Source organism: Tachypleus tridentatus, chromosome 10, assembly GCF_004210375.1.
Source record: "Tachypleus tridentatus isolate NWPU-2018 chromosome 10, ASM421037v1, whole genome shotgun sequence".
NCBI lineage: Eukaryota > Metazoa > Arthropoda > Merostomata > Xiphosura > Limulidae > Tachypleus > Tachypleus tridentatus.
Window position 1 is genome coordinate 61,086,729 of NC_134834.1, and position 72,089 is coordinate 61,158,817.

Sequence of the window (72,089 nt, forward strand, 5' to 3'; positions counted from 1 at the left end):
TATTTAGATATAATGAAATAAGAGAGAGTGTTCTTTGATAGATTGTTTAGGCAGAGTATTCATGATGAAACTTTGTAGAATGGACGGCAACTGCCTGTTGTGGAGACACAAGTGTAGTGGAAGACGTTTCGAAAGTTTTTCTGCCTTTCATCTTGAAGACATTTGTCTTATGTCTCCACAACAGGCAGTTACCGTCCATTCTACGACGTTTCATCAAGAGAAAGTGTGTTAAAGACGAACAGGTCAGTGATAATTTGTACTTTAGTCACCAGTACTGTCTGGACAATGACCTAAATTTTTTTCCTCAAAAAAAAAAAAAGGAGAGAGTAGTTTTCTAACATATCTCTTTAATGTAAAGACTGATACAGTAGAATAGATTTTAGGGCTAACTTTAATAAAAATATTATTAAACTATATGCATTATTGATCTTATGACACTATTACCACGTGTTCTGTGTTGTTCTTTGGTAACGTTTACGACTGTACATTTTTGTTACCCTGTACATTTCTGAAGCTATAGCTATTTCAGTAATATTTTTTTCATCTAATGTTTATAACAACATTACTGTGAATTCTGTTCACTAGGAGATTCCATCAGAGAACTGTGCTTCTTGAACATTATCAGTTCTTCTTTATTAACGTTTACATAAATATTACTGTGCTTCCTGTCCATTATTTGTTTGTTAACGTTCACACCTGTCTTTTACGTCTTTTTTCAGCACAGTGTTACAACTATTATGTATTTGACTTTACTAATCACTATAATTTTAGTGTTGTAAATCCGTAGACTTACTGCTACCGTGTGTGCAAAGCACAGTTCAACACATGTTGTCAGAGACATTGTAGTAATTACTGACAACGTTTATCTTGAGAGGAGCTGGAAAGTTGAACTTCGTTACTGCAGATTTGAAGTCCGATTCGATTGAATAAATTTTGCCTTTTCGTCTTTTTCTCAAAATATTTGAATGTAAGGTGTATATTACAGGTCTTTATCTACCAAGTTTTATTTTATTTTATGTGCTTTGCATTTTCGGCTTCTTTCAAAGTTCCTATCAAATTTCGGCTGTAGAACCTCGGTAGGTGTTGGAGCAAAACATTTAGGAATGAAACGTGATGTAGCATTACCTTACAAAGGGACTGAGAATAATATAACCACATGAGCATTTAGGAGTAATACATATGTGGTATTACTTCACAAAAGGACTGATAGTAAATTAAACTACATGAACATTTAGCAGTAACAAATGTGTGATATTACTTCACCACATGACTGACCGTAAGTTTAGCCACGTGAACATTTGGCAGTAATAAATGTGTGGTATTACTTCACAATAAGACTAATAATAATACTTCAAAACCACATGAACATTTAGCGATTTAATACGGATTTTCATGAGAAAAAAACTCTAATATATTTTACGCAACTGTTGACAGAGCTTTTTTTTTTTGCTTAACATCAAGACCGACCTCGCAGCGAGTCTGTAATAAAAAAAGATATGTTTTAACTTCACGTAGTTTTCCTTGTACGTAAGTTCTACGCTCATAGCTACACTACATTGGTGCCTGCTCTGACATGACAATGATATAATGATAAACAAATACATACCAGCAATCAGGAATGCATAACTTCCAAATGCAGTAATATCAAATTCAGTTATGAATTTTACAGTATAAGATTAAATTTCAACATTGAAAGTCATGTAGGGATGATCTATGTATAGTTGTATCGTCGTACGTTCTCGTTTGTTTAATTTTTAGCACTACCATCTTTACATCATTTAACATTTACAAAATGTTTCTATTACTTGTTTTGTGATGTTTTCCCCAGACCTGAAAGGTAGTGTATTATATGAATGCATGTAATAAAATATAATATGTACTTTTTTTACTCTTTCACTTCCTACATAATATAGGGTTTGGCTCCCTAAAGACGCCGATTGAATAGTGTACAAAGCATTGAGTATTCAATATGTATACAGTCATCTAATGTTCATTTATTATTGGCTAGTAATTGTGATTTCACCATGTACTTAAGCATTTTAAAGGAACACTATATATGTGGGTAAAAACTAACTTCAAGGGGTAATGATAACATCTTATACAAAAGAATCATGATTTTTTAAAAAATCACTACTAGTTACTACAGCTAAGAATTGATGTCGTACACTGTTTAGAAACACATAGAGTGAATTTAGGTTTAAACTACCATTACTAATAAAGTAATTATAGATTTGTCTTTACTGAAACAGGAAGAATGAAGATTAACAATTTGGTGAGTTGGCTACTTTCTGGTTAGGCATCTTAACAATGGTTTCTTACCTTGCTTTTTGTATAACAATAATTTCTCTCTTGATGTTTCAACCTGAATGTTTCTATTATGCTTACTGAGTATCTTGGCTATCCCTACATGTAGATCCACTGATTGTATTAATATACCAAACATTATATAAAAATATAATTATTATAGAATTATTGAAACTCACAATAACCATAATTACACAAGTTAGTTATTCGAGTGTATTTTAAAATATTTGATATGTTTTCTTGTTTTCTTTGAAACATCACTAGACAATGGATACACAACAACAACTTAGTTCACTAAAAGATCAACTATATGCTCTAGCTGTATCCTTCTCAGTAGTTTGCACGTCGTATTTAGACACTTTCAAGTATAAGTTACACTTATATAGGAACAATATTATTTTTACCAGTTAGTTTCTTAGGGTCATATTTGTTTTACCAAAGAAGCTAACAGTTTCTATGAGTCCGCTGCAAACTCAAGTTCCCATAAGTAATATTTATAGATATATGAATTGACAGCATTGTCTTAAAGCCTACTGAGGATTCAGATATATATTATACTATATGACACTCTATTTGCAGACCATATTTCAGCTACATGCAAAACATTGTGTGATATATATTTAACTTAAGGGGTTTTTCTCAGGTCTCCACTAATGTTATAAAAACACAGCTGATGATATCCTTTTAATGCTTACTTTTTACTCTTTCGAATAATTTATTGATTAATATGGAAGATATGAAAGCTAGTTTCGTATAAATAGACTGCATCCATTAATTTTTATAACTGCAAGGCCAAAGAAAGTTTGTGTGAGCAGGCGGGCGGACGTGAACAATATGGTCTCCGTTGTGATCTCTTTTATCGTGGCTGGATGGTTTAATACTAAACGTTACACATGGACTGCTAGCGCGTGTGTGCCTTCTCCGGAAAGTTCCCGCGGTAAAGCACGCAGCCAGTCTCTGTTGTCGCACGGCACACGGGATTGGCGTTTTAAGTAACGCAGCTGGAGTTCTTCGAATACCCCGCGGGGTCAGCATCTCGGAATTTGTTTGTCACGCGCCAATGAAAATCAGCGCGCCCGAGAATCATGTAAAGATAAACTGATGATATGATGGAAATAATATAAATGTAAAAATTTCGCTGCGTCGTCAGCTCTAATGGGCAAAAGATATATCGTCATTTGGCGCGTAACATACGAAGCCCGGACGCATAGTCGGCTGTAAATCCATCAGGCGGTGAGACAACATATGAATTAGCATGATAATAAGATGGCAGACTGTTTGAAATAGGGCAGGAGCTCAGCGGGTGTCACTCATAAGAGTAACAAATGATGTGAGTCTCTTTCTCGAACGCCTCAGTTCTGAAGAAAAATGTCTAGAATTATGGATAATAAGTCTTGGATAATACTGGCACATCGAAGTTCAATCTTGCCGAACCGCTTGTTTCTCTTTAACCTCGCAAAATCAGTCGTGTGGGAGCCATGACGAACTCACCAAACAGATATGGATCGTAAGCGAATAGAAAGCTCTCTAGAAAACTATATCGTCTACTTGAAGTCTCCATTTTTCTATAAGACAATCTATGATGTTTTGATTTTGATGGTAGAAGTTCAAGAACATCTATTCACATTTATCTCACGATGAGCGTTTCAGTTGCGTTACTTACAGTGGGAAACTTTCGTTTTCTTCTCAGAAATTTCTAAGAATATGTAACTCGGGTAATTTGTTTATGAGAATAAAGTACGGTCTTTGTTAAAGCAATTATTACTTTATTCTTAATTTATTTAAATTTGTTCTCACAATTGTGTGTTTTTCTTATAGCAAAGCCACATCGGGCTATCTGCTGAGTCCACCGAGGGGAATCGAACCTCTGATTTAAGCGTTGTAAATCCGTAGACGTACAGCTCTACCAGTGGGTGACGCGTTCTTACGAAAAACGTTTTCTTTAAAATATTTTACTGAAGAAGTACGTTACTTATTAAAGAGCTTACCTAAAGGATTGTTCTGTAAAACTGTTTACGGATAACTTACAATCTTTAAGTTTTGATTAATTTTGCGTATGTACTTAGGTATATACTGGAAAACTTCGGTATAAAATTGTGTTATTACTTTCAATCACTGTAAACTTACGTACTTTTGTATGTGTTAGCTTCCGGTGGCTCAGCAGTATGGGCCTGTCAGGCTAAAATCGCATTTCGATACCAGAAGTTGATAGCGTTAGATATACCATTGTGTAGCTTTGTGTTTAAGAAGAAACTATTTGAAACAAATAACACGTGAAAGTTATTGGTTATTTATAAATTATACTTCGAGTCAACTAACATCTCTTGATTACAAAACAAATTAGCAAAGTTATTTAGCTCGTGCAAGAGTTATTATTGTAGATCAAAAGACAAATTAAGAAAGTTATAATATTTCCAGGCGGAACAGTTGTCTGAAACAAGGAGCAAGTTTGCAAAGTTATGAAAGCTGGAGCTGGCGCCATCTTCTGGCCTATATTACATACTAGTGAAGTTAAAATAGTTTGAGCTGGAGACATCTTCTAAGTTATGCGGCATTTACTCATTTTCGGAGTCATCCGGCAACTTTATAAAGCCACAAAAGCCTAAGCTAGACCAACTTTATAGGTCGTGAGACAAATTAGCAATGTTACAATACTTTTATTCAGAATAATCTTGTAGGTTATAAGACAAATTAGTAAAGTTAAAATAAGTTAAGCGAGGGTTATCTTCTAGATCATTACTATGAGGAATAATAAAGTTAGATTAATTTGAGGTAAAGTCACCTTTAGGATCGTGAGACTAATTTTTAAACTGCAGTAGTTTGGATTGGAGTAAAGATTATGGAAAGAATTAAAAGAATTACATTAGTCTAGCCTACCTCTCCAGTCGTTAATCCAACCTTCCAAAATCTCAATAGGATTTTTTGTTTTATCCTGTTACTTATTTGTAAGCAGAAAAAGTATTTTCAACTTGTTATTTCTAGTATAAGTTTAAAACGGTCGAAAACGTTACTATAATTGTTTTTATTTTTGAGTAATCTGGTTACCATAAATTAATTGTTTGCTTACATATAGCTCTAAGAATATTTTATGCGTAAATTTTGTCTACATCAAAGCGATAGCTCACGAATTGTGGTTAAAGAATTTCCAATGATCTAGCTACATTCTTTTTTTTTGTCGTGACATATTCAATATGCTCTAAACCCTAAAATAAAGGCAACAGCTCAACATTGGATTTACTGAATCAGTCACGAAAGTAATTATTTTCTATGCGTAAGAGAGAAATGTCATTTTCTTGAAAAATATAACATGAAATCTTAATATCTTCCAAGATTAGAACAGGAGGCGAAAATCATGTAATTTCTTTACTGACTTTGCTTTACTACTTATAAATAGATTATTTAAACAAGATGAGTAAATGTAAGGTAGGCACGAGCTAGTGGGTAGCATTCAGAGCTAACAATCTGAAGATTCAAGGTTTGAGACGTGATATATTCATGAAGATCACTCCACATTTTCTTTTTTTTTTTACATTATAAGAGTAACAGTTAATCGCCCTGCTCTGTTAAGGATGATGGAGTATGCACTGGGTGTTGTTAAATGGTTACCATCCTTCTGGTTATGGTTTGAAATTAAGAACAATTACATCTTGACTTTAGGATTTCTGACTTGGCTGTTTATCATGTGTACCGTATAAAGTTCAAAATATCTAATGTAAAAAAATTCCATTCTTCTATGTCAAATAATGCTATTCTACATAAGCATTCTTAAATGAGGTATATGTTTTAAAAATGTAATGATTTATTTTTTATTATAGTTTTATCAAATAGCAAAATTTATACGTGTTATATCTGTTTATTTTTGTTTTCTACGCTACAATGATACCAGTAACACAGTTATGGGGTATTTATAACACCCAAAGTGGAAACGTTTTTAATTGTATATTATTTAAAGTGTCAATAATATGTTACTACAGTAACAGTATCACGCTCGTTAAATGACAATCGCATGAAAAGCAAGTTTTTACGCTATTTTAATAATACTTGAATATGCTTCAAATATTTTATTTATGCTCAAAACCTTCCTCTAAAATGCAAAAAAAAAATTCAACATTTTCCAGGGATAAACCAATAAATGTTTTATTTCCCCTTTCAAAATAGATGATTTTTAAAATTAGCTTGAACTTAACGAAAAAGATAATTATGTCACAAGTATCTAGACACCTAGTGAGGAGATAGAAAAGTAAGCAAAATATTTTTCGTTATAATTTAGAAAAGTACTTTGGAATTTTAAACTTAGAACATTATTTTCAAGTCCTAGATTTCCTTCTCAATACTACAAAAACAAGATTTACAGTCTCAGGTTTTGGTAAATGATTTCACATAAAACTGCAAATTGATATCTGACAACAATCTCAAGTGACAGATACATCAAAGGCAAGACATATTCCTCAAACCAAACAAACAATTAATTTGTTTGTCTTCACTAGCCATTCTTAATTTCGCAGTGAGGACCTAAAGGAAAGGCAGTTAGTCAACATTTCCCCTTGCTATCTCTTAGACTATTTTTTACCTACGAATAATGGATTAGCCTTTACATTATATTGCTTCCAAAAAAGCAAGCATTTTCAGCGACAGGGATTCAAACCTATGACCCGCAGATTGTTAGTTCAGCACCCTAACCATCAGGCCATACAGGCCTCATCAAATGAAAAATATAATTTTAAAAAGGTTTTCCTACTTGTACATTTATTTATCGGGCATCATTTTAATAACATCAGAAATCTCCATTTTTTCAGATTATTTTTCAGATTTTAAACAAATTTTGAAGGATTCATTAAAATGGCTTAACCAAAGGCCAGGAAAAAAAAGTGTTTTGACATTTAAAATCGTAATAATTTGCAAGTGAGGAAAATAAAGACATGCGGTTGAATACACATTGGTAAAAAAAATCCTCATATTTCATTACATCTTTCTAGTTTGACCTAAACTGAAATCAAGATTTGTAAACAAGTACTGGCGTAAAGGAAAACACTGTCTCATCAGTAAAACGTACATTAATATTCACATAATTAAAGTCTTTTATTATGGTTTTAAACACTAATTACGACAATTATATAATGTGTGGACGCCATCAAGCTATATTTTAATTATGCTAATACCTGAGCAGTATCTTCAGAGAAATTGTGTTTTGTATTTGTGGTAGAGCTACTTCAACTATTTGTTCTGATTTATATCTCAGGTAAAGTTACTACGACTATTTGTTCTCATTCCTAATTTTAAGCTGCTGAACTGAGGGAAAGTAAGCTTCAGTTATGTGAAGCGATTGACCGTCGTTCTTAAAACGTACACATATTTTATGATACGGTACGAATCGTAGTGCGGTACGTCAGTTACGTAATTTAGAGATCGTTCGATGAAACCAACTTGTGCCCTGTCTTAAAAGTTTGTTTTGTGAATTTCGCACAAAGCTACACAAGGACATTTTGCGCTAGCCATCCCTAGTTTCGCAGTGAAAGACTAGAAGGAAAGCAGCTAGTCATCACCACCCACTGCCAACTCTGGGTATGCTCTTTTATCAACGAATAATGAAATTGACTGTTACAGTATAACACCCCCATAGTTGATAGGGAGAGAATGTTTGGAGCGATGAGGATTCGAACCCACGACCCGCAGATTGCAAGTCGAGCGATCTCACCACCGAGCTCTACCAGAGATGTTTTAAAAGGAACAGTCAATGATTTAAAGTAAGGAAAGATATTGTTATTCCAGTAACTAAATACGTGGTACGGGATAAAATAACCATGTACAATTATCGCTTTATTGACATTGACACTAAATAACCCAGTGTATGCGAAGACAATGTCTTCTCAGTAACTGATGCTTTTTAACATGATCAGGACACTTGATGTATTTAGACGCACCCTGGGACATAAGATCTTTGTATTGTAAGGAAGTGCTGCATAAGAGAGCAAAGAAAGACAAAAGTTCTAGTGCACTGTCTCACTATCTTATATTACACTATGTAACAAAATTTTTACTTGTTCCTGGGCAGAAAGTGTTATTTCCAAATTGCTTATGCCTAAAGTAAGTGGAAAAGACGTATTTTTCTCTTCAAACTTTGCTTTTGTGACCTGGGTAATGAAATTATCAAATTTACCCATTTTCCAGAAAATTCCAGGTAGATTCAGTGCTGAGTAGCTGATAGTGAATTTTCTCAAACTTACAAGAATTTTCTAGAATGTTGTAGAACTTACGAGAATTGTCAAGAACCTTTTAGAATTTTCTAGCACTTTCCATAGTAATATATATATACAGGGGCTCACCACTCACCACTTCAGTTTAGTTCTAGCTGCCTAAGTAAACACATAGACCTATCTTATTTTGTCAGAGATGGCATCAAGAAGCTGCAAGCATTCTGCGATGTACATTGCCAACTTATCAAGACAAGAGCGAAAAAGTACCTTGTGACAGCATCTGCTAAAATGTGTGAAGCTTATAAGGCATATTTCGGCATACCTGTCGGGAATCAAGACAAACCCTATGCACCTCATTTTACCTGCTAGTACTGCAAAACTCTCTAGATGGTAAGACAGACAATGTTTACTTGCTTGAATAGTAAGATTTTATGTTATACACATTTTAGACCTTTTAAAATTTAAATATCTTTCTGTGCACCTCAAAGAGAAATACAACAGCGTCAAGGCCTCGCTAAAATCTTGAAATATCATGAGTATGGCTGAAAGCTTGTCAGATACTTCAAAATGGTGGCCATCCTGATGGGTCTCCAAGGAGGCTTTACCAAGTTTCCCTGTTATCTCTGCCTTTGGGACAGCAGGGACACTGCAGCGTACTACAACAGGAAGCACTAGACACAACGGACTGAGTTCTCTTTGGGGAGGCACAATGTCAAGTGTAAGCCCCTAGTAGACCTCCAGAAAGTATTTTTCCTACTATTGCACATAAAATTGGGTCTTATTGAACAATTTGTCACAGCTCTTGATAAGGAGTCTGCAGTCTTCAAGTACCTTCGAGACTTCTTCCCTAAGATATCTGAGGCAAAGGTCAAAGCTAGTGTCTTCGTTGAATCACAAATAAACAAGAACCTGGAGTGCACAGAATTCCCCAAGAAGCTCATTAGGAAGGGAGAAAAAAGCTTGGTGCGGCTTTGTCACAGTGGTTCGATGATTCTTGGGCAATCACAAGGCCGAAAATTATGTGGAACTAGTTGAGGTTCTGGTGAAGAACTTCGGCAAAATGGGCTGCAGGATGTCTCTGAAAGTCCATATCCTTGACGTTCATCTTGATAAATTCAAGGAGAACATAGAAGCATACTCAGAGGAACGAGACGAGCGCTTCCACCAAGATATACTGGACTTTGAACGCCGCTACAAAGGTGCGTATAACGAAAACATGATAGGAGACTATATTTGGGGGCTGATACGTGAATATGATTTACATTACAGTGGCAAATCTCGAAAAATTACTCACTTCAAAACTGAAAATGTGCAAATTTGACCGCTTTTACATAGAAAATAAGCTAATTTCTAAATTTCTTTGTCCAGGTCACAAAAGCAAAGTTTGAAGGGAATAATGGCCATTTTCTGTACTGTTACAACAGAATAATTTCAATTATACATATTCAAAGTAAATATACACCAACGTACGTTAGTTTGTACAAGTACCTGTACTACCTCTTGAAATTAATATAGCTTTACTCCAGGAGAACAGAATAGCGAAGCAGGATCAAGCAAGCATAAACGTTACAGATCAATCGTTATGGAATGTAACCTTCACAAGGACGTTACAAAATATATACATAAATACTGCCTAAAAATGTGATACAATTTTTTGAACACACCTACACACAGATATTTTATTTTTAATTATTGAAGTGCAAAATCAGTAGTTGTTGTAACTTTGAGAAATACAATGTACTAGATTTATTAGATTTTATATGGTCTGTTCTTATAATAGAATTGATTTTCTCTTAGTCTGTTATTTTTATAAATAAGAATATAAAAGTCGACCTAGTAAAGTTTAAAAATATAAACTACTTCTTCCTGTAACAATTGGCAGCATAAATTCTCGCTTGATGGATTGAAGTTACAGAGAAGAATGTGTGATTTAGACCATCCAAACCTCAGAGGATGACGTGACGTGTTGATGATACCTCCTTGTAGCCATAACTACTATCCATTAGAGAAGTGTTTTTGCTACTCAACAGCACTTACTTTCTACACTTGCGCTAATCTGCTAATGTTTTTGGTACTCAACAGCACTTACTGTCTACTTTTGGGCTAAATGATATAGTTTAACCGTTACTCTTAAAGCTCTGTTTCCACGATTATAAAAATTATATTATTCATTGATTGTTTAATCCGTGAATAATTGTTTGTTTCTTTTTTTTTTTGAATTTTCGCACAAAGCTACTCGAGGGCTATCTGCGCTAGCCGTCCCTAATTTAGCAGTGTAAGACTAGAGGGAAGGCAGCTAGTCATCACCACCCACCGCCAACTCTCGGGCTACTCTTTTACTAACGAATGGTGGGATTGATTGTCACATTATAACGCCCTCACGGCTGAAAAGACGTGCATGTTTGGCACGACGGGGATGCGAACCCGCGACCCTCAGATTATGAGTCGCACACCTTAACACTCTTGGCTATGCCGGCCCCCCGTGAATAATGTCATTTAAACAACGTGATCAACAATGTAGCTTAGTTTAGGTTGATATATTTTTAAAATTGTTGTTCCATTTAAAGTTATCTGAATCTCTGCTCTTGTTCGATGAGGATCTCCATAACGAAACGCAGAAGAATTGAAACATGTATAAGCCTTGGTGAATTCATTGCCCTACACACACAAAAATCACATGTATTCATAAACCACCAAAAAATACAGAAATATTTAATTAAGAAAGAGCCCATCTTGTAAATAATTTGTATACTACTTAACTCTGAGAGTGTTTTATATTAAAACACTTCGAATAAGTCTATTCTAGTTTGGTCCGGCATGGCTACGTGATTAGGGAGCTTAACTCCCAATTTGAGGATCAAAAGTTCAATCTTCTTTCTACACTCACCAAACATGCTCGCCCTTTTCAGGTCTGTGGGTGTTATAAAGTTACAGTCAATCACAATATACTTTGATAAAGGAGTGGACCAAAAGTTGGCAGTGGGTTATGCTAACTTCCTGTTTTTCCCTACTAGATTAAAGACGGCTAGCGCAGACAGCCCTTGTGTAGCACCATCCCCAGTAGCGCAGCGGCATGTTTGCGGAATTATACTGCTAGAAACCGCTTTTCAATACCCGTGATGAGCAGAACACAGATAGCCCTTTGTGTAGCTTTGCTCGAAATTTAAAGAAACAAACTCTTCCAGCTAAAACGACTTTAAAACCTGTTTTATTTATTGGTAACGATTTTTTCGAGCACTTTTGATTCATAAATAAGCCAATAATGTGATTATAGATTTACACCGAAAGCTCCAATATTCAGTTTGAATCTTCATCCTCTTTTATTTCTGATATGATGCCTTTTTAGATGTCATTTAAGTCTTTTAACCTGTTCAGTGCCGTAGACGAGATAACTCGTCCAAGCCGATCGGTAACACATTGCCACGGACGAGTGAATTCGTTTTCAATAATACCTAAGTCCAACGCTAGATGTCAGCACCATACATGCATTTGACCTACTTGCAAGTTGTTTCACTTTCGATCCAAAATGGCGTCACGAAAACAGTTACAAAATGAGAAGTATTAGAGTTGTATTGTAGCAGTTGAAATACTTGGCAGTCAAAAGGTTCACTAGGACTATCAGAAAATTCTTACTTTGTGCTGTGTAGCACTTAATTACTTACTCATTATACAAAGGTTCCTGAAGATTCTGAAATAGTTTTCAACTTTCTGCCTTTTGTCTCTTCTTATACATACAAACACAACGATTTACATCACATTTTATTTATATATTGCTATTTATGACTTAAAATAAGAAATATCATGTGTGTATATCAATGCAATTTGACAAATTTGACGTTTTATTAGATTGCTTACAACAAAAGTTACACCATATAGCAAAATGTATTTTTAAAATCTTCAAAATAAGTTGAAATACTGTTTTTACTTTTAGTCTTTTTTCTCACGAATAATCAAGCTGACGAATATATTTATAATAAAATTATTAAACTTAAATACAAGTTTACCAAACATTTTGACTAACTTAATATAGAAGTTCAGAGATACAGCTTTTGAGTGGGTTATTTATATTTATTTGTTACAAAACAACATTCGTACAATAGACAACATTTACCTGATGATGGCCATACGAGTGTTCCAATCGTTGTGATAATGTTAAACAACAGAGATAAATAATCCACTCAAAAGTTGTATATTTATATTTTTATTTAAATTATACAGTGAATTTCATCTCCTCACAAAAACTTCTGACTAATAAAAATTTTCAAGATTGTAGACCTGTAAAACATTTAAAGGAATTTGATTATTAACTATTTTTTTATATTTTAAGCAAAATTAACAATTATTATGAACTATATAGCTAATTTACAAAATTTCTAAATCCAAAATATATTTTTGCAATCGTCAAAAACATTTACACCTGTCTGGTCAATCGCCAGAGACCGCCTTTAAGGGATATGACGTATTACACCTTGTCTTCCTGAATATCGAAAATACAAGTTATCAGCAGATCCTGATGTCTTTGGTCCGTGTCCAGAAATAATATCTTGTCAGATTTTTTACTTCTCCTGAAACGACGAACACCGTAAAGTGTAAACATATGGATTTAACATACTCATAATCAAAGAAAAGGCGAAAGCGAAACCAAAAGCGGCATTTTGAATATTAATATCTGAAGGTCTTTTAAACGTTAGAATTGAAAGTGGAAGATATGAAATCACAACGATAGAACCCAGGATAAGTGTAGTGTGAATACTAACAATATTTGCTCGAACACTTTTGGTTTCGGCGTTAAACTGCTCTTTCACTGCATGCTGTTAGAAAATAAAAAAAGCCTTTAAAATCATGCAAAAACTAAATACTCTTGCACAATGTTCAATCTCAGAAATCGAACCATTTACATAATTCTAGTATTACTATGTTTCTAAAATGTCTTTATCTTAAGAAAAAACATTAATCATTTGAAAGTTTAAAAAGTGAAAATTGTTCAAGTGACAAATTATTAACTTCTAAATATTAAATCACGTTTAAGCCTAAAACGATTTATACTTAAATCGACCGTATAAAAGTAAATGTCTCTTTTGGTCATCACAATACCTACCAAACACTTTAAAACGTTTAAGTTATCTTCTAACGATAATTTAATGTTAGAGCTTTCGAACAATACATTTTTTTACGCCCATCCTTTCTCTACTTTCACGTAATTCTGAAGCATTTGTAGTATTTTATATACTTTTACGCTATTTTAAAGGCTTGATAAATGAAAAATATAACTTCATAAAACTCTATGTCTGATATACATAAACGCGATACGAAGAAAAGTTAAGCGCATCTAACGGATGCATATGAGGAGTTACACAACGCTGCTTAACCAAAGAGGGAAATGTATATGTCAAGTATAAACTAAAACGCATTTCAGGCAGTAATAAGATTTTCTAAAGGTCAACGCCAGAGCAACAGAGAGAGAAAGCTGTGAGAAAGTTTATATTAGGTTCTTTAGCGAGGAAATCAAACCCTCTGGGCAAAACTTTGATCTGAAAAGAAATGTATCCAGTTAAGTGACATATCTATTTGCAAGTTGGGTGTTGCACTATTTGAAGAACCGTAATAATGCACAAGAAATACATATAAAAATAAAAGTAAGTTTTCTAGCGCGTATGAAGAAACTAAACGATTTGATACGGGTTGAAGAAAAACAAAATACAAACAATGCTGTATGTTCCAAATAAGTTCGAATCCCTAACAACATTGAAAATGCTTAACATTTTCTGCTCAAGCTTCTTATAAAAATAATTTGGAATCAGAGTAGAACAATGCAGTTAGAAATTGAATTACAATGTTTAACATTAAATAATTAATCAAAGTTATCTCTAAGCAATTTTCAATTAACGTGTTAACTGATAACTTACTGACAGTATTAATTAATTTAATGGATAGTATAAAAGATTCGATTGAAGGTCAGTTACCTACTCAGATTGAATAATTTAATAGATTTAACAGTGAAACGTTTAAATATATACTAATCTTTGTTGCAAGTGCAAAGTTGAAAGGTGTGATATTTGCATAAAATACAAAAGTTGTGGTTGGAGTCGCAATAGGGTTCCTTTTCAGGTTAACATACTCAGAAGAAGGAATCCTCCAGAAAACACTAGAATACTAACGTAAGAGGGCATGAAAACAGTAAGACAAAAAGAATAATAAGAATAATACTATCTTCTATTCAATGCAAACAATTACTTTGTTTTATGTTGTTCAACAATTGAGACTTATATATGACTAATCAGATCTTAACCAATGAAAGTTACAAGAAATAGTTGAAGAACATCTACTGTGGGTTTTACTAAGTGCGCAGAGTGTATTACTTGTCATGAAAACATTGTAAAACATTCTTTCAGTGCAAATCAAGGTACCAATAGAATGGTCTTGATTTGGAACGACTTTAATAACAAAAACAAGTTCGTCCCATTTTTTAGAAACAAGATATCGAACCTTCAATTTATGCAAAGTTTTATACAAAAAGCTGGTCTAGTGGATTTTTCTTGTTCAAAGTTGCGATGAAAATTTGACAACTTTTGTATGGTCAACTCAGTTTTTCACCTAACCAGAAGTAATATAGAAATCTCTTTAATTATCCCCATTGTTCTTAAAACTAGAAAGATTAATTTATTCAATGTGGATTACTTCATAGCAAAATAATATTGTACTTTCGTGTCCTTTCGCAAAAAAACAAACTTAATTCGTAGGTTGAGTAAGAAACTTCATTAACATACAGGAGTTTTATATACGTTTTATAAGACATCGTTAAACATAAGGACTTTCATGAAAAACTATTTTAATTATTACTTCTGTATAAGTTTATTACTTTTGACGTGTAATAAAAGTGAAAGTTAAATTTAAAACGTTTTTTTTTTCTCTGTGTATGAAATTTATTACAGAACAGTTTTTTTAAAATTATCCTACAAAAGAAAGGAACAACTTACTAGTAATATGATTGATTTTTCTATTAAGTACTATTAAAACAGTTATCAAAAACACGTATTTCACTCAAGCTTACAAATGTGAATACCATAATATTTTAATAAGTAAGCAAACGACGATTTATAAGTAAAATGAATGGATGTATTTGTGGTGCAATACACTAATATGTTTCAAAAGAACTTTTTCTTTTGTCTGTCTTCTGGTATGACCTTAACTGAGCTGTGCAGAGTTCAAGTACGAAGTACAGAAATGATACAGAGAGGGCGACACCTAACAGAAAAAAAATTCACCGCGGATACTTAGCGAAGCTGAGTGCTCTATTATGCTGGATACACTCATTGGATCGAAACACAAACACTTTTATAAACAGTGCATTGTACCGAGACTCCTTTGCTTTAAAACATACGCTATACAATTTTCCTTATTGAAATAACATACGGTATAAGAAAAATGGACTACTAGGTAATCATATTGCATACACACTATGATACTAGGTATGCGGTTGACTGAACATTTTTTGTTTATTCATCATCATTTTTAGGAAAATTATCATTAAATTTCTTCATTAGACATTTAACAGTCAATTGAGATAAAGAACAGTTATGGGGCATTTGTTGAAAACAAAAAAAATAATTTCTTATATCAGAACGGTTACACTGATTTTTCTTTGTTCGTTTTAGTTTCACGTTGCAGAAGCTTAATATCATTTACAGATATGGAGTAATTGATTTCTTTTAAAAGTTCAAAAACTAGAATGGTCCCTCAAGGAGTTCTCTCATTCTTCTCTCGTCTAAATAAAATCATTCTCACATACAGCAATTAATATATTATTTCTTTAATTTTTTTCAGATAATTTTCAAATGTTGTTCTATATTTTTATTTATGGTTTTTGTATGCTTTACGAGTTTATCTTAATACTTTTTGATGAGATATTTCCATATTAAGACAAGATTATCACTAAAATGTTTAATAAAGGGCACACTAGTTATGATAAAGTTGTATTTGTTTTGTGGTTTCCTGTTGCATTAAACATTTCGAGGTTTCTTTGCTTTGATTTTATTTATTGTTTTTATTCTTCTAATTTTTGTTTGTTGTAACTATTTTATAAATGAAAATTTCAAATATTTTTCTTAGTTCATTGTTTAAATAATTACATTGCACATGTATGAAATACTATTTGAATTATACATTTTAGAGTTCCGCGGTTGTATTGTGAATGATGCGCAGATTTTCAGTTTATATATTTTGTTCTGAGAACATCTGTTTGCTATAAACCCATGTCATACCCAGTTGATTTTCTGATTATATGAACATTCAAAACTTTTAAAAAAGAAATGTTCTTCAACTTTAACAGCGAACTGTGTGATGATGTAAATGCTGTTTACTTTTTAAAATATTTTTTCTTAATGTTAGACTTGAACCCACACAGAATACAACAAAACACTTCATTCAATGTACAGGTGTATGTATACTTTTTTTCTAGTTCAATTATGAATTCATTGCTAACGAGGTAGATAAACTTCTGTTCACACAAAATTAATCAATTTCATGGCAACTTGGTTGTGTCTTTGAACTGAAAGCAAAACATTATTTCCGGACCAAATAACGCTACTAAATTTAAAAAGGTTGCGGTAATTCTTCATTTAGGTTCTTTTACGATAGATTAAATTGTTCGATTATTTTTTTTCCAGGAATTTGGGTATCCACAATTTGTATGTAGAAACATGTCACTTGAATTTGATAATTTCATCAAAAACTGAATAAAATGATATGTATTATTGATTGTGTTTACGGAGGTATTGTATGGTAAAATGACCCACGCTTGTATTTACAGAGGTATTGTATGGTGAAATGGTACCCATGCTTGTGTTTACAGACGTATTGTATGGTGAAATGACACCCATGCTTGTGTTTACAGAGGTATTGTATGGTAAAATTTCTCAAATATGAAATATGCCAATGTTTTAATTGAAAACGGAATAAGCAAACATAAAGAAACAGATTATTAGTGCTGTTTTAAGTACCATATGAACCATAGTGTTATAGTGTTTTGTCTTGGATGCGCTATAACCAGTTACATAATTGTCAACTAATGCATTGCTTTTCTTGGTATGTTTTTTTTACACTGTTCCTCTTCTTGTCATAAATGGAATTTAAGCTTTCATCAAATTTTATATATTGTAATGTATCAAACATAATGTGATGTACTGACTTTTGTTGTAGGCCTGGCATGACCTGATGGTTAAGGCACTCGACTCGATATCTATGGATCTTTCGTCACTCTTTAGCCATTTGGGGCTATAATGTGATGAGTAATCCAGCTATTAGTTAGTAGAAGAGTAGCTCAATAGTTAGCGGTGGCTGGTTTCTTACTGTTGAATTAGAGACGTCTGGCACAGATAACCTTCGTGTGGTTCTAGGCTAAATTCAAAACAAACTAAACAAACAAACTTTGTTGTTATGACAGTTTTATTCCCTTCGTCAGCCGTTTTAATTGTGAAAACAGATTTTCTTCAGTTCATTAATTATCTCAATTAATGCTAACGCAGTTTAGTATTGTTTATAAAACCGTTTTGCGATTTGGTAGAAAATTCTTACTATGAAAAAATTGAAACCAGTGTCCTTAAAACTTTCAAGATAATTTCCCTTTTTTTTACGATACAGCGACAGATCCTATAAATTATTATAATCCTTCTAATTGCACAATACATTTATTATTTTTATAAAGCTTGTACTCTAATATTTTTATAGATAATTGTTGTCATCTATATTATTAAATACTTTAATTCAATACGTAAACTACTGAGAATAATCGCAAGGTTAAATTTGAGGTTATTGCTAATTCTACATTTCATGAAGATGGCTCGCTCCGATAGGCTGAAAAGTCGCTTGTTTCATTAAGTAACAATTTCTACTATAAAGATAATCACAATATCAATTCTAATCATCTAGAATAATTCTTATCTCTTAATAATACTGCAGCTAATCAAATTCTCTCCTCGCAACATTAATATAATCACTTTCATAAATTTTGAGGAGCATGAGTGACTTATGAAAAAAGTGTTGAAAGTGTGACCAATTACGTTAAAGACGTTACGTACACTAAAGCTTTCAAATAAATGGTGCTTTCTTTCTTAGATGACTTGTTTTAAAGGTTTATAAATTTATCATAAGGTATACATATATAAGCTTTCAATATATAATTTTAATTTACATACAGTCGTGCAATTTACTGGTTTTCTGGTTGTTTATTGTTGGAAATGAAACTTGTTTTGTAAGAGAACAAACCTCAGTCACAAATGTTGAACTGTTCTTAGCATACTTGTAGATATTCACAAACATGAGCTGATAAATTTTCGGTTTATTCAATCCAGTGATTAATTTTAAGTAAAATTCTTAGGCTAGTCTTCAGATGCATTATAAACAGCCTTATCAAGGTGGCTGTATTCATGTATATGTTATAACGATACTAATGACTGAATTTATTTGTTCTGTATTCATATTTAAAAAGAAACAATAAACCTATCAAAATGAATTATAAAATCAGCACTTACCTAATTTTAAGGTAAAATTTAAAAATTATTGTTGTAACTTATCCACAGCCGACGTGAAATTAGGTTTAATTTAGATGCTTAAACCTACGGGACTTTATACACAAGAGTATATCAACAACACGCTAAAGTGGCTGCGAATCTTAATTTTTATCTATAAACGTATTTGCCACTCAAACATATGGTGATGTTGGCAACTTTAAGTTGTTCATTGAGTCGTAGCTACAGTTGTTGATAACGTTGCCAAGCACCTGTGAATAAATGTAAAGTTTAATCATTCGTCAAACGGAATCCAGTTCCAGAAGTGCCACGCTGTTTGTACCGTAAAATGGCTTTTTAACATAAATTGTACACTTACACGAAGCTGTAACAACCGATAAAGAAATTGTCATCGAACTTTAAAGACCTCTAAAATGTTATCTTTTAATAATGACAAAATGCGTTACTATATGTGCCCACTGTATTGCACTAAGACGCAATAATGTGTAAGTTTCTGCGTGACTAATCACGCCTTAACACTCCAACAATAATATGAAAACAGTTTTGTAAAATAAAACGTTAGCCGAAAAGTCTCAGTTCACGGTGATACTGCATTATTTAATTAAAGAATTAGTTTATTCTTACGCAATAATGTGTAAGTTTCTGCTTGTACTAATCACGCCTTAACACTCCAACAATGATATGAAAATTAAAGAATTAGTTTAATTTGTTTGTTGTGAAGCTCAAAGCTACGCAGAAAAAAGGAAGGAAAAAGTGAAACACCTAACACGTTAACAGTGTAGAAAAAAACAACAATGGTATAATATTAAATGTACGTGAAAATAAGTTAATATTGCAGTTAGTTTTACTTTAACGGTAATCATTACTAAATCAAAGGTAAAATTATGTTTGTAATAACTTTGTCCTAATCAAGTTAATATTTAATTCACAACTGATTTACTCAATGTTATCTAGTGATTTGATAAAACTGATTATCTCCGACAAATAACTTAAAATTGAAACTAATAAATAAATCCTAACAGGACCAATAACAATGCACTGATATACAATTAAATTAATATGCCACTATTCATCATCCTGTTCTATACAATGAATATAAGTATACAGTTTTACTATTTCACTAACGACATAGATACACTTGAACACTACAAAGTTAGAGTAACAAGAACAATATGGAAATTTTGGTGGGGACATCATGTTACAAAACTAGTTGCGCCTTTTTCATATTTTTGTTGTACCAGTTAGAAGAGAGCAAATATAAAACAACATTTTCCAGCATATAGAGTAAACCTAAAATCTTGAGTTCTCAAGGATTAAATTGTAATTATAAGTATAATATTTTACCAGGGATATTAAGGAACAAATAATCTATTAGTTTCACTTGAGGTATAATGACTGAAACGGTCATACATTTTAGTCTTCCTCAACTAGTTTAGAATGTATATTTATTCAGATGCATTGAGGTAGCTTTTTCTAAATATACTGTGTCCCACACGTAGTTATGATATTTTTTCTAATTCAATGTCGAAAGATGAGAAACATGTGCTAGTCCTAGAATTCATGTATCACTTTTGTTTTGTGTTTTGACTTTGACCCCATAGAAAGAGACAAGATTAGCTTAAGGAGTGTCAAAAAATTTGTTCAAATTAGTAATCGATTCATTTTTCAGAAAACGCAAGTTAATGATAAAGCAAAATACAAACATAATAATATGAAGCAATTATCAAACGTTTCGATGTCTTTACAAATTCCATTTTCAGTGATCTAGACGTACGAAACAAGCGCAATTACAATTACATTAGAAATATAAGTTGTAATACGTAAGAAATAAATAATCTGAATATAAAACAAGAGTAAATAACAAGAATGTAGCACAAATTAAACTTAAAATGAAATAGATTAAAAAGTGAAGTATGTGTATTATTTAGAGATGGAAGAAGAGTTTTATGTGTAACGTCTCTTTTATTATAAGTTCAGTGCTTTGCTTGGATGCTGAGAGAATTTTAAAGTTGGAGAGAAAAACTTACGCTGTGTTTCTGTATTGTTCTGGTATTTAATGGAGTTGGGAAGGTTTGATATATCCTTGTGTTAATATACTGATGCTTTAGAGTGACGTTTGATTTCACTAACTTAGGAGGCTTTACGAGATGTGAACAATGGACAGTCAGCAAAGTCTTTGTAGCGAAAAACCAAACAAACTGAGTCTCAAATTGGGTTTCGTAACAACCTACAAGTCAATTTGGAGATAATAAGAGTTACGTAATATTTTAAACCATTTTGTATGAGGAAGTTTCGTTTTTCAAGATATGGTAAGCAAATGTATGAACGCAATTTGGGTAAAGTATGTACCATAGGTGGCTTGACAAACGAATTTGTTAATCATGAATGAGTGATACTAAAAAAAATGTTAGGGTAGCTATTTCGAAAAAGAATAGTTTATATGAAAGAAAAATCCTTGTGAAGGACTGGATAAAACACATTCACTGATCTTTGCCTTCATTTTGACAACTTTATACCCTTTTCCTTCAAACACAATCTCAAACTCTGCATACAACTCTACCCTTTGCTATTCTCACGAGAACATCTTTCTTTCACTGTTACTTGTTGCACGAAAATTCTGGGAGATGTTTTAACACACTCTGATCACAAAGGTTTCTATGTGAAAGAAGCTGCAGCCGCTAACATTACATGACAGCCTATACATGTTCATCCTCTTTCATTATTCATTTATTTATTTTCAAATTGAGGATAAAAGAATTAACATAGAACTTTGTAAGAATCATATTTGGATTTAGCGCACTAAAATTGTGTTACAATTTTCTTGTTACCAACTCTAAACAAGAACATGGCCAAGTGGGTTAAAGCGTTCCATTCGTAATCTGAGGGTCGCGGGTTCGAATCCTGGTCGCTCCAAGCACGCTCGCCCTTTCAGCCATGGGGGCGTTATAATATTACGGTCAGTCCCACTATTCGTTGGTAAAAGAGTAGCTCAAGAGTTGGTGGTGGGTGGTGATGACTAGCTGCCTTCCCTCTAGTCTCACACTGCTATATTATGGATGGCAAGCGCAGATAGCCCTTGAGTAGCTTTGCGCGAAATTCAAAACAAACAAACTTAACAAGAAATGTCTTTTAAAATCGTTCTTTCTGAAAACCCAACTAGTTTATGTAGCATACATGTATATTTAATTTGTTATCGTGTATAAGAGACTACGAGTATGTATTTCATTTGTTTATTTCTAGAAATGATATTACGGAAAAAACTATAGAAAATAACTAGTACCATTATTTACGCTTGCTACTTGCACCATAAAAATAGTATTACTGCGGTGACTAACATATTCACAACAAATCTCTGAGCTTTTGTTGTAATAATACCGTCAGTTGAGTAGTGGTTTCTGGGTTACAGCGACAGACATGTATATCTTCTGAAAGTCTCATAACTAGCAGTCAGAAATGTTGAGATCAGGGAATAGGCATAAGAAAGTGGTCCTTGAATATGATATCCTCCATGAATATGATGATTCGTAGTTCTGGTGTGAAAAGAGCGAACAATTCACAATAAGGTTGTTTGGAAACAGTGTACTTTACTGTAGTTATTGTAAAAGACGGCTTAGGAACTTAACACTGTGTTGTCTTCCAGTAGACTTTATTGTACAACTTCAGCAACTTAACATTGTGTCATATTCCATCACTAGCGACAGAATAACGATTGTTCATTCCATTCTGTGGTTATACACCAGTGTAACTTGAATATAACTCTGTGTACTTCCCCTTCATGTCATTTTCAGAAATCAGTGGAATGCACTTTTCATAGATCTTATTTTACCAATATGTTACATGGTTCGTTCTTCATAATGTTTCAAATATCCACACTTAGTTTTTCAAACTCAATACTTGCTTGTTAAAAAAGCTTCGGAATCTTGTATAATATTGTAATAGTTTTATTGTTTAAGAAGTAAAAGGGTGTAATTTTTAAACTAAGGAGCCTATTTGGGATATTGAACTTTGGCATATTGTGCACGAAACAATGAGGAAAAGTATGATTTGTTTTAGGTATAGAATATCTGGTTTATTCAGTATAAACAGCAAATAATTTAAAAAGAAGTAAATGAGGAATAGCTCAACATGAAAAAAAAAGAGTTTCTACACAAATGTGAAACGTACACAGTACTAACAACTTAAAACGGTATATTGGAACTACATAAAAGCAAACATTAATCAGAAGAGATGGTCAAACCAAAATATCTTATGTAGAACGAAAACACGTATGTCATCCTAAAAAAAACAAACTAAAAACATATATTAGGTAAAATGCACACACTTCAAAACGGATATGACTCCAAAACCTCTTTTTGAAATATCAATATATTGCCGTTATCTATTACAAGAACCGGATTAGAAATAGAACGCCACAGCACCTTGTAACATTGTCACTTCGTTGAGGGTTATATTGGGACATTAACAGCAGGATTACTTCTCTAGCAAATGTTGATGGCTATATTAGAAAACTAGCCGTATTGTTACTTCTACAGAAGGTGTTGGCAGTTATATTATAACGTTAGTAGTATGGTTACCTTTCTAGAAGATGTTAATGGTTATATTATAATGCTAACGGCATACTTAGTTTTTAGAAGATATTGATGGTTATGTTAGAGAACCATCAACATTTCTATATTTTTAAAATACTTTAGTGGTTATATTAGAAGGCTAGTAGCATGTTTGCTTCTCAAAAGAAGATGCTGGTGATTGTATTATGACACAAGCAACATCGTTGCCTCTGTAGAAGATGCTGGCAGTTTTATTAGAGAGCTAGTAAAATTACTACTTTATAAAAAAAAACATGGTAGTTGTAATATAAGAACGCTATCAACATTATTTCTTTTCTAGATGACGCTGATGGTTATATTAGAACATTAGCAGCATATTTTCCCCTTTAAAAGATATTGAAGGTTATATTAGAAGATGCTGATTGCTGTATAGCAACACTGCTACTTGTATAGAATAATATGGTTGTTATGTTAGATCACTAGTAACATCAGTACTTTTAAACAATTGCTGATGACTATATTATAGCGTTTAGCAACATCGTCTCTTTTTAGAAGACGCTGGTTGTTACATTAGAACACCAGTATGTTGTTACTTTTCTGGAAAATGATGGTTACCTTGGGACGTTAGCAGCATTTATACTTTTCTAGAACATGCATGGTTATTATATTTAAAAGATGTTTGTGGTTATATTTGAACGCTATTAACATTGCTACTTCTTTAGAAAGGTAGTAATGGTTATATTCGAACGCTAACAACATTGTCGCTTCTCTAGAAGACACTGGTTGTTATATTAGAATGTTAGTAACATTGTAACTTTTCTAGAAGACAGTGGTTATTCTAGAATGTTAACAGAATTCTTACCTTTCTAAAGCATGCGTAGTAGTAATATTAGAGTTCAAGCAGTGCTGTAAAAGACGTTTGGGGTTATATTATAACGTTAGGTTCCTTCCCTACAAAATACCAGTGGTTATAAAATAACGATAGTACTACAATAGTAATAACGTCTTGAAAAATACAAGAGTTGAGTACATTTTTTCAGTTCATACTGTGATGATTATGAAAAATTAAACGGTTGAAAGTGTGTGCGATTGATGACCTTAGCACCAGTTGGGAAATACTATGGTTCATGAAGTGATTAAATCGCCAGAACAGTTATCGAGAGCTCAAAAGCTTTACGCCAAGGCAGGAGAGAGCTGTTCTCGTACTCAAGAAATATCATCATTAAAAGCACATCTAAACGCTATGCCACAGGTTAATTTTTATCAACAAAGTTTAAACATGGAATTCAACGAGTAATCTCTATGTAGCAAAAAAGACCATTGTTATTCGCTATATTCACTATTGTTATGTGTTTATTTAAATACATGTCAAACTATTTTATTTAACAGGTGAGGGTTACGCAGCCATTTGGAAAAATACTGATCTTTGAAAAATTAACTTGTGTTTAATGTTTTTTTCAATTTAATTTTATTTAAATGAAAATCGTCTAATAAATAAGATTAAAAATAAAGAATAACAGTATTGTGATATGTATATAATGGAGTTCAACAACGACGTGTATACCTAACTTGTAAAATCTTCTACAGCATTATAGCTGGAGTTACTTGTTCATTTAGTATTTCGTAACTACAGCTCACGTCTTCACTGATCAACTCCGTTTTCCACTTCTACATGACAAACACAGGATGATGGAAATTTAAAGAGCCTCATAAAAGGACAAGTATTTGGATGATCTGGATCGACACTGATTAACAACTGGTAGTTATATCTCTGGACACACCGGGATTTTCTGCCACAGTCAGCGATGTTGTTGCAGACGTCACCTGGAGAACTACATAGTAGAAAATGAATGAACAAACAACTGAATTACGTAAGATTCACTAACTGTTATTAGAAGATAGAAATACTCCAAGTGGCCATTTTATATCCCGCCCTTTTTGTAAACACAAAAACATACGTTTACATAACACTTCACTTATTTGCAAAAAGTAAAATTGCCCAATCGTGTGATGTATCAGTGGTTAGGATATTTTATTATTTACAAACATATCATATGATGAGCATTACCAAAATTATTATCTGACAGCCAACAACAGTTTACAAAAACCCTTCCTTAAAATCAAAATAAGTATGATTTCTGCTGTGGGTAACTAGGAGTGTAGAATACCGAATCAAGGTGATGTTTCACCAAGCGAAAAAATAATCTCATACAATTCTTACTGCGAACTGAGACTTTTCCATTCTCCCAGCAGCCAATTGTAAAGACAAAGCAATGTACGTTCAGTACGTGATATAATCAATTAACTCATCTTGCGGCCCCCCGCTAGTACAGTGGTATGTCTCCGGATTTATAACGCTAAAATCAGCGGTTCGATTCCCCTCGGTGGGCTGAGCAGATAGCCCGATGTGGCTTTGTTATAAGAAAAACACAAAAAAACACACACTTATCTTGTGACGCTTGAATAAGGACTTGGCTTTGTTTGTTTAGTTATACCACTGTGTTCAGTCTCTTTAATTGCATTGACTTATGTTTGTTACCTAACGATCTCTCTCTTATCTTCGTATGAAATTTATGGCTTCTTGCTGGTTTTCGATGAACCACAGTACAACATTGCTACAAAACATGGTCCATCCCGATTCGATGGAAGTCCATAAAAAGAGTGTCCAGACTACTTAAAGAGATAAAAGTACTTCGAAATATTCTTGTAATACTTTCCTATTTGTCAACTTATTTTTCTAAATATCTCCGTTATAGTAGTCCCACACTCGTGACAAAAGCGTTATAAAGACCTGGGCTAGTTTGTTTTGAATTTCAAACAGAACTAAACGACAGTTATTTGCACACCAAGGTTAGACGCATGCATAAAACAGTGAGTGGACTTTACTGAGTTACCCGACAAGAAGATAAAACAAGAGACTTTAAAAGTTCCGAAAATACTATCCAGTGTAACAGTGTAGATAGAAGGATGAAAAGAAAGCCTTTACAAAAAAAATAGTTGATGAACGACACCCACTGTCGAGTCTAACAATATAACTTTATTTATTTTTAATGTCCGTTAGATAAGTGTATACGTCTCCCGCTAGTACAGCCATATGTCTACGGATTTACAACACTAAAATCAGGGGTTCACTTTCCCTCAGTGAACTCAGCAGATAGCCCGATGTGGCTTTACTATAAGAAAACACAAACAAACAAACAAACATAAGTGTATTCTAGAGGGTTAGAAATAAATTGCATACCAAAACCAGAAAAATTTAATATTTTGCAGCTTATACGGTAAAGAGCACATAGACAGATATTAATCACTACATATATATAAATCACAAACAATTTTGTCTCTCTGTGTGTCCTTTATCTAACTACTCCTATGGAACAATGGACTTATAAATGGGGTTTAATAACCCCATCCACTCTCAATTATTGCTGATATTGAACAGTTATTATATTTCACGTTGGTTTACTATACACGTAGATGGTCCCCTTAGCGGACTCAGCAGATAGCCCAATGTGGCTTTGCTATAATAAAACAAACACATAGATGGCGGCACGTCTTACAAAAAGTATTAAATGTACGGTAATACAACATATAAAATGCGGGGGAAAGGCACACGATCGTTTCATATATATCTCAAAGAGTGCGCTATCACTCTCTATGGAAGAATGAAATAAAGAAAAATTGCCACTACTATTGTAATAATACATAAATTTAGCTGATGTTTATACTCTAACAGCCACCATAAGGCTGATATGAAAAGTCATTTCTGAGTTTTGTGATGACGAGAACCCCACTTTAAGTGAAAATGTATCTCAGGACGGCGGGTATGGGTATTAACACTTTTACCAAAATAAAGCAGAGAACAACATTTTGACCTTCTTAGGTCATCTTCAGGTTAACAAAGAGTTTCAGAGTTTTACCCACTTCCTACTTTGGCTAGTGACCTTTCAACTTTACTTCGCAAGACACTTGTGTAGCCAATGACTGTCAATTAGTTAATCACGTGGAACACTATGGAATGACATTAAGAGCTGGGTGTTGAGATAGGATAACGTAAAGCACCCTTATTATCACCTTTTGGCTGCTTCTTATTTCTATAAAGTCACCCTGTATACCGTGTTTTATTTAATTATATACGTACTGAGTTCTTAAAACTTATACAAAATTCATACTAAAGTAATAATGAATAATATGGTATGTTATAAATCAAAATCGTATGAAATTTAGGTTTGGTTTAAATTTCGCGCAAAGCTACACGAGGGTTATCCGTCCCTAATCTAGCAGTGTAAAACTAAAAGGAAGGCAGCTAGTCATCACCACCCACCGCCAATATTTGGGCTACACTTGCCGGGTCTGATGAAATTTAGAATTTTTATATTATGTATTATAGCATCCACTTCCACATTTTTTAAGATCGAAACCCGGACAAGTGTGAAAATCTTAACTTGTAGAATATATTCTTACTTTGAAAATATTTTTAGTTTTTCACATTAAACAAAAATGTTTTGAAATGTTTAGAAATGAAATCGCATTTGCCCAAAACGTAAATTTCAAATGCAAAACAATTCGTATTATTAATTTTATTTAATTGTCACATCTATACAAATAAAAACGATTTCTTAATGGAAAAGCTAAATGTTATGAGAAAACATTGCAGGATTTAGCGTTACAAAAACTGTTATGAGGTGTGTGTACATAAGACGATAAAACATATGGAAATTAAGTAATATTTACTTTATAAGCAATACAAGTTATTTTTACATAAAACATTGATAATGCTAGAAACGATTTGGAAGTATACATTTACCAAAGTTTCGTAGTTTCTTTGACATGCCAGTGAAAGACGTCACCTATTTGGCACACACAGAAGAATCATGGTCACAAGTCTACATCAGTACTGTACATTAAGTACAGAAATAAAGAAAGAACTGCATTAAGTTGAAACCGCTAAAGTGTATTGAATTGGCTTAAATGAAGTACAGAATAAAGTGCTTTTCACATGTGACTCTAATCTGTTGTTTTATTCAAAATGTCTTATATTAAAACCAACATGTTATTATAAAACAAGTAACACGAAAAAAATATACGCGAGCAAGAAAACCTTATATTTTTAGATGAAATAATATTATATACAAATATCTTTTCTAGCAAGCTTGTAACATGTTAACAGCCTAATTCACAAGATCCCGTATGTAATCAACTATGTATCTCCAAATAAAATACGGCAAAGTTCAGCACTTCTTATACGAATATGGCCTCTAATCGAGCTCACGTTTTTGTAAAACCTGTTTAGTAAATCAACAGCATTTTGAAGTGCTGTCTGGCTACGCACAGCTAATCACATAGACTATTTAACTTATATCTAGAGGCAAATATTCGAAGAGGTTATAATGATTAAAACCAGAACAAAAGATAGCATTTTCTAGATTTTTACAGCGGTGCTCTAGTCTGGAATTAATGGCGATATTATACTCTGTGTTTTAAAGAGACTATCCTATACTTTTGTACACACACGATAAAATGTCTGATTTCTTTAAAACGTTAACACTTCTTGTCGTACATGGTTTACTAATACATAAGGTCTGTTAGCACACTCTGCCCCTCTCGCAAAATAAACGTGTTTCAAAAAGGCAGATGGATGCTTCATTACTTTAATCCTATCATCCGTACACCATTTTGGTAATGTTTATAGACTGATTTAATATATCTTTGTAACACAGAAGATATTTTTATCATTACTACTTTGTAATCTACCTTGGCTGTGCACTATTATCTAAAAATATGCCTTTTTTTTTTTTTACAGCACGTCACTTTCAAGTAAATGTGTGTCACGACTTTGAAGTCAGATTTTAACACGCATATTCATGCATTTTTCACGCCCGTGTGTTATACAGCTCGGGCCCGGCATGACGAGGTTGATTAAAGCGTTCAACTCGTAATCTGAGGGTCGCGGGTTCGTATCCCCGTCGCACCAAACATGCTCACCCTTTCAACCGTGGGAGGCGTATAATGTGACGGTCAATCCCATTATTCGTTGGTAAAAAAAGTAGCTCAAGAGTTGGCGGTAGGTGGCGATGACTAGCTGTCTTCCCTCTAGTCTTACACTGGTAAATTAGGGACAGTTTACGCAGATAGCCCTCGTGAAGCTTTGCGCGAAATTCCAAAAAATAAACAAACAAACGTATACAGCTCGACCCCAGACTCACCTGCATATATCGACGGGAACTCTCTGAGGGTATTTAACCGACTGAACTATAATATACCATTTTCCAGATGTGTCATGAGCTAGTCCAGGCCGGATTATACGAGAAACCGACTCGCAAAGAGCCTTCTTATGGTAAGTATAACCTGCCCATGACCATGCCTGTTTACTTCCTCTTTCGTTTCCTTGTCTAGTGTAGTTATAAAAATAGCCAAAGGGGGCGTTGTCTCCCAGCTCCTCCAGACTGTCAGGCACCTTCACATACATCCGATTTATTTTGTCATGACATTGTCGTATAAGTTGCTCTATGTCTTTTCTACAAAAGAAAGAAAAAACAGTTATTATACGACTTGTAGGTTACGAATTACAAACAGAACTGTACAACCTTTGTTTACTTTTTCTCTAAAAGCGATACATAGTACAAAAATAACAGCAAAATAAAACAGGTATACAAGACTGAATCCCAACTCAATAGTATATTATTCAGTTCCTGTTACAATCCTGAAAGCTGATCCCAGTAAGAAAAAAAAAACGCAATTTAAAGTTGTATCGAGAATATTAGGTGAAACAATACAACTTCTATTTATTTTCTGATGTGCACAGTAGGCACACAAATTAAATATAAGAAATAAATGCATTTCTACGATGAAGTTTTCAAAAAAATTATTAATCGATTGAAGTAATTCTGTCTTTTAAACTGATAAGTGTGTCTGAAATGACGAACTTAGAATTTCTTTGCATGTAACAAACTGATCATACACACTTCATCTGAAATAACGAACAGTTTTTATCGTCACCAATACCACTGAATGTAGAAAATGGAGAACTAAAGGTTTTGATGTTAAACAACAGAAACTTTTAATTTTAGTAATATTTTTACTAGTTTTCCTATAGATGAAACACATCTATTATTGATTTAACTTTCTTTTCTAAGTATTATTAGTATTGTTGAATTTTTTCATAATTTAACGCCTTTACTTCACGACCTCTTCTGAAAAGTGAACTTTATTATTTGCTGTTGCCACCTCCAAATGTTTTATGTGACATCATTGAGCAGAATTAGGCACACATTATAGCATGCTTATTATATTGGTTTTATTTCTCTTTTTGCATTTAGAATACCAGTACTTTAGCTATTTATTGTACAATTCAGGCATTCGTTCAATTTTTATTATTTCGTAACTTAAGTACCAGATGTACTTCTGCAAAGTCCCCGGAAATATTATATTTCAAGAGTAAATAAAATCAAAATTAAGAGTAACAAATGCTTTTACTTCTTGCTTTTAAACTTCATATGCCACACTGTGCTGTAGCCTACAGAGTGTATAATTCTTCTCGTGATTTATGGCGTACGAACGTTTCACTGACGTCACAACAGTAGAAAGTGCAGCGTTAAGCATCTCTTATGTGATGTCATTTTATTGCCTACTCCTGACTGACAGACAGTATATTACTGTATAGTGATGCAAGAGGTTAAAAAATGTGACCACTACAGACAGCCTTTGGCCGTTTTGGGAAAAAAAAAAACTATTTGTGACTGTAATATTGGTACTATCTTGCTAGTTGTCTCCACACCTAAGCAGTAACTCTGACGTAGCAGTTTACCTTAGATATGAGGCTTCTTTAAAGTTACACGGTCAGAGTCATTAAATGGGTTTTCATTGATCACAATACATTGTACCTAGAATTGTGAAAATGTTTGCTTATAGACGGTTGTACTGACGTTGTGTTGTTTAAAAGAGTTTAAATCTATGACAGTATTTAGAGCAAACAACTGTTGTTTTTTGTTACAACACAACAAGATACACTTTATTCCTTATTTAATATTACTTTCATGTACAGTATTGGTTAGAATCTTTAATATATCTAGTTGTATTATTTATATATTCTTATTATTATACTTTTATTTTAGAGACTCATTTAACTTGTTAGTTTAGCATTTGGAAATAAGGCTAACCTAAATATCTAAACTGGCTGAAGCTTGTGAGGTATTATTGGGTTTAAGACCGCAAATTTTGTTAGCAGCAATGAATTCCAAGGGATAAAACACTTCATTCTAATCATTATAAGTAAGAATGTAAGAAAAGCATATTTTCTCAACTATGCTCATAAACAAGTTTCATTTTAAGTTTTGATCTGAGTGGAAGCTTGCTGTGTTTAAAAGTTAGTACTAATTGTAGCAAATGCAATACATAGTTGAGGAACCGAATCATTGCTAAACGTTTAAGACATGTTAGACCGCGGTCTAGTTTAGTTTCTACAGCCACAATATAGTTTATCATTTTTGAAAAATGTACATAGTAACAACTTCAAGAATTACTACAACTAGCGAAAATGTATTTCTCACAAATTAAAAAAGAATCTTTGCTACTCGACAGAAAATATACGAATCTAGAATGCTCGAGAAAGCGTAACGGATTTGAACGATTACCCGTGTTTGGGGTTAAGTGTTAAGCTGTACGCCATGTTTTCAGGTTAGCCATCCTTTTAGCTTTAAGTACGGAAGTTAATGTTATATATTTAGGTTAAACTTTAAAATATATGCATTTATTTAAGTCTTGGACTTTGAATTCGATGACACGTCTTCAGATAGGGGCTTAATACTGTTCAACGCGTGTTCTGTGAAACGTTTGGGTATATGGCTTGTTTTTGTTTTAGAGACCAAGGAATTTAGGGGAACAAGATATCATTGGTTTCTTGGTCTACGTCAACGCGTCAGATACTAACATGTATAAAACACAGTGATGTATGCACGATATGCACACTTCATTGAGTACGTATCGGTGTCCCAGTTTTCGTAGAATAGTGTTTTGTTGAACTCGTCCTGCGAAACAGGAAGAAAAAAAAAAGGGAACATTTTTATTAAAACACCTGGAAAATTTGTGAGGGGGTAACATAATGAAGAAAATCAGGTTATTTTATTTCTGTCTTTGAAGTACATGGGTTAACTGGATAATGTTTTGGTGCATGGGACAAAGTACATAGCAAATAAAGTTTAACTAATGTTGAACAGATGAACTTTGCAGTTTTAAAATGCTCATTTGTTTATTGTTTTAAGGATGTGATGACATGCTTATATTGTATAACAACCACTCATCTAATCATTTTAGTAAAGTTATTATATCTAATTAACTAAATCTGTATGGTGAAGTCATATGTCAATACGTCGTACTAGTATTATCATTTACTTTGGTGTAAGTCATGTCGGATTACATGAAATAATAAACTGATATTATACAATGCAACATTTAAACAAAAAAAACTACCATAATATATACCTGAGAATATCTATTGCTTGCAAGAAAATATGCACTCCTTGTTTTCTTGCTTCAGAGAAAGAGGGGTACATTTATTTGAACCCTCTGATTTTACAGGAAAAATGGGGTATGTCTTAATGGTACAAGATACAATGATATTATTAATACATTTACTACGAATAATTCGGAAGGGGAGGCACAAGTAAAATATCGAACTGTAATTTTTGTTCTTAGCTCGAAGATTTTTGTGGGCAGCACTTTGTATGTTTTTCTAAGTGAAAAACACGCTTAAATATTAAATTTTCCCTAAAACTAGCCTTAACTATGTGGTTTTTACTTCTGCGTTTATAGACATTGAACAATTTATTTTTTTATATTTCTCAAGGCACCTTGTTTTTATGCTTTTGTGTAGCTTATGAAATAATGCATTTATTATAAAGCCAGAGAGAGTTTCTGTGTTTGTTGCTAAGTACAAAGAAACACAATGGGCTATTTGTGCTTCCCTCACCAACTACAAAATGAGAAGAAACTAGAACTCACTGTTAACACACTGATCGAAATTTCATTTAATGTTAGAGTTCTTTATCCGAACAAAACATAGATATACATATTAAAATACATTGCTATACAATTCAATATCCTCGATTAACCACACAACATCCAATTTTATTTTCTTTGGCAGAAAAGGTTTCGAGTAATAATAAATAACATTATGCTAAAGGTTTCAAAAGGAAAAAAAAGTAATGAAATGAAACGCAGATAAAGGCACGTGATTAACCAAATCTTCAACATTGATCTCAATTCCATGTTCATTATATAGCGATCTTAGTGTGATTTAGTGTTGCATTCTGATAAAAAATATGCAGTCTTTCAGAAACGTGTAACACGATGATATACACAGTAATACATGTACTTGATGCTTTGAGATACATTTTCTATATTTCTGGATGAAGGAAATCAGCTATGGTCAGACAAAAAGAGATTACAATATTAATATTTTCCTACCTATACATTTTGAATCATTTCATAAAAAAGTACCGAAACCGTAGGTCATCAATTTGGATTTCAAAATTTGTGACACAATTGGCCATTTACCTATTAAATCGCCAGTTACAAAGACGATCCCTCTTTAAATGTGTTAAACTGAAGAACATTTTAAGTTGTTGCTCTTCGTAGCGGTAGTTGTAAAAGTGGGACAGTTTCATTTGTCAGGATTATAGCCAGATATTTTAACTTAATATCACAGTCTTGTTCAGTATGGAAAAGTTAAACAAGTAACTCCTAACATTTCCATTATTTGTAAAAACTTAACGAGTCAGTAGGAGCACAGAGACTTAATGTTGTTTCTTAATTTGGTTTCTTCAAGAAGTGAAAGTCGTGAGGGTCGTTTGTTTTACAGTTAATTGGAAAGAAAACAACACGTTTCATCTATTCCTAGCATATGTATAAATCATATATCAAAAATTTAATAGTACCTTCTTTTTCCTTTCTTGCTATTTTCCCACTTCATGTTGCTACGACCCAACAAATCAAAATCAGTGGACCAGCGATCGGAAACAGCTGACAGAAACTTCTCACTCGACAACGAACTTTATTACGTAATTAGAAGGTATAAGAATATATTGTGAAGGGAATTAGAATTTTTGCACCCCTTTTTATGAGATTAATATCTTTGCAGTGAAACAACCTTATAAAAGTAAACAAGTATGAACGAAAGGAAAACATCACGTAACGACTTTGCAAAGTTAAATCGCCCGAAAAAACAACAACAAACTCAATTGGAAATTCACAATTCATATCGTGAAAACTGTTAAGTCCTCGTTCTCGCTTACTTGCGGGGAAGCAAATACAATGAAAGGGCGTTTATTCAATTGACAATTTTAAATGCCTGGCTGGTCTCTGCCATATTGTATTATCTCACGAAGAATACTGCTTATTTTTTGTTTTTGTAATTTCGCACAAAGCTACTCGAGAGCTATCTGCGCTAGCCGTCCCTAATTTAGCAGTGGGGAAGGCAGCTAGTCATCACCACCCACATCCAACTCTTGGGCTACTCTTTTACCAACGAATAGTGGGATTGACCGTACATAATAACACCCCCACAGCTGAAAGGGCAAGCATGTTTGGTGTGAAACAAAAACATTGAAGCATGCTGTGAAAACAAACAGTAATGTTTAACAGCACAAGGTGTTCGGAAAATAATTTTCTGATACGATACTTTAGTAAAAAATGATAATAGTTATTCGTTCAGTTTTAAAAGAGGTTCAGCATGATTTTTGTTTGTTATTCTTTAAGCATTTGTTGTTTTTTTTTTTAAGTTCACGTCACATTAGTGTATAAAACTACAATAACAAAAGTAACATATTATTAAACTAGGATAAAGTTTCACTGATCAGTGTAAGGCTACTTACTATTTAATGTAAGATGTTGGTTATTTATATAGGAGGTTCTCAATTTTTTTTCATGTATCACACGATATTTTTATCTTGGTGGACCACAATGGGGTATATATATGTTGCTACTTCGTTCCTCTAATTATGCAGTCTTTCCATGGACTGCTCGTGGTCAGTCTACCACAGACTCAGACCGTTGAACTAGAGCAGAAATCTTACTATCAGGTTACACCAAGTTATATAGATTTATGCTACTCTAGGAAAGTTCCATCAAATCACTCCAGAGGTATACTAAACGAGGACAAAGTTCCATGAGAACACAACAAACTAATATCAGCAAGTCACACCCGAAAATCAGACAAGTTTCCACGAAATCACCCTTGAAATATTAAATCAAGTCGGGACAATTTTTTTATCTTAAATGCTATCACACATTATAACATAAGGAGTTAATAATCAAAATTACTTGATTTAACATACTTGAATAAGATGTGTTTTTTTTCATGTCTCACTTTATTATTATAATACATTATTCTTCTACAGAGGTTAAGTGAACTAACGATTTTGGAGTCTCATTATGTTGTTACAGTCCATGTTGCCAGGTTCGGTCATACTTTCTCTCTGACGACCTTGCACCTTGACAGTAGACGTACACTGTATTTTATTTTATTTATAAAGACTCCGTCGTTAGGTTGTCATGTCTGAAGCACCTCACTTCTTTCTATATGCTTTCCATAAGGAAAGAATTCCATAAGTGTTGCTTCTGTCGACTTGACGGGTATGGCTTTTATATGGAATAGTAATTTCTTGGGGCATGACTGGTAACCTTATGGTGGTGAACCCATATACTATTGGTCTCATTTTCCAGATAGAGATCATTTGTGATCATGTTATCTGGGACATCTAGAAGTCCTTTGTTACTAACATTTGTATTCGTAAGTTCTAAACAGTTATAAGAAGTTTCACATTTCCTACCATGGCTGAGGTATGGCTTGTTGCAGGTCTCTTTATTGGTGGTCCTGGTATCTCTGTTCGATCCACACCCTTCTGTTTTCAAATGCCATTACGTATGAAGTACATTTACATTCTAACCACATTTTTACTATCTGAGTTTATAAGTATTTAATATTTGTAAGATATCTTACATATACTTCCTAAAAGTAATCAATTTTTAGTAGTGTCATATTTTCGACGAACACTAATCAATGTTAAAATGTAGTTCTGATACAGATCATGCCACCACAGCTTTATATCGACTGTGATTGTCACATGACTTGCTTATTTAAAGATACAAAACAGTTTGAACTATACTGTAACACATTTCTAACCTAAAGTTCTGTTTTTCCAGATCAAATGATTTCACTATGTTAAGATAAAAAAAAAAAAATTCTATAATGGCTCGCAGTACTAGCTTAGAATTGTTCTTACATACCACACCGACTTACTATATGTTAAACTTGAATATTGTTCTTCCATATTGGCTTATAAAACTAATTCAAAATATTGTTGTCTTACATACCATAATGCTTCTTTGTACACTAAACTAAAAATTATTATTTTATAATGGCTCACAATTCTAGCATGGAACATTTTTCTTTTTCATAGGCTCACAACACTTACCTGGAATACATTTCTTTCAATATTCTTCTATACAGCTTATAGTATTAATGTGGAATATTGTTAAACACGTTCACTATAATAACCTGGATGGTAGTAATTTTAGACAGTACAGGATATCACACTAATCTGGAACTTTTTTTTCAAAAAATGATTGGATTACTAAATTAACATGGAAATTTTACAGGTTGCAACTGTCTACTATACTGACCTAGGGTATCTTTCTTGCAGATCACACCAGCCTAAGTCTTTACTTCCTCCACAATCTACTTCAACTGAGTTATGTTGCACTCTTCCAGTTTCAGCCGGGATGGTACTCGTCACTGATGTGATAACACTATTGTTGAATTCTTCCTGTGGATTATCCAAAGACTTTGGGGGCCGTAGAGGGTGTTCAGAAAGAGTGCCTTCAGATGAACCTTTTGCTACTTCATTCTCTGAGATCGGAACAAATCCATACTCATACTGTGGATGTCTGATGTTTGGCGGAATCACCAATGGAGAGTTTGAAGAACCAACGGAAGCGCTGACACTGAGTGGTGACGTTAAGAATTGTTTTCGTTGGTCTTGGTAAGGACGTCGAATGCTAATGGCGGACTGGAATAACACATGAAATTAAGTTCTTATAGCAGAACTTCTACTGTTCAATAATAAATCTCGAGACATTAATCTTCTATAAAAATATTTGAATATTAAGGACTAAAAGAAAAGCAGTTTGTTAAAAATCAAAAAGTTAAAAAGTTTACGCGCCAGTAATAAATTATACAATTTTTTTTTATTTCACCGGCTTCTTGAACTGATCTAAGTAGATTGTTGAAAGCAGTTGGCTTATTATTTTAATTTAATTTTAGGATTGTTACTCAATGCAGACAGGTAAATTTAAAAGGTCGCACTCTTAGTGAGTGAAAGCGCTTACTTCAGGTCTCTCATTAGACCTAAGGACACTGACGTCATTTATGCTGGGAAAGAGGGGACATGTACCCCCACTTTTTCAAATCAAAGTTACATGCCTGCCAAAATATAATAAATTATCTCACGAAGGTAAAATTGAAAACATGGATTGTTCAGTATTGTTCCATTTGTTTCCACACATATTTACTCTTCTGTTTTCATTGTACATGGAATTTAACGCAACTGAAGCACATGTTTACTTGTTACGTTTAGAATTTAAATGTTTGAGTTTGTTGCCCTAAAATATTCTAAATCTCTAACTAACATACCAGTGGATCAAACTTAAGTTGTGGTACTAAGCTAAGTAGAACGACTAGAATTTGAACTATTTTTATGTCAGCTAGAGATTTAGAAGTATTTTATTTAAAATATATCAACGTTATATGTATACATATTCAAAACAAAAAGATTATTAAAAAGTACTCATTCAAAAGTACTGAAACATTTATACTTATTGAATGTATTTTCAACACAACTTCCGGCAGTATTTAAATGAAACAAGATGGCATGCTTTTAACAGTACTCACCCCAGTGGCAGGTGAGGATTGTGGAAGGTGAGAAGACAATGAAACAGGTTGAGAAACTTTAGTATCATAAAAGAGGGGCTGTTGAGATTTCTCATATTCTGGTGGCCGAATAAACTGAGGCCGAGAAGCGCTACTTTGAGGGGGGAAAGAAACTCGTGTAAGATGGGCGCCTCTGTTTGGTCTATTGTTACTTAGATACTGGCCTCTGATTTGGTCAGACCCAGCAGATGTTTGTGGTTGGTAAGGATAAGCGTCACTGACCAGAAGCTCCTCAGGTGAAAGTACGTGCACACTTTGGGGTCTGGAAGGACGAGGGCGTGACTTTCGTATCTGTTGAACTTGTAACACTTTTGGATGTGAAACTACAGAAGCACCGTTTGTTTGGAACTGTATAGATGGGCGTAGCTCAACGTTATCTCCATTGGTTACATAGTAGGACAAAGGTCTGTTCCCTTGTTTACGTGGGGTATTATCCTCCCTGAATCCTACGTTTCGTAATGCAGCTTGAATCAACGGTGGAGCATTTTGAAAAAGATCAGAGATCAACTCAGGAGAAGGAGCATTTTGTGGTAGGATTTGTCCAGTAGTGATAGCAGGAAGGAGCAAAGTCCACGTAAATACCAAAATAAAGAAGGGTACAGTCTGAAGAAATAAGATAAACTGGGATATAAATATCAATGAATGATGTTAACATTTTGTTGTACTATTTAACATGTTAAAATATAGAATTCTTAGAGATAGGCAAAAAACGACGAGACGGAAGTTCAATCAGAAAAAAAAATCGTATCAAATGGTTTGCAAGTTAAAATTTTGATTAACTTGTTAAGTAATTCCCCACCTACTCGGTTAATTGTGTTTGTCTGGTGAGTCGTGAAGTTAAAGTGGAAAATTGTAGTTTTTGTTCCTGTGTTATACAAATAATTCTGAAGCAGCGTATGATCTACAAATATTTGTTCACACCAAAACAAGAATTATTATGTATTCTTATCTACAACAAAGCAAATTATGTTGCAAACAATTGTTTGATTCAAAATGCATCTCTTGTTAAGTTATATTTAATTTCGTTGTTATTGTGGTATGATGTACGTTTAGTGTTGTAACTTGTTTGTTACATAGAGGGCGTAGAACACCTAACAATCTTAAGTTGACGTAAAATGCACATTTGAACGTAGATTATAAATGGGAAGAACAGAGTTAAAGTATAATCAGAAAAGTGGATAGAGTTAGTTGAAGCCGAATCAGTCAGTGTGTCTTGTATTTGAGCCTGTTTCCTATTGTAGGTACTGAGTTATGTTATACTAGTAAATATATATTTTTCTTATATAGTGTAGAAAAATAAACAACAATTTTGACAGTACGCAATCTTTAAAGTTTATATAAACACTAAGTTAAAGAAGATATTTTAAAATAAACTAGTTTGTAATTGCTATTTGGACTTGGACTGGTCGTTGAATTATTTTCACCAGATAATTTAAAAGAACCCGTCAATGACAGCTAAAGGTTAGAACACTATAAAGTAAATAAAAACAATTGATAACACAAACTGAACTTCTTTTCTTTTATATTTTAAAGGGAAAAAGGTTGGTGATAAAATAAAACATACTTACTATTTCTTGACACATTATTCTGAGTGAAAGATTTTTCGCTGTTACTAGTTCAGCCTGATAGAAGTAGGGTTCGTCTTACAAGACGATCTTTGGGGAAACAGCTGTAGAATTAGTACAATGACCTCCACTGCAAGTAGTTCTGTATTTTTTCTTACTTATTCATACGACTATAGGCTGTTCTCTGAGCTAGACAGACGCGTTTACGTCCTGAAACTTTTATATTTCCGAACCATGAACTCCTTTCCCAGTGACAGTCAGATCCAACATGTAGTTACAACAATCCTACTAGTAAGGTATCTTACAGTCTCCTGCACGAGCTGCACGTGAAGGTGGTCTGACAGGTGCCGCTGGGTTCAACGTTATTTTGATGAGAAAATGTTGGAGGTTTGTGGGCAAGGCAAACCGGACTTGACCCAGTAACTTACTGATCGCTGAGGTTTCCGGGTTGCCCACCTAACAGCCAGAAAAACAAAGCGTGGGCTGATTTTACGAATTACAGTGGGTGAAAGAAAAAGACTCTTCTAGGCCTCTTCGTAAAGGTCAATTCATGCACTATACCCGGGTTATTATATATATATAGTATACGCGTGCATGTGTGTGAGTGTGTGAAGCGCATGGGAGAACTAAAAATGGTAAATTCCATGGAATCAGAAGATATCATACCTAGAAAATGTAGCATTTCTATATTCCATGTGAAGCAATTCCTAAAAGATAAGTAGACAATTCCATACATCATGTAGTGTATGACAGCAGAGGCGTTACTATGCGCTGGCACATGGGGACCGTGTCCTGATTATATTTAAAGTGCCCGGAACCCACAGTTGATATCTCGAGAAACAGAATAAAAAACCACGATGAATATCATACCGAAACTCTGAAATTTCTCGCGTCTACAGGAACGAATCTCTATTATTTTAAACATCTAGTCATTCCTCTGTATGGCAGTCTTAAATTTATTGAGAAATACTAATATGATCCCTCGAAACTTAAACCGTTCCGTTCCCCTCGTTTCCCTGTCGATAGTTACAACAAAACTTCATGTTGTTTAAAGTTTTAATGATGCGTATTTAATACTTCTACCTGTGCTTTTGGTGCGTAAGGAAGTCTTGTATAGTATGATAGTTTATAATCTGAAGTTATGAAATAGCGAAATAAATAAATGCTCTTGTTAAACGCATTAAATAGGCTGCGTGTTAACAAAGTAAGTGTTATCCTACCAATATGGACAAGATAAATTCACACCTATGACAAGAACTTTCTCGCGACAAAAGAATAGTAACCAAATCTGTCTGACAGACAAGGGTGATTTTGTTGTTAATAAATAGTCCTTTGTAGGTGTGAATGTTTGTAAGTACTATTAACAAAGAACTGTCGTTGTTGTCGTTTCGAAGCAAAGCTATGCAATAGACTATGCATTCAGTCTATCACAGGTTTTAACACATACCTGCAATTATCTGCTTTAGGTAACGACTTATTTTCGTCAAGGCAAAAGAATGGCGGAAATAACAATTTAAAATATCTACAATTTTTTAAAGTCACAATTAAATCGATGCGCTCTAAGAGCGAAGGTCAAATCACGCTATTTGACCAGTTAATAGAATCTTAAGAATGGGCGATGGGTTTTCTGGGCTAGCTGCTTTCCTTCTTGTGTTTCACTTCAAAATTAAGGACGGTTCACGCAGATTACTGTAGTATAATTTTCGTAAAAAACCTATATATAACAACACCATACTTCATTATTAATTTTTTAACATTTACTTTGTGTAGATTTTCTAGTAGGAAGACATGAAGATATGAGTTTAAGAGATCTTTCATCACGTTTCAAATAATTCTATTAACACTAGTTGTTGTATGTAACATTGTACCTAAGATATTTTAAAAGTAATCTTTAAACATCCCAAATGTATGTTCACAATCTCTGTTTTCTCGGTATTATTATCAGTGTTCCATACTGGTCAGAAATAGTCAGTAACACTGATTTAGAGGAAAGAGCCAAGCAAGATTTTGTCGAAAAAATCCTGAGATAAAAATTGGAGCTGGACTGTCCACTCTAAGGAAGCCCACTTTCAACATTATCAGATAATCCCTGTTCTAGGATCCACAGAAAAAAACACAGATGGGGAGGGCACAGAACACCTGAAAACGTGATCTTCAGGCAGACACAAATAATTTATGTTAAACCTGGAGAGAACTGGAGAAGATAACCCAGTGTCATGCATTCTGATCAGGTGTTTTCAATTGCTAATGCTCCAAAAGGAATCATGATCTTAAGAAATTAAATATTGTCAGAGTGATAAAGATATGACTTTTCAATCTGTTCTGAATAATGATGACAAATTAAATAGAACTACATAACTGCCTTGCATATTAAACCATAAAAGAATTAAAAACATATGATATCATAAGTTGTGTTTATGTTTTATGATAGTACAATAAATACTAAGTGGCTCAGTTAATAATGTTAGTAATCAATATTCATAAGGCTATGCGTGGCCTAAATATGTTTTGCGTTCCATGAATACAAGGGTTTACTTCCCGTTGCTAGAAAATCTTGCTTTGAATTTTAAAGTCGTGGGTACATTATAAGAGAGACGGTCAAATTCCATTGTTTGATAAGAGCGACTGAATAATTTGCTGTGGGTGTTGTTAACTACTTGCCTTTTCTCTTGCCTATAAGTTCAGAATTAGAGCTAGTCCAGAGAGCAGTTGTGTGGTTAAGTAATGATATCAAAAACAGAATATATAATATAGTATTACATATGATATTGACTACTATTAGTATATAACTTAAAATGCCAAAGGAAAGTGAAGCAGTTTGTTGGAAATTAATCCAAATGTAGCATTTTATTTTGAATTTCGCGCAAAGCTACACGAGAAATATCTGTGCTAACCCTCTAGCCTCCCATAATTTACTAGTGTAAGGCTCGAGGAAGCGCAGCAAGTCATCACCACTCCCCGCCCACTCTTGGGCTACTTTTTTACTAACGAATAGTGGGATTGACTGTTACATTATAGTGTCCCCACGGCTGAAAGGGCGAACATGTTTGGGATTCAAACCCGCAACCCTCCGATTACGCGTCGAGTCCTTAACCACCTGACCATACCGGGCCTTATTTTATTTTAGAATGTATTAACATAATCATATAGTCATTGTTTGGAAGTATTTGTAATTGTAATTATAGTGAAACCTGATACAGCTATAATTAATGGCTATCTTTTTTCAAAATATTCATCAAGATGATAAATAGTTTTACATAAAGCTGTTTATTAATTAATGTTACAGAAATGATATAATGAATTTTTTCTAGTCATGCAGATACAGTTTTTAAGAGTAAGAGCTTTAAGGCCATAAATTATTAATTATACTCAAATATGAATCTTAGAAATGTAATGTACTAAATGAAGTGTGAAGGGATATACCTTCTTAATGTATTTAATGAAATGGCATTGATCGAATTGTTGGTGTTCTTAATGCAATGATAGCCGAAGTAAATAGTAAATGTTGTGTAAGATCACCGTGCATGAAAATATTAAAAAAAAAAACGTATGATTTCTTTTCAATCTTCATTATAATTCTTGATGTCATAGTTTAGATCTCACACCGTTGTATATGATGAAGCGTTTCTTTACGGGCAACAACAATTTGTGGTAGCGATAACTGATGGATCTCATGTTTTCTTGTAATTTCTGTTTCCTGTCATCGGTGTTGTTGATAATTGTTATTGTTTTTTATGGATATAATGTGATGCATTCGTTTTCTTTCGAGAATGACTACATTGTCTGAGAAAAACAGATGAAGCTCGAAATTTTAGACGTATAACACTTGATGCATCCGAAACGAAACAGGCAGTCTGTTGGAACAACAACTGGTCGTTGGACTCCTGGATATGTCGATTTTGTGACGTGAGGATAACACACTGCCATTGCCGTTTGGTTAATCTGCGATGAAGAGAGAGGCGAAGCTTCCGGTGGATTATTTTGGGATCTGCGCCATTTAGCACGACGATTTTGAAACCAAACCTGAAGGACATAAAACAAAAGAAAAATAGCATAAAAATCAGTAGAGTTAATCGTGTAAAGGAAATTGAAATTTCTTTGGGTTTTGGAATAGTTGATTTAACTGATATCAGTTTTAATATTAGGAGAAAAAACAATCCAACTGTATGGTGAGATAAGATTATAAAACAATTTTAGTGACTACAGGCCATTGAGAATTATAAAATTTAAGATCATGTCTAAGTTACTCTCATGCTAATTCTGGATATACTGCAGTTTGAAATCAAATTTATCGATATTCAATGTAAGTTATATTAAGTTTATTGGTACTCGTCTCTTTAACCTGATCGATTCCTTTTGCTCGTATAAATCAAACGGCCAATTCAAAGATCCTTTAGGTTCAGGTATAGCTGTTTATATGCTTGAACTGCTAATAAAAAGATCTTTATCTAGTTTTGAACTAATAATGGAATTGATTAAAACACATTTAACGCATCCACAGCTATAAATGTAAAATAAGTTTAAAGGCATTGCAGCACAAATCTTATAGTTTTCGATTTGTCAATCACAATTTTCTTGTTTCAGTACGAGCTGATGCAAGATTCTGAAAACAGTACTGGTTCTGTTAATAATAGAAGCGGTCTACATGAAACCTTATGAGATAGGCAACAACAAGGTCTTGTCGACGATATTGTAAATTTAATTGTGAGTGTTACCCCGAGAACAGCGAGATACACACTAACACGAAGTAACATCAATGAATGTTTAGATTTAGAAAACCTCTTTCAGAAGATTGAAATGGATATCGTACACAAATAACGGAATGATAAGTTAGAGACGTGTTTAATGTATTTTCAATCTGTTCCGCAACAATCAACGAGTTTTTCGACGGCGGAAAGAGAAACAGTATCATGATAAATGTCAAACACTGCAGTGAAACATAGCAGAGGATAAACACAATCAGGGCTGAATCTCAGACAATGGTGTCGGTGTACTACATAACTGATGACACCCTGACTGCTGGCAAGTACAGGCAGATGTTGGTACATCATGTCATTCCCTGAAGAACATGAACAAACAGATGTTGGTACATCATATCATTCCCTGAAGAACATGAATAAACGAATGGAGATTCAATTCAAGCATAAAGTCGATTCCAAGCATATGAGAAATGTGGCGAAGATTATGTGTCGTGAAACGATATATCAGCAGGAAAGAAGTCGGTGGATTGTTTCCAACCATGGTTTAGCTTATCTAAAGTTTCTGTATGAGTACTTTTGAAGTTGTATGAGTTTATGCAAAACTTCAGAAGGTTAAAAGACAACCAAACAACTTATTTGAATTGAGGGGTAAAAAAGGTATTTGGAATACTAACAATTCTCAGTCATATCTTGATACACTGTGTGGCAGCATGAAGAAACGAGTGTTTGTCAGGCTCTGTATAAAGAAATCATACTCAAGATATTGGCGCATTGCATAATCTATTCTCTATTCCTTTGTATTTTGATCTGACATGACCTAGTGAGGGAAATTGACACGCAATCTGCAGGTTGGGGGTTTGAATCTCATCGTCTAATAGTCTCACCTTTTCAATCGTGAAGGCATTATATTGTGGAGATCAATTCCTTTCTCGATTAGAGTTGCACAAAAGATAGCAGCGGACGATTTTCATTAGTTACCTTCTGAGTTAGGGATAGCTAGAATAGATTGTTTTCGTGTAGTTTTGAGCAAACTTCAAGAACAAACAAAACTTTATATTTTCTACAATAGTTTTTATCAACAAATAAATTCTTTATTTAGTTACCATTACTATTTCGTAACCATAAAAAAGTCACTCAATAAAGGGCAGTGTGACCCTTTGGCAGGACTCTGTTTTTAGTAGCTGATGAGCTGTGTTCAAATCTATGCGCTAAATAAAACAAAGGTTTCTCGTACTTTAAGTTGTGGGTGTGCTGTTATAATTAACGTTAATCCCTAAGCTATGATGATATGTGTGCGATAAGGACCTACTTACGGGCTACCTTTCCTAATGGTATAGCGGTATGTTTGTGGACTCACACTGCTAGAAACCGGGTTTCAATACCCGTAGTGGACAGAGTACAGATAACCCATAGTGTAGCTTTGTGCTTAATTTCAAACAAAAAATCCGCTTGCCACTCGTTCAAGAGTAGAGATAGCAGCGGATAACCTTAGTAACTTTGTCTTAAATACACCCAAATAGTATATAATACAGATAAATTAAGCTCTATTTGAAGTGTTTTAATGAATGCACTGTTATTAACCTGTTTGGTGACATAAATTTTATTCGTGTATGTATTATAATCGTGTTACTTTTCTTTACATACGAAAGTTTATAGTTCCTTTAGTTTAAAAACATTGAACCAATTGGTCCATCTCAGTTGTTCCATCCTCTACACTAAACTACAGCTATTAATAAATAAACTTAAAACAATTTTTAAAGCCAGTCCTTATCATTCATAAACATATTAAGCTTTTTCTTAAAATTGCTTCAAGTTACTGCCTTCACAACATTCAAAAGCCAACCAATCTGTTAGAAAAATAAAACTATATTAATTGAAGATGGCTCATATCCTAAAAAAGAAATATATAATATATTTATTCCTAGTCTTACATTTCACTATTAAGTATGAGAAAGATGATGCATTAATACTGTCAATTACATTTCCAATCTTAAACATTTCAATTAGATCTCCTCTAACTCTTTAAAAAAACACACAACAAAACAGTTTGAGAACCCCTTCATCCAGCCACTATTTTAGAAACTCTTCTCTGAACTGTTTTCAACAATTCAATGTCTTTTCTTCGGTAAGGAACCCAAGAGTGAACACAATATTCTAAATGTGGCCTAACCCGCAATTTATCGAATAAAATTATAACTTCTTTAGTCTTGTATTCAATATTTTTACAAATATAACCCAAAATCTTATTTGCCCTACTACTAGCAACAGCTCACTCTTTGGATGGCTTCAGAGACTAATCAGCTATTACAGTAAGATTCTTTTACTTCATAATACTGTTTAGGTAATTCCTATCCAAATTATATTTAAAATTCAAATTATGATAATCCACTCGCATTATCCCACATTTATTATAATTAAAACCTATTTGCCATTTATTAGTCAAACTTATTAAATTATCTGAAGAGTTTTGTAAATCAGTTGTATTATCTTTACAGCTAGCAACATCTAAGACCTTGATATAATCTGTAAATTTAAGACATTTATTGAAAATCCCTTCATTTATATGTCATTGATCTAAATTATAAAGAGAAAGGGTTCTGGGATCGAGCTCTGAGGTACTTTTTGTGACGTTACTACAGGTTGACCGAATTCCATTTATAACAACCCTCTACTTTTTCTATCCAGTCAATATTCAATACAAATTATCTCCCACTCGAACAGAAATAATTTTTTACAAGCCTTTTTATGTGGCACTTTGTCAGATGCTTTCTGAAAATCCAGATACATCAAATATATTCTCTTATTATCGGCCCGGCATGGCCCAGTAGTTAAGGCACTCGACTCGTAATCTGAGAGTCGCATGTTCAAATCCCTATCGCACCAAATATGCTCTCCCGTTCAGCAGTGAGTGCATTATAAAGTGACGTTTAATCCCATAATATGTTGATAAAAGAGTAGACCAAGAGTTAGCGGTGGATGGTGATGACTAGCAGCCTTCCCTCCAGTCTTATATTGCTAAATTAGGGACGGCTAACGAGGATAGCCATCGTGTAGTTTTGCGCAAAATTCAAACCAAACTTACCCCTATCAAACGTAGAGAATAACCTTTTCAACAAAAGTAAAAAGAATTGTAAAGGAATATTTTGCCTTAATGAAACTATGTTGATTATTGAATAAAATTTTAAACTTCGTTAAATAACTTTTACAAAGCATCTTTTATCAGACTTTAAAAATCTTTTCCCACAATTTTTATGACATTCTTGAAAAAGAGGAGTTATATTAGCTAACTTTAAGTCTTCTAGTACCTGCCCACTATTCAAAGACTGAAAAAAGTAGTAATAAGTTGTTCTCATATCCAATCTTTAATTTCTCTTAAAACCCTTAGGGAAATATTATCCGGCACAGGAGTTGTTGTTGTGGATTAAGCACAAAGCTGTTCAATGGGCTATTTGTATTCTGCTCACCACGGGTATCGAAACGCGGTTTTTAGCGGTGTAAGTCTGTAGACATATCGCTGAGCCACTGGGGTGCTCTGGCACAGTAGCTTTATTGCTTGTTAAAACTTCCCAATTCCTTCTCAACCAGATCAAAATTAATGCAGCCATATTGTTCTATTTCGTTTCCATTTATCAACTGTTGAAAATCTAGAATATTGCTTAAATCATATTTAGCAAAAACCGAAGAAAAAGCAAAACTTAATAATCCAGCCATCTCATAATCATTAGATATTGGCCTTCTTTTATATGAATTATAAGTGTCCTACCCCTATTCTAACACTTTGTTAACCCTTAATAAATTTAGAGATTCTAGCTATTCATTTGTACATTTTCAGCCAGTCTTTCTTGATGTCCTGATTTTCTGTTTTATCAACTTTATTTATCTTCTACAAACCTTCTAATTCTCCTGTCATACCAGTCAATTTAAATTTCTTAAATTTTAGATGATTTTCTTTAATTTTATCTCTTAAACTCTGTGTCAGCAGCCTGGTTTTTGTACTTACAGCTATCCTTTTCTTTCTATGAGGAATATATTTATCTTTTAAAAAATTTCCATATCTGAACAGTGTCACTAAATAATTCAATTGCTTAGTTCATAACATTTAGTTATTGTAACTTCACTTTAAAATTTACTTTCTTGAAATTTGTAACCAAAATATCATCACATCTTATTTCCATATTAGCAGAACAATGAACCTAATAGAGAAGTGATGATTTACACCCTAGATGTTTCCACAATTCCAACCATTTATATCATTTTTGTATCTGAAAAATAAGTTAGATTTAAGAGAACTGAACTTTCGTAGGGAAAACAGCTAATACCATTTATCGTTATTCTGAATAACTGAAGAATGATTCATGCACCAGGAAACTAACTGCTGTTAATATAACGTGCTCACTAAAACATATCGAACGAAGATGAATTCGTATAAGAACGTTTTGTTTCGATACAATACGAATTACATGGCAGGAATATTCAACATGTTCGGAAACTGAGCAATTCCCATTCTCCATGCTCGCGATATAAGTTCTCATAGCAAAGGAAAAACTTACGTGGGACGTTTAGGATCATCGACGACAGAAAGGTAACTGTTGAGCACGCTTGACAGTGCAAGGTAAATAAAACATTAATTAAGTTAAAAGAAGCAAACTCCTACCATGAACAAACAATCTAAACAAATGACCATCAGAACAGGGCAGTAGGGACCAATAAATCTTGTACCACAAAAGATGACGTGCGGGGAAGATGAGAGTTCTTGGATAAACCCACTTTAATTTGAGGTGCGTTTTGTTTCCATTATACAAGGTGCTATAGGCTGAATAGCAGCCGGCCGTGTCTGTGTTCTATGAAAAATTGGCACTTTATCTTCTGATAAGTACAAACAAATATGGATCTGTTATCTCAAAAACATGCATAATCGGGCATGGATTAATTTTCCAGCAAGACATTGAGTAGTCAAGAGATGTCGAGAAAACTACACCCTGAAAGGGTATCTTCACATTAAAGTTTGTTTGATTGGTTTGTTTGTTTTGAATTTTGCGCAAAGCTACTTGAAGGCTACTTGCGCTAGCCGTCCCTAATTTAGTAGTGTAAGACTAGAGGGAAGGCAGCTAGTCATCACCACCCACCGCAAGCTCTTGGTCTACTATTTTACCAACGTATAGTGAAATTGACCCTTATCACATTATAATGCCTCTACATTTGAAAGGGCGAGGCTATTTGGCGTGATGGAGATTCAAACACGCAACCCTCAAATTACGAATCGAGCGCTCTAACCATCTAACATTGTAGGCCTTCGTCTCTTTGAATCGGGTTACATCGTCTAATGTTGTTTAATACATTTATAAACCTCTACTCTATCCCTCCAAATCCCTAAAACAAATCTCATCAGATATGTACAATGTGTTTTCCTTCAACAGATTCACGTGAACCTAAAGTATGCCAGAGAAAAAATCTGCTTAACGAATTAAAGCAGTATTTAGAAAAAAAAAAAAAAGGTTTTATGCGATTCAGTGTTTTTTTGTTTTTTTTTTCAAGTATTCACATGTGTTCACCTGGATTCGACTCTCATGAATTTGAAGTTTAGCTGCTAATGCTTCCCGGAAGTAAACGTCAGGATAATGAGTCATACGAAACACTTCTTCAAGTTCTGTCAGTTGCCACGCTGAAAAACTTGTGCGCCCTCTGGCAGATAGTTCTGCAAAAACAACAAATTTGTCCTTTAACCAATTTATACCTTAGTTACTGACCAATCAAAACTGAAGAGCTAGAAAGAAAAAAATATTGATTTAGTTGTAGTAAATCATACATTTATAATGTTATTTTGTTCTATTTCTGCGCAGGATAACGTATTTTATATACATTCCCAGTCCTGTTGATTTAATATATCAAGTTGAAATAATAACTTGAATAGATGTTAAAATTATATTGATTTTTGTAGATAAAAAACAAAAAAACGTGTTTTAGCTTCAGTAGTGTGCAGTACAGAAGACAAATATAAAAGGGTAAGGTGCTCATCAACGAAAAAGGACACTTTTTGAGCATCTCAATTCAAGTCTTTTTTTTTTGGGGGAGTTGTCTATGGTACACATAGAGTAAAAATCCATAAGAAGCAAACAGATTCTTTTTTATTCCTGTTCAGTTGATTTTATAAAAAAATTATGATAATAAACTAAAGAGTGAACATTTGCGTATTAACACTAACCTATATATCACAATTAATGTAATTCTTACTATAAGATTCTCCAATACCATATGTTTCATTTATTTTAAAGCAGAAATCTTTTTCTTTTGTCTTATAACTGGTAGAAAGAAAAGTGTGGAACTGTATGTATCTTTTGGTAGTTGTTGACAGTTTTTTATCACAGAGGAAAAAAGGCGTTCTTTGGACAGTAAGGATAGGATCTGAGAGGCCTGAACACGTCACTGTTCAGTTTCGAACTACACTTAAAGTGGGCAACTTTGAACTACTTATGTTTGTTGCCAGAATATGTTTAACAATCAGATAGCGAACTTAATCAGAAAAAGAATAACTTCATGCGTGTATAAATATTACATTGCACATTTTTTTACAGTTTAAGAATTAACTTTTTTATAGTTACAAATAATATGACGTTAATCATGAAACAGATAGGGTCAAACTGTAAATCAACACTAGTATCTACTTTAAACAGTTATTGCTAGAATAACAAATAACACAATAACGGGAAAATGAATGTGTTAGTTTTGAACTTAGAGCAAAGCTACACGAGGGCTATCTTCGCTAGCCGTCCCTGATTTAGCACTGTAAGATTACAGGTAAGGCAGATAGTTATCATCTCTCAATGACATCTCTTGAGCTACTATTTTACCAACAAATGGCGGGATTAATCGTCACTTTATAACATCTCCACGGCTGAAAGGGCAAGCATATTGAAGTGTGTAAAACAAATAAAATAATATGTGTTTTTTTTTCTAATTTCGCGAACAGCTACACGAGGGCTATCTGAACTAGCCGTCCCTAATTTAGCAGTGTAGGGAAGGCAGCTACTTATTACCACCCACCGCCAACTCTTGGGCTACTCTTTTACCAACAAATGACGGGATTAATCGTCACATTATAACACCCCTATGGCTGAAAGGGTGAGCATGTAAAACGTGAAGGGTATTATCATTGAATAAATTTATATCCAAATAGCTTATTTGAAATCCACCCATATATATATTTCACATGTAACACAAAGTATTTTTATGCATGGAAACAGTTAAAATCATACCATTTTTTTGCATCTTTCATAGTGTCTAATAACATTAAAAATTATACCTGTTTTTTTCTTCCCATCATATAGCTCTTGTCCTTTTTTCTCCTTCCTCCGGTATTTATTTTCGCAAATGTGAGAGATATATTCTCTTTTTTTCCTAACGTTTCTCTTGCAGTTGGCTGTTTGTTAGAATCTAAAATACGATCTATGCCAAATGTTAAGGTACATGAATTAATTTCATGATTTCTGTCTAAGTTCTTCCCCTCTTTGCATTGATGTTTCATGATATCACACTCTTAACAAGTAGCTGATGAAACACGTCTATTTCTGTACTTTTGTATTTCGCTTATCGCGTTTTTATACGTTCATGATTTTTCTTCCAGAGGCGGTCATTTATTAGGCTAATATAATAATTAGCTGTTCAACAAAGTGATTTGTGGACTTAATTCAATGTAGTAAAATTTCTAGGTTAACCGACGTTTGGTATCGTCGAAATTATGATTCACATTTGATACAACAACCTCTCGAGATTTTCTTGTGTTCGAGATCTATCAACTGCACCTGTTTCGTGTTCAACTAAACTGAATTAATTCAGCTATACCACTCGTTGACAACTAACCCTGTTGAGAGCTTACCGAATCGAGGAGCAGGCCATAGCTGGTGTTGGGGTTAATAAGCGATCGTTATTTGTGTGAATCATATGTTGAAAACATCTTTCTAAGTTTCCAAAATCAATTCACTCTAAAACGTTGTACACACATTAGAAACTGCTATTAATAATTAAAAGTGATGATTTATAGGCTTCTACTCAAACATGTACGGTGGGAAAATAACATGTGTTATTCGCAGTCAATGTTCACCGGCGTTTCGTTAAGGTTTGTTGTCAACTTTGCAGATTTAGTGTTATCCTTATCGGCCATGGAAGTAAACCACGAGCAGGAGATCTTGACCATTGTATAGTAAAGTTATCAAACTAAAACAGATTGCTTATTAAAGTGCAAAACACAGACGGATATGATATATGACTAAAGCTTTGACAATATGTATCTTAAGAATCGTTGAGTAGTAATTTGGGTTGAAGCGTACGTATATATATATATATACATGTGTGTATGTTTTACAGATATTTAATTTATCAAACATCAAGGATTTGTCATAATAGGTCACATCAGTCATAACACAACTCATACTTTATTCCTTTAACCTTAGAATCTCCAAGATTATTGCATGTTTCTATTTCTCTAATTAATCAGTGAATCACGTTCTTTGTTTTAATGATTTTTTTTATTCTTTTGCTCAATGCAGTATCACAGCTTCCTTTTAGTTGAGTTAATCTCTGTCAGGTTAATACCTGTAAAGAGATTATTCCAAGTTTATTATTGTTTGTATGTTTGTTTGTTTTGGAAGGCCCGGCATGGTCAAGCGTGTTAAGGCGTGCGACTCGTAATCTGAGGGTCGCGGGTTCGCATCCCCGTCACGCCAAACATGCTCGCCCTTTCAGCCCCGGGGGCGTTATAATGTGTCAGTCAATCCCACTATTAGTCGGTAAAAGAGTAGCCCAAGAGTTGGCGGTGAGTGGTGATGACTAGCTGCCTTTCTTCTAGTCTTACACTGCTAAATTAGGGACGGCTAGCACAGATAGCTCTCGAGTAGCTTTATGCGAAATTCAAAAACAAACAAACTTGTTTGTTTTGGTATTATGCATAAATGTACACAAAGAGCTATCTGTGTTCTGCCCCCCACAGGTATCTAAACTAGGATTTTAGCAGAAATAATCTGTAGACATGCCACTGACGGGGGCAAGCCCTCGAAAAACTATAACCGGTCTTCGTTTCTTAAATAAGCAGTGTAGTGCTACACTTAAAGCTTTTTTGTTTCCACAATAAACATTGTCATGTGATTGAAACCTTAATGAAATATTCCATCATTATCATTACCGAACAAGTAGATGCAGGAGAGATTAACGTAAAAATGTAGTTAAAGAAACAATAAATACAACAGTGTTTTAGATGATAGACACTAAACGTCGCTTGTAGTTAAAACGATTTTTATTCATGTCAGATATTAACTCTTCCAGATATTTACGTGATGATTCATAAGAACTATTTACAGTAGTTGTCACCAAGTTTGAACAGGTAGACTAGAATAAATAGCACACACCATCAGCTATTAAATACACATAAGTTATGTAAAAATATATGTAGTACATTCAGCAAAGACGTTTCGTTGAGTTTCATAGCATATTATAGTTGGTCTGTTGACCCAGTACTTTCTGACTCTGATCTCTCTCAAATCATACTGTTGTTATTTTTCTGAAACTATTCGACGTTATACCATACTATAATCTAATATTATTTTTACAATGCAACCTAACCCCTCCCCAAAGTATGGATTGCGATTTGTCGTTAATTGGACGTCAACCAGGATTCATAGTTCGAAACACTAAACATTAAGGAATAACCTGTCCCTTCAGGTTTAATAATATACGTAGCGGATTTATTGTCATACATTTATTTTAATATTTATGTTTGTTTCAGTTCAGTATGTATTTAAAAATACATATGTGTGTTGCGAAAATCCCGTCTGTTCTCTAAATTTGTAGAAGATTCACGAGCGTAAGAATCAACAATGCACTATGTGTGTAATACTCGTAGTTGCCAGTATTGTTGCCAAGAGAACTTTCGAGAATGTCGCCTTAAAGTTTGTAAATGAATACGTGGAGAGACAGTTTAATATTGTTGGGTCACTACATTCAGTATACTATAAACCTCAGAAGCTATAACTGTAATAAGCACTTATTAATCGGAAAACTACAGATATTTGACCAGGAACGTTTATAGATTTCAAACATTACGAACCGTTCCATTTCAGAGATTTAACTTAGGACGATAGAAATAATTCTATGAAAACATTGAATAACTTCGGTCGTCAGAAATTTACGTGAGACTAGACAAGAAGAGAGCTAGCTAACATTCCCGGCAAGTAAAGTGTACCTGTGTATCAGCGTAGAATTACTTCGCTTTCTGTAAACCGTCAATAAAAAATTCAGTTCGGAACCAGATAAAAGACTCAGTATTGTTTGTAAGTTTGTATATAAATCATTATTTGTAGTAACCGTTATTATAAATTGTACTGTTATTTGTATATTCAAATATATTTGTGCACTCTTTTCCCTAAGACGTGTGCCAAGCAACGGTCAGTTGCAAACTCTCTTTGTTAACCTGAAAATGACCTAAGAAGGTCGAAACGTTGTTCTCTAATTTATTTTAATAAAAATTTTAAAACCATACTGCTTCCCGCTAGTACAGCGGTATGTTTACTGATTTACAACGCTAAAATCAGGCGTTCGATTCCCTTCATTGGACTCACCAGACAGCCCGCTGTAGCTTTGCTCTGAGAAAACGCACATGCAAATCATACATTTGTAAAGACATAGCAGCCGTCTTTAGAATACAAAATGTATTTGTGTTAAAAAATATTGTGTGTATCAATTTGATACATATCGACATTCAATTAATTTAAAATTTTCGGCTATTTGAAATCGTAATACGTCAACGTACATAACATAATAAACCAAAGACTCGTCCGAGATAAATTACATGTAACACGTAAATTACAAAACTATATGTATATATACACACATATATAAGCAATTAAAAAAATTCTTAATACAAAAAATTATATTTACTTGCTAAACGTCTCCGCTGGAACAACAGTAAAATTGGAGTTACACTCCTGAAATTAAGGGTTCAATTCCTCTCAGTGGACACAGTAAATGGCATGATGTAGCTTTGCTATAGGAAAAACATCCACACACACTTGCGAAACTTTATTTTTAATCATACAATTCACGTTATAAATAAACGTCGCTAGATTTTTTAAAAAAATTAATAGAGTAAAAAAATAGTAATACTTTGGTACATGTCGACACAGCGAAATAAAAACCATTATAGCTTAATACATTCTAAGATACATATCACATGCATTTGCTTCAAAAATGGTAATAAATAATTAGCTGTAATGCTAAAATTTATCAGCTTATCACTATAACATAAACAATACAACTTCTGGAAATAAACGATTATTAACTCTGCATAAAAATAAAAGTTTACTTACTGTCCAATGTTTTGGTTCCAAACCTTTATCACCATCACCTGTCTACTAATTCTATTATATAAAATTAAATTTCAGTCATTTTAAATACATATATACACAAATATATATCTATTAATATATTTTGTATATCCACATATACAAGAACACCTATCTATAAATATATCTTGTATATCTATACATGGAAGAGCATTTTTATATTTGAGTTCCTTATCTACTGACTCATCATTATAACATTCTTTAACTTGATACGCATATCATAATTTTTAATTACCTAATGTGCTATTATATTAAACATGTTAACTTTCTGCTCATGATGAACATGCGACTTCCCCCCCCCCAACCATCTAAGTACAGCATTAAGTCTGATGGCTAATAACACTAAAACCGAGTTTATCTACTCATGGTGATGCTTGACTACAAAAAAGTAAAGAAATCAATTGAACATAATTAAAGAAATAAAGAAAACTTTACAAGATATATAATATTATATTTGAAAAGCTGAGCTATAAACAGAAACATTATAAATAAGTTAACAAACTTTCGATATTTTGCTTTAAAAATGTCTTAACGTACATCATAACAATTCAATAATTAAATTAATTTCTAATAATCTGATTGATTTAAAAAAAAATCGAAGAAAATGGATCTGCTTAATGTAGACCACGATTCTCTTAGATTACCAAAACATACTATAACTGAGTTGTTCAACATATTGGGTAATGCGAACTTCTCAACAACAACAGAATGTAACCAACCAATAATTAAAGCATGGATACTTATGTGAACACAACATTTCCATTAATTTTAGATACATCATACGTGAAATGAACAAAATGAACTGTCTTTTGTTGTATTTAAAACGTATTTCGTACGTTTTATAAACCTATTTTGAGATAATTTTTGTACACATTATAAATCACTTTCCCACTTTATTTATCAGTACTCAGGTTATTAAAAGTTTTTGAGATTTGTTTTTTTCTTTTTAAACAAAATGCTGTACGAAAGACTATTTGGTTTTGCCTATCGAAGGGATGAAACACCAAATTGTAACTTAAGTTCTCAAGCTCGCTGCTTAGCGGTTGGAAGCAGGTTACTTTGTTAGTTTATTTTAATAAAACATTTATATATTTTGGCTATTTCGTGAAACGTAGTGGACTATTTGTTGCTGACAGTTCTTGTTAGGGACTTGTGTCACTTTCCTCAGGTTATTATAAGTTGTATATACTGTTTGCTAATAATAATGTAGCTTACTGATGACTTGTGAGCTTATAAACAAGAAGAAACAATGAAACAAGTTTTAATAGTATCGCCCTCTTTGCAATTTAAACAATATTCATTATATTACGATTAAAATGTCTTTATAGTGATGTTTCATTTCCTGATTTCGGACACATTAGAATTTTCTAGCTCGCATTTTGTTTTGTTTAGTTGAACCAATGTCTTTTTTTATTTTCAAGTAACTTTACTGTAAAACAAATTCGTTTGTTTTCTGTGATAATAAACGAATACTATAATCACTAGTAATCCTAGGAACGCTGTCTTCACCTCATTCTTCGTTATTGGTGCTTCCAAGTTTTCAGAAGAAATCGAGTATTTCCAAAATCAAATTACAGGGTTGTCTGAGTAACGTTTTTTTTTTCGTCTTTTTTGCCGTGTTTCAGTTTGTTTTCTGGTTTTCACAAAAGTCAGCCATTGTAATTTTGAGAAATTTAGAAAATTGTCTGATCTTTTTCCTGGAAAAACTGTCGCCAGATTATATTAGTCAAACTACACATTTTTTAAACATTTGATGCTTTTAATAGTGACTTTGATTACTTTTCAGAAAAGAGATGCTTTTAGTGTTGTGGTTCAGAGTTAGTAACGTAGATGAGCTTTGTTTGGTTAATGTACATGGAAATTAAAAAAAAATCACTGGGTTCTTATTAGTGAAACGACTACTGATAAGAAGCCATAATAAAAGCTTATGAAGCATTGGGAATCGATAGGCCTAAGTTTATGATAAGAATGAAATAAACAGTACATTTTGTTTATTCAGATTGCTGTTACTTCGTCCAACTCAACTGACGAGTTATGTTATTGATCGAAGGTTTCTTTGTGAGGGACAAAAGATAAGAAAGTGTAAAACGCTACATTTATATACTCTGAATAATTTAAGAAGAATGTTAAAAAATGCTTACTAACAGTAAATAAGAATAGGAAGTGTGAATAATGGTTAAATATTATAAATGAATATCAAGGTTTTAAGTCATGGAACGACAGCAACAGTTGTTATCTAGACAAGTATCTTATCTGGTTCTTTCAACTCTTGTTGCAGATATGTAATTTTTATAAAATAGAATGAAAAAAGGACTGTTCATTGATAATGCTTCGTTGAGGTTCAAGAATGAACAATGTGTTTGTTGACAAATTTTCGAACCCTCTCTTAAAGATTCTTCGAAATAAGAATTCATTTTTGAAGCCTCTTGTTATTTTAATATGAGTGTGATAATTACTTGTTCCTTTGATCCTTTTGTTTTTTTTGACTTCTGTTTTTGTTTTGAACTATGATAGCCATAAGAGTCTGAAGCATATTGGTGGTCAAGTGGACCATTGGATTTCGTGCTATTGTTGTAAAATTGGGATTTATATCGTTGGGGATTATTGGTGTAATCTCGAAGAAAGGTCAAATGCGAATAATCTGATGGATAATATTTTTTAAACTTTTTATATAACTGAGGTTCAGTGAACCAATTAATATTGTTGAGACCATCAGGAAGGGTAGTTGCTTGGAAGCTGGCTAAGCCATCAGGTTTCAGATTCATGTTGAAAGAGTTCTGTTCCTGAAGTTTATTTCTGTAACTTGGAAAGGGTTGAGTCTCTTGGTAATTAGGTAGGAGATCTCTCTTCATATCATTTCTGAGCGAAGGTGAGGTACGTTGATACTTTTTATTGTAAGTACGAGAAGGCAGAAGCTGTTGGTAAGTGTTATCTACTGCCATATTCCCATCAGAATAATGATGTTTTCGAGGGTCATTGTTATATCTATAGGAGAGAAAAGAGTGCAGATGCTCATGAAGACCAGGTGTGTTATCCATATTGAATTGCTGAAGGTCTTTGTTGTGTCCATGAGCAGAAAGCAACTGTAAATATTTAGTGTGGTCTTCAGCTTCCATATTGTTAAGTAAACCTGAAGGCTTTTCAAAGCTGTAACCAGTATTAAGTGAAGGTTGTTTGATGAAAGTTGAAATGTCAGGCACTGGATTCTTTACAAAATAATTTGAAAACTCTAAAGGACTATTGTGATAATTATATCCAAGAAGAGACGAAGACTGTCGTTGGGAAGATGATTGAGGAATTTCTTTATTATTTATATCAGGAAGTACCAAATATTTTGAAGACTGTGGTTTGTCATTAACAAGAGTGCCATCCATAGCTGCTTTTTGTGTCAGTACTTTACTCATTTCATCTGTCATTTCATTTGGAGAAACCTTATATTCTTTCTGTGATGACAGTAACGATGGCGCGAAATAAACTGTCAGAGGAGTCTTGTAAGATGCATTACTAGCAATATTTGATGGCAAATTGTAATCTACCTTAACAGAAACTTCTGATCCTTTGTGCTCTTTCATACCTTTATTTTTTTTCAACAATTTTGGTAGAGGGCATCATACTTGGAGACAAAGTTGCTGAGGGCTTATCTTCAACATTAGGATCTTTATCATAGAAATCTGGAAGACTTGTATCATCAGTTTCAGTGTTATGGTCTCTCTCTATCTTCTCATGCATAAGGTTCTTGTCTTTATCTTCTTTGTGCTCGCTATTAGAGTTTGTGTGACCATAATCATCTTCTTCGGTAATAAATTCAGGATTTGACAAGTCCTCAAGTCCGAAGTCATCCAACATGAAAGGAAATTGTGATGAAAGATATTCCAAATTACGTTCTTGCGCTTGGTGGCCATATTCCGAAAATAGGTGGAAAACATGTGGGTTTCTGAAAGCGTACGGGTTAGCGTATAGCTGAGAAAGATTACTATCTGATTGGAAATCTGTATCAAGATCTTGCGTGGAGCTTCGGGCATTTAATACATTGGCAAGGTCGGTTTTTCTACGGAAAGAGCTAATACCACCTTGTAAGTAGTTTTTGTTAAGTGATGCATCATTGGAAAATCCGGAAATTGCCACACTTGGAGCGAGCATTGTGCTATGAAAATGTATATCTGCATTTTCGAGACCTCTAGAAGAATCTCTCGACATTGTAGACCCTAACGGCAAATTATGTTTTGTAGATAATACAGCATTAGGATTGGCTAATTCAAATACTTTATTAATATTTTGTCTGTACGTTGAATCATCTCCAAACACCAGAACTGATGAATCACCACTTTGTCTCATATTGTAGAGGTACCGATCAGGCACTTCATTATGGCCTTGATCACTAACAGTGAAAGATTTTGTCTCTGGTACAGCATGTCTTGAGAAGTAATCTGGACTAATAGCCATTTGCTTTATTTCTAATCCCGGAAATTGGTTTTCAAGAACTTTTTCTGCTCGCTTAATGTTTATCGGATTATAAAAAATCATTGAACAGAGAACGTTGTGCATCTGTAGATCGAGGAGGTTTTCTGACATTATTAGAAGTAAGGATATAATTTTGATGGAGATTATTTTGACCTTTTTTGGGTACATATTTGTCATTAAAGATATAGTAAGGGTTTTCTCTAACTACTGGTGATTCTTTAACAAAGTATTTAGTATTTTCTTGTTGATCAAACGGAGTTGACGAGGATTTTGCACGGGTGTTACGTTGATGGTAAAGTTTTGAAAGTGCATTAAATAAAGACAAACTAGAAGTAGATGAGGACGGTAAAATGGTATGTCTCCTAATTCGTTTCTTCTTTCCAGAAGATCGTATTTCTTGAAAGGTTTTCATTTCGTGCTGTTGTTTTTCTCCAAGCTCGGCTTCGCGCCAATATTTTTTCTGACGTTCAACGTATTTTGTTTTCTCTTGATTAGGCTGCTGATTATAAGTTACCAAATTTTGTTTATTGAGAGGAGTCGAGCGTAAATGATGGTCACCTTGTAGTACATTCTTTCTATAAAGGACGTTTAACACACGACTTTTTGAATTTATGTCAGTTGGAAAGAGAAAATATCGAGGAAGAAGTGATGAAGAAGTGCGAGGATCATGCATTACATGAAATATTCTTTCAGCCATATTTACATATCTTCTCTTAGAAATAAAACTCGAACGCCGATCAGAATAGACATCTTTGTCGTATATGGTTGGTGACTGCTGAATATGCACGTCTGATGAATCATCAATGCAGCTTATCAACTTGTGTGTCACCAACAGGTGTAAAATAAGGCAAAAAATAGCCTGAAAAAGTAATAGATTTATTATTCAAATTAATTCTATATTTTTACACAGTAAACTATACAATATTAATAAGTTGTAGATTTTCCTAACAAACAAATGCAACTACACAACTAGAGCTTTAACCGAGCAATTAAAAATAAATCTTATACCAGTAAAACTTACTCAATTGATAAAACAGAGACAGGTGATAGGATGTAAGCTGTGTTTTAAGTTGTTTAAATAGAAAACACGTGTAACGGAGGGCGTTCAATAAAGGTAAAGAAGACATTTCTTATAAATATTCTCAGGTTTGCACATCTTTTCTGATAATATTTCCTTAGTTTTTCGCCTCCAAGTGACATAGCGATATGCATGTGGACACTAGAAACACGTGGTAGCTACATCAGAAATAACTCATTCTGTAGCTTTGTACTTAATAACAAACAAAATCTTTAAGTTTTCCTTCGTGTACGTCTACTTATTTCCTCGATATTTTTACATTTTTATAATTTATTTCATGATCAAATTTTTGTATTCATTTAATTGCGTTGGTTCTCCTAAGTGTTCCTTAAATTTTGTGTTCAAATTTCTTGTAATTTATCAAGTTATTTAGAATTTTCAATTTTATGTTTATGGTACCGTTTCCATTATTGTAGATTTGTTTAGCAAATATTTTATTTTGAGTCCATCTTAATGTTGAAATGTTTTTTTCAATATCCAATTTTTGTTTGTGAATTTGTTCCATGTTTATATAAGCTGTTTTCCTATATTTTATATGTATTGGATAATTTCTTTCATTTTATTGGTTCTTTGTTGTTCTGTATGTTTTTATGTTATTTTTCTTTTATTTCAAGAATTGAAACATCATGTTTTATGAATTCTTTTCAGATGACGAGAGAAGATGAAGTTTTTTTTCCAAATGTTTAGAAAAATACTCGAATTCTATCATCAGTAAAATACAGAATTCAGCTGGAGCATAATAAATTCTAAATATGGTAAAGAATTGGTTCAAAATTGTTGTCAGACCAATAGTTAGGCCAGCCTTCCTATCCCCAAGTGGCTCAATGGTAAGTTTGCAGGCTTAAAACGCTAAAGTCAGATTTCAATAACTGTGATTGACAGAACACAAATATCCCATTATACAGCTATGTTACTACCAACCAACCAACCGTTTTGGCTAAATGGCCTCACTGGATCTCGTTAAAAGTCGTTTTGGCCGAAAATTTGACCACTTATCTCCCCTTGCAACATTTTGTTTTTTGCATATGGAGATTTAGGTTATGTTTTAAATATTATATATCTACTATTTAGATTATAATCTAAGTATTAAATGAAACAGATATAACATACTGTAATGGTATTTTTCATCATAATATCTAATTGAAACACGGCACACATTGTTATAGTGAAAGCAAAGACGTTTTGGAATAAAGAAATACTTAAAAGCAAGTAAGATAGTTAGAAGGCAAAATAATAATAATTGGTGTATTCACAATAAGTAAGATAATAACATTTATTTAACATTTTTAGTTTGAGCTGGTGACGTTTAAAACAATCTAATTGTATAAAATCTCTGTAATTTTCTTATCAAAATAGTATTCCATTATTTATTTGTGAGTATCATAACTTAAAGATACAAGAGTAGTAAATGTTATGTTTCGGATTAGAAATATTCGAAGGAAACCAAAACTTCTAATATTTCTATTGGAACAGTAGTATAGTGTTAAATTTAGTTTTACATTAAAATATAGGATACACTATTATGACAGTACAATATTTAAGTATTTAGTTTTAGCTGTAGATGGCGCAACATGAACAAAGGTTCTGAATTATTCATTTGTTTATTTGATTCAAAATGAATTTTATCATCAAATAAAGTATTTTACACAAAAAATAATACTTTCAATTTTACGTTTAATATAAAAGCAATAGTTTCAAATAGATACTAAAGTGTTGAAATGGAGATTAGTGATGGAAAAGAAACTGGACACGTAAATATAACAAATAATAATTAGTAAGTCAAACTTGTTGACATTTAATCCTATATCATCACAGTTTTTAATTAGTTTGTTTGTTTGTAATTAAACACAAAGCTAAAAAATGGGCTATCATTTCTCTGCCCACCACAGGATAGGTTTGAGAAACAGTAGATTTTTGCTGTACGATAGTCATTATAAGAAAGGAAAAAATATACAAAACACTAAATATTGTAACAAACACACTCAGTATCATGTTTGTGTAAATGCTGTTACAACAAATGTGTAGATAGTTAAAGATACAACACAGGAACTATTAAAAAATATCTAAAGGGTGAACTTTTATAACAGTGCTGAAAAGTATATTTTAGGAGTATCATTTATTTACAGAATGCAGTTAATAAATCAGTCTCACTGGCAATATAATGCTAGTTATTATATGTAAAATATAAAAAGTAAACACCAGCCCTGGTTGGCCACAGGGGGAAGATTGATAGAATGTCAGTAACCTTTGTATATTCACGTTGTTTGTTCTGATATCATGTCATCTGTTGTTGTAGTTTCATTGTGATCAGATGTCTGAGAATAAATATCTTCTATTCTAAATATTTTATGTTATATTAAATACCTTGTTAAAGATTCTAACTTAGATAGTATATGAAAATACAATATTTTGACTATATAACGATACGTGTTTGTACTTTGAACTTCGCGTAAAGCTACACGAGGGCTACCTGCGCTAGCTGTCTCAAAGTTGGCAGTGTAAGATTAGAGGGAAGGCAACTAATCATTACCACCTATCGCCAACTCTTCAGCTTTTACCAACGAATAGCTGAAAGGGCAAGCATGTTTGGTGGACCATCAGATTGCAAGTCAAGCAAGCGCCCTAACGTGTAAAATACGATATTTTGTCAATAACTCATTTATCGTTATATACAACATAATGAATAAAAATCATAATTATATGACTAGAGGAATAGCATAAGCATATATTTAATCCATAAAGTCGCATAAGCAAAGCATGTATATAAAGTGAAACAATAAGATTGTATATTAAATTATTGTACTACATTTAAAGATATTTCCACGAGAAATACATCTTTTTCAGAATTAGTAAAAAGTATGTTATAGAAATAAATGTAAAATATTGTTGATTAATCAATCATCCTTCGAGTCTTGATAACATTGCCCTTGGTAGCATCGCCTATAGTAGCACTATCCGTCCATAAAAACGCCACCTATCTTTGTATAAAGTAGACAACTAAATATAAATGAAAACTGAATAGTTGATAAGAACTAGAAGTTAAAAACAACAGATTATTTTTTTACTAATAACGCAAAACTGTAACAAAAATTCAGTACTAATAATTGTAAAAGTATGTTATGCAAAATAGATAATACTTTGATTTTAACTATAAAACTGATGACACATTGATCTGCATCACCCTCTGGTGGTTCTCTCGCAAACTATTTGCGCTCTCATCATACTAACACGCTCTCTGATGCCTATTACGTGATTGGTCTGTAACCCTCAGGTGTCAGTATATTACATAATAGTTATGTAACCTTCAGGTGTGTAAACTCTCAGCTGTTGTAATAATTCTCGTGTCACGTAATAAATATGTTATCTTCAGACGGGACCCTTTGATCCCCTTTCAACAGACGACTCTCTACGAAGTAGGCTTCTTTTAGGTACTGAGCAGTTACTACCGTTTGTAAAGACGTGAAGTCCTTATTTATCTACCTTTACACATCAAATGGCACTACAGCTGACTCTGCGTGGGACAACAGCAGGTATTCTCGGCATTAAACCGGAGTCAGTATCTCATAGTTTAAATACTGAAAATCGCACATATCGTTAGTATGTAGTTAATATACAATTGACAAATATTAGAGTATCAATTAAAAAAACAACAAAAACTAATGTACAAATACGTGTTCGTTATGTAAAATAATTGACTGTCTATGACCATATTCTAAACGTTTAGCACACACATCTATTATTCACCATGTGTACAACTACACACTATGGAACTGGAAATTTTCTTGGTTCCAAGCTTTGAACAGTTCTATTAATCAGTACCCCTAAAAACACTTGAAGAGCTCTATCAACGACCTTTCACTAAAAATTGAAAAAAGTCTAATTGTCAGTACTTTAATGAACATTAGAACAGGACTAACACCCAATACTTCACCAATATTTTTAAGCAGTCGATACTCTCATTAGGATTTCAGCCAATCCAATTAATATAACCATAAGTACCTGAAAATAATTAAGAGTCAGCACTTCATCAACATAACAACAGAACTGACAGTCAGTACTTCCAACAACAATATAAAAGCTCAAACAGTCGGTATTTCCATCAATTTTGAACGGCTCTAACAGTCTGTTGAAAAGAACTAACAGTCAGCACCTCATCAACACTTAGAAAGAACCTACTATACTCTCTAACAGTTCTTGTGCTCAGTACTTCATGACTTTTGAACAGAACTAGCAGTCAGCACCTCATCAACACTTAAAAAGAACCTACTATACTCTCTAACAGTTCTTGTGCTCAATACTTTATGACTTTTGAACAGAACTAGCAGTCACTACTTCTTCAACATTTTAATTGTTCTAACAATCGGTATAACCTTCAAAATCCTCTCTCGTCTATGCGCACATAACAGTGTTATATAATCATAAGGAAACAATAAGGAAAATTAGAAAAATTACTAAAAGAAAAAATAATAAAATATAAAGAGAAAATGTTCATATATTTTTAAAAACGTGGATCGCTCGTACACAATTCCTTAGAACGACTGTAATTTTCATAGCAAGATAAGAGAATGGTGTACAACATTAATAAATCATGGATGTTTAGAGTTGCGTTTAGAGGTAATATTTCATCTCCTATTAAGTACTTGTCACTTTAATGTTTTGACCATATATATATTTATCTTCGTGAATTGACTTTTATTACAACTATAAACGTGAATAAAACGTTTAATTTTCTTGGACATTAATTTGACGATTTATGTCTGAGCTAATTCTGCTAGTAGAATGAACTTGATAAAATATTATTAAGATTACAAATACACTTATCATTTGAAGTAATTGTACCTAACTGAAATAAATAAATAAGACTGTTGTAGCGTATTTAATTTTTAATTGTAGGCGAAAATAATTGAACGTTCAATTCAAGTGAAGAGAGCAAACTATTTCTGTCTCCTAGAACGTTTATATGGCTTGTACACTATCATAATTTGTTGTAAGATTACATTACAAATGACGTTCAAACCCCTTTAACAATACTAAAACTAAGGAAAAATTAGCTTATTTTATAAAGTATTCATTAACTACAATAAGAAGCACAGATCCAAATATTTTACAAAAATACACCACGTGATTCAACACTTTATTTTGAAAATACCTACACACCCTCTCAACAAAATACCACTGTATATATGTCCATCCTTGATTATTTTCAAATCACTCTCCTCTACGTTTCACTGACCACATATTTTTAACTACCCTATTTCTTGATATTTTGCAAAGTCTCTATTCATTAATATTTCCTAATATTCTTGAACTAACTTAACCTTAGCTTTTTAGCAATAATCTCAAATCAGTAAAATGAAATACTCCTATTACACGAAAGTTATATACGTTAATACATAATCATGGGGTTAGAATCTTAGGTTAAAATGATAGAAACAATGTTTGATAAAACGCCTTTTTCCAGAGAAGATTATTGACAAAGGTTTTAATTTGTTGAAAAGATAAATGAGGAAAAATTAAATGTAAAGAAGAGAATGAAAATTTTATACTGCTAGTCACTTCTCACTGTCCGGAGATATTGATTAATAACAACTCTATTTAAAAACAAATTGATCTAATTGTGGATAAAAGTTAAACATGTTTTGAAAATTTTGAAACAAGTTAGGCGAAGCTGCAACCTCCAAAGTTTTATGGAATGCAAACGATCAAAAATTCTAAAATGCTATTGTACGAGGTAATAGAAAAAATAGTTTAATATGTACTAATAGATATTATGAACTAGAAAAAGTTATTTATGGATCAAAATCGCAAAAATTTATTTATAATAGTAGATTCTTTTGATTTCAATGATAAATATGTAATTCATATTTTAAAATATTCTATTTGTGGATAATTATATGTTGGAGAAATAAAGAATTTGATACTAAGAGTTAATTTATATGGATATCTATATTAATAAAAGGATGTGTCTGCGTGATCACCATAGCACCAAGATGAAAGAATTTAGAAACCTAAAAGTTTTCACCCATACTAAGTGGACCCTGAGAGCGCGCACCTGGGCATTGTTACTTATCTACGGTCGTGCGCGCTTGCACATTTTTTTGATGATGCCGTCTAAATATATTGTAAAAATATGAGTACTAATGACATACATCAAAACAGAGATAAACAATCTAAGAAATAAAATACGAAGAAAAATAAAACACTTAAAACAAGATAAATTTAACTGCTCACAGTTAAATGAACATACAGATCCAAAAATTTCTGGACACATTTAAAACGAATTACAAATAATCTTAACACCCAGAAAATCTATCTAACTTTAAACCGTGAACACAAAATAGTTTATAAAAACATATAAAAAGTAGAAGTTGTTTCAAAGAACAGTTAATGAAAACATTGAAAACATATAATAAACATGGTATGGATACTCACTATTTTATACAGTAAACGAGTATATACAACAAAGCAAACACATTTACACACCAGTATTTTCAGTTGTTTCAATTAGCTCTTAAAATACACAAAAACAAGCAATAGCACAACCATCAAAATAGAAGTAACCACATTTATAAGACACACAAAACAAACCACCGGGAGAAGATGGTATATAAGCCATTATTCTAAAAAAAGGCATTCAGAGGTTGTTTGACCATCTATCAGCACTATTTAATTACTTCCTAAGCCCAGCAACGTAAAAGCAAGAAAATTATATGCTGTTTCTATGAGAAGGTAAACCAGCAAATAAACCAAAAAAGTACCAGCTTCATGGTTAAAATGTTAGGAATAATATTATATAATAAACTCTCCAGATTCCTGGAGATCATATTAAAATCACCTGAAGCACAAAATGGTTTCAGAAAATTTCGGCAAATCACAGATCATTTAGTTAGATAACTGAAACCGTTGTAGATAGTTTTAATCAAGACAAATGCAATGTCGCCTTCTTTCATTATACAGAGAAAGCTTTCAACACTGTCTGGTACAGTACTCCACGTTACCGCGTGAAACAAATGGAATTTTCAGCAGAGGTTAATCGTTGTTTATATAACATTGTTTTTAGAAAATAGAGTGATTATTTAGGGCAAATACTCAGAATATTTTACTTCTGAGGCAAGTGCTCCCCAGGGGAAGGGGATAGTTAGTCCTATCCTCTTCATTATGTATGTAAGCGGCATGTCCTTAACATAGTCATATTTTAGTCTAATTTCATAGTTCGCAGACAATGTGACGATACTGAAGACTTCTAGGACCTCCTCAATAGCCGAAAAAAATGCCCAACCAGTTCTAAATCAAATAGTTGAATATTGACAAAAACATAGAATTAATATAAATGTTACAAAGATCAACCTGGCATTATTCTCGAAATTGATAAAAGTAAGTAGACACCCACTGATATTATATTAACATGGAACTCGTCTACATATCGCCACATCAGTAAAATTTCTTGGATTAACACATGATTCTAAATTAACATTGAAAAATCACATCACTCACACCACATATAAAACATGACAAGAAGCACACTATGCTAGGAGACTGTCAGGTAAAAATATTGTACACCATACAAAAATAGCAGTAAAATTTATAAACAGTATGTACGTCTAGTAATTCACTATGTCTGTCCAACTTGGATGAACATTGCACAGTTAAAATGAATGCAGAATTGACTAGTTACCACAGCATTTATAGTACCCAACCAACAATTAAAGAAACATATACAAATGCACAAACATATAATGAATCCACGAAAGATTTCTAGATAACTCATTGAAATGTTTTTAGAAAAATCTTTACAAACATGCTTTGCTAACTCTCATAGGTCATTATGTCATACATGATCACAGTATCACTAAGTGCGTCTCTCCTCTTAATATGTGGCATTAGAAAAAAAACTACTTATACTAGATTGTAAAATATCGTTTAGATTTAGATATTTATAGCAGTGTATTTGTATCAAATTCGCGTTTGATAACGTAATCCCGTAAAAATGTGAGTGACGAAAAAAAAGCACTAAATACTATAGGCTTAACATTCATGGACATGACCATGAAGAGGACAAAATGGTCAGTGTAGTTAACTTAGTGTTTGAGTCCTGATTTCCTGGAGTAATCGCATGACATTTGCCATTTAATATCCACACTGTAAAGTAGGAAGGAAAAGGTCTAAACAGAACCTGACCCTCCCAGGTCGCATACAACACGACCGAATACCGATTCAAAAAGACGACAATAACTTCTAAAAAAACATTTAAATTACTCCCGATAAAGTACGTAAAGTATTTCTCAAAAAATACCTGCAGTTTGTAGCCAACCTGCGGGTCACGAGTTCGAATCCTCATCCCACCAAACATGCTTGACCTTTCAGATGTGTGGATGTTATAATGTCACGGTCAGTCCCATTATTCGTTGGTAAACGAGTAGTCCCAAGAGTTGGCGATGGTTAATGATGACTAACTATCTTAGCACTAGTATTTCACGGCAAAATTAGGGACAGCTAACGCAAATAGCCCTCGTGTAGCTTTGCGCGAACTTTCAACCAAACCTTAAAACGTGAACATTAAGTTAACTTATTTTGTAAACTGAGTTCTTTTAAGTCTCAAAAATTAAAAATATATAAAATACTTAATTGTTTACTGTTTTTTATAATTTTTATACTGAAGAGTAGTCAGTGATGCTGAGGTATTGGTTAAATAAGGAAACTTGATAATTAAAGAATACTTTGATTAAAAGAAGAGGGGATTCAAGTTTTCCGACAGTGTAAGGTTACAAACATCTGTCACTTGTAACAAACCTGATGAAGGCAGAAACTGAAAATAAGAGACACTTTCCATAATAGACATATAACTTCGAAAAGCAGCTCATCCTTTAAAAGTTATGTCTGTAATCACGACTTCAATGATAGAGACAAACAATCCATAAGTGCAGCACTTATAGGCATTGTGAGAATGTTAAATGTCTAATGTGGAGTGGTTTAAACAGTAAATTGTAGAGATGATAATGGTTTAAGAGTACTAAAAGATTATATCTTTCAAAATAAATTTATTTTCTTACCATCGTAATTAATAAATTTGTGACTTAATAAGACGTGTGGATAGTTCTACTGGCCCGCTTTTTTGCATAATAACATATTTAGTGTATCTACACACATAAATCCTCTGGGTTATCATGATAAGTCACAAACTGAGAGTCCCCAAGCTGGACAGTAGTAATTCTAGAGAAATATAATACTAAAAACCCAGCGTTCGATTCCAAACAGTGGACACAGCAGATAGTCCAATGTGACTTTGTCCTTAGAATCAAACAAATAACATACAAGCTAAGGATGATTATAATGACACAAAATAGAACATTTTGTTAGAATTTGGGTTATAAAAGATATTTTCAACATGTTAGACAGGTTTTTTAAAAGGTTACATATACTATATAGTCATTATAACTCACGGTTAATTAAGGTATACATTTAAAAAAATCATATGAAAAAGCAGAGAAGTATTTACTCGATAACAATAACAAATATTAATCCTATGTTTATTTTGTTATTTTAAATCAGGTTCGCAGAAGAGTTTCACAGTAATGTAGCTATAACAACAGTTTGCTTCCCCAAGTGAGACGTTCATGGATATTACTATCCACCCTTCGCCCCATTTGTATTGATTATGTTTAGCTGGAATAATTTTTGAACAAAATGAACAGAAAGGTAAGGTTCACTGACTAAGGCACAATCATCTATAATTTTGAAATGCAGACCAGGAGAGAAGACAACTAGTCGGAAACACTCGCAGTCTGAAGCTGCTACCCTTAACTGAACAATAGGGATCACAGCCACTCTTATAACGCACCCGTGCCTGAAAATGCGAAGCGTATTTCATAGCACCATATCTCGAACCTTAGACATTTAAATCTCCCCGTCATACGTACTAATTACTGGATTACATTCAGGCTGAATGTGTGCACGTGAAAGAAAGGACGCACTTTTATGACTCGTAGAGCTGTTTGGAACTTTTTAATATTGTTGATATAAATAATATAAAAATTTAGCAGAAAAGCCATTAAAATTAAAGTATGAAAGTCTTTCCTGAAAGAATTTGCCCATGTAATAGAGTCCTTATTATTCTTAACGTTTCTAAACAGATATTAACTTTTGTAAGAACTTAATATGTTACAGTTGAAAGAGTATAAATATTTAATCAGAAACTTTACGGGAGAAATCATATAACGTAATTTATGAATGAATATACATTTAAATTTAGACACTACGGTAAAATAGTTGAAGAAATTCTCTAAAATACTGTTATTAATGATCATGAGTTATAAATTATTCGGGTTAGCTCTGCTAACTTCT

At 33.1% G+C, this 72,089-nt stretch overlaps 3 protein-coding genes across 5 annotated transcripts in view; all 3 read right to left on the reverse strand.

The window, feature by feature from the left end:
• Window positions 1-12,420: 12,420 nt before the first annotated feature.
• On the reverse strand, window positions 12,421-40,461 carry LOC143229396 (uncharacterized). 2 transcript variants are annotated; one of them, XM_076461673.1, is made up of 5 exons: window positions 40,123-40,461; window positions 38,516-39,157; window positions 37,249-37,634; window positions 29,775-30,086; window positions 12,421-13,309 (listed from the first exon to the last, which is right to left on the reverse strand). In XM_076461673.1, the coding sequence occupies exons 1-5, from the start codon at window positions 40,135-40,137 to the stop codon at window positions 13,300-13,302; spliced, it is 1,365 nt and encodes a 454-aa protein (XP_076317788.1). In that variant the 5' UTR covers window positions 40,138-40,461; the 3' UTR covers window positions 12,421-13,299. The 2 variants fall into 2 exon arrangements, with proteins under 2 accessions (XP_076317788.1, XP_076317787.1); XM_076461672.1 differs by lacking the exon at window positions 12,421-13,309 and adding an exon at window positions 23,068-25,403.
• A 1,661-nt stretch (window positions 40,462-42,122) lies between these two features.
• LOC143229397 (paired box protein Pax-6-like) lies at window positions 42,123-52,703 on the reverse strand. Of its 2 annotated transcripts, XM_076461676.1 has the most exons (3): window positions 52,120-52,699; window positions 50,372-50,514; window positions 42,123-44,142 (listed from the first exon to the last, which is right to left on the reverse strand). In XM_076461676.1, exons 2-3 carry the CDS (start codon window positions 50,444-50,446, stop codon window positions 43,894-43,896), a joined length of 324 nt encoding a protein of 107 aa, XP_076317791.1. In that variant the 5' UTR covers window positions 50,447-50,514; window positions 52,120-52,699; the 3' UTR covers window positions 42,123-43,893. The 2 variants fall into 2 exon arrangements, with proteins under 2 accessions (XP_076317791.1, XP_076317790.1); XM_076461675.1 differs by lacking the exon at window positions 50,372-50,514 and having other exon boundaries at window positions 52,120-52,703.
• A 7,082-nt stretch (window positions 52,704-59,785) lies between these two features.
• Window positions 59,786-72,089, reverse strand: part of LOC143229398 (uncharacterized) — a 16,825-nt gene continuing 4,521 nt past the window's right edge. The window contains exon 2 of the mRNA XM_076461677.1: window positions 59,786-61,529. Coding sequence (XP_076317792.1) covers window positions 59,786-60,847 — 1,062 coding nt within the window. The 5' untranslated portion in view covers window positions 60,848-61,529. The remainder of the gene's footprint in view (window positions 61,530-72,089) is intronic.

Excerpts from the sequence above, each read along its gene's own strand:
- LOC143229396 (XM_076461672.1), bottom strand. Across the intron at positions 37,635-38,515 it reads AATCCTCACCTGCCACTGGG|TCCGCCATTAGCATTCGACG; the intron begins GTGAGTACTGTT and ends GTGTTATTCCAG. Across the intron at positions 25,404-29,774 it reads GTTCCCGTCGATATATGCAG|TTCTCCAGGTGACGTCTGCA; the intron begins GTGAGTCTGGGG and ends TCTACTATGTAG.
- LOC143229397 (XM_076461675.1), bottom strand. The coding sequence starts at position 52,341 with ATGAAACATCAATGCAAAGAGGGGAAGAACTTAGACAGAAATCATGAA. Across the intron at positions 44,143-52,119 it reads TGATGGGAAGAAAAAAACAG|GTTTGGTTTCAAAATCGTCG; the intron begins GTATAATTTTTA and ends TATGTCCTTCAG.